Genomic DNA, 70,801 nt, shown 5'->3' with positions numbered 1-70,801 from the left:
CTGTAACTAGGGGAATGTAACCGGTGTTGAAGCACCGAGCGCAGACCTGTAACTAGGGGAGTACAGCCGGTGCTGAAGCGCAGAGCGCAGGCCTGAAACTAGGGGAATGTAACCGGTGCTGAAGTGCAGAGCGCAGGCCTGTAACTAGGGGAATGCAGCCGGTGCTGAAGCACAGAGCGCAGGCCTGTAACTAGGGGAGTGCAGCCGGTGCTGAAGCACAGAATGCAGGCCTGTAACTAGGGGAGTGCAGCCGGTGCTGAAGCGCAGAGCGCAGGCCTGTAACTAGGGGAATGTAACCGGTGCTGAAGCACAGAGCGCAGGCCTGTAACTAGGGGAATGCAGCCGGTGCTGAAGCACAGAGAGCAGGCCTGTAACTAGGGGAGTGCAGCCGGTGCTGAAGCACAGAGCGCAGGCCTGTAACTAGGGGAATGTAACCGGTGCTGAAGTGCAGAGCGCAGGCCTGTAACTAGGGGAGTGCAGCCGATGCTGAATCGCAGAGCGCAGGCCTGTAACTAGGGGAATGTAACCGGTGCTGATGCACAGAGCGCAGACCTGTAACTAGGTGAGTGCAGCCGGTGCTGAAGCGCAGAGCGCAGGCCTGTAACTAGGGGAATGTAGCCGTGCTGAAGCACAGAGCGCAGGCCTGTAACTAGGGGAGTGCAGCCAGTGCTGAAGCGCAGAGCGCAGGCCTGTAACTAGGGGAATGTAACCGGTGCTGAAGCACAGAGCGCAGGCCTGTAACTAGGGGAATGTAACCGGTGCTGAAGCACAGAGCGCAGGCCTGTAACTAGGAGAGCGTACCCGGTGCTGAAGCACAGAGCGCAGGCCTTTAACTAGGGGAATGCAGCCGGTGCTGAAGCGCAGAGCGCAGGCCTGTAACTAGGGGAATGTAACCGGTGCTGAAGCGCAGAGCGCAGGCCTGTAACTAGGGGAGTGCAGCCGGTGCTGAAGCACAGAATGCAGGCCTGTAACTGGGGGAGTGCAGCCGGTGCTGAAGCGCAGAGCGCAGGCCTGTAACTAGGGGAATGTAACCGGTGCTGAAGCGCAGAGCGCAGGCCTGTAACTAGGAGAGTGTAACCGGTGCTGAAGCACAGAGCGCAGGCCTTTAACTAGGGGAATGTAACCGGTGCTGAAGCACAGAGCGCAGGCCTGTAACTAGGGGAATGCAGCCAATGCTGAAGCACAGAGCGCAGGCCTGTAACTAGGGGAATGCAGCCGGTGCTGAAGCACAGAGCGCAGGCCTGTAACTAGGGGAATGTAGCTGGTCCTGAAGCACAGAGACAGGCCTGTAACTAGGGGAATGTAACCGGTGCTGAAGCACAGAGCGCAGGCCTGTAACTAGGGGAATGTAACCGGTGCTGAAGCGCAGAGCGCAGGCATGTAACTAGGGGAGTACAGCCGGTGCTGAAGCGCAGAGTGCAGGCCTGTAACTAGGGGAATGTAACCGGTGCTGAAGTGCAGAGCGCAGGCCTGTAACTAGGGGAATGCAGCCGGTGCTGAAGCACAGAGCGCAGGCCTGTAACTAGGGGAGTGCAGCCGGTGCTGAAGCACAGAATGCAGGCCTGTAACTAGGGGAGTGCAGCCGGTGCTGAAGCGCAGAGCGCAGGCCTGTAACTAGGGGAATGTAACCGGTGCTGAAGCACAGAGCGCAGGCCTGTAACTAGGGGAATGCAGCCGGTGCTGAAGCACAGAGAGCAGGCCTGTAACTAGGGGAGTGCAGCCGGTGCTGAATCGCAGAGCGCAGCCCTGTAACTAGGGGAATGTAACCGGTGCTGATGCACAGAGCGCAGACCTGTAACTAGGTGAGTGCAGCCGGTGCTGAAGCGCAGAGCGCAGGCCTGTAACTAGGAGAGTGTAACCGGTGCTGAAGCACAGAGCGCAGGCCTTTAACTAGGGGAATGTAACCGGTGCTGAAGCACAGAGCGCAGGCCTGTAACTAGGGGAATGCAGCCAATGCTGAAGCACAGAGCGCAGGCCTGTAACTAGGGGAATGCAGCCGGTGCTGAAGCACAGGGCGCAGGCCTGTAACTAGGGGAATGCAGCTGGTCCTGAAGCACAGAGACAGGCCTGTAACTAGGGGAATGTAACCGGTGCTGAAGCGCAGAGCGCAGGCCTGTAACTAGGGGAATGCAACCGGTGCTGAAGCACCGAGCGCAGGCATGTAACTAGGGGAGTACAGCCAGTGCTAAAGCGCAGAGTGCAGGCCTGTAACTAGGGGAATGTAACCGGTGCTGAAGTGCAGAGCGCAGGCCTGTAACTAGGGGAATGCAGCCGGTGCTGAAGCACAGAGCACAGGCCTGTAACTAGGGGAGTGCAGCCGGTGCTGAAGCACAGAATGCAGGCCTGTAACTAGGGGAGTGCAGCCGGTGCTGAAGCGCAGAGCGCAGGCCTTTAACTAGGGGAATGTAACCGGTGCTGAAGCACAGAGCGCAGGCCTGTAACTAGGGGAATGCAGCCGGTGCTGAAGCACAGAGCGCAGTCCTGTAACTAGGGGAGTGCAGCCGGTGCTGAAGCACAAAGCGCAGGCCTGTAACTTGGGGAATGTAACCGGTGCTGAAGTGCAGAGCGCAGGCCTGTAACTAGGGGAGTGCAGCCGGTGCTGAATCGCAGAGCGCAGGCCTGTAACTAGGGGAATGTAACCGGTGCTGAAGCACAGAGCGCAGACCTGTAACTAGGGGAGTGCAGCCGGTGCTGAAGCGCAGAGCGCAGGCCTGTAACTAGGGGAATGTAACCGTTGCTGAAGCGCAGAGCGCAGGCCTTTAACTAGGGGAATGCAGCCGGTGCTGAAGGGCAGAGCTCAGGCCTGTAACTAGGGGAATGTAACCGGTGCTGAAGCGCAGAGCGCAGGCCTGTAACTAGGGGAGTGCAGCCGGTGCTGATGCACAGAGCGCAGACCTGTAACTAGGTGAGTGCAGCCGGTGCTGAAGCGCAGAGCGCAGGCCTGTAACTAGGGGAATGTAGCCGTGCTGAAGCACAGAGCGCAGGCCTGTAACTAGGGGAGTGCAGCCAGTGCTGAAGCGCAGAGCGCAGGCCTGTAACTAGGGGAATGTAACCGGTGCTGAAGCACAGAGCGCAGGCCTGTAACTAGGGGAATGTAACCGGTGCTGAAGCACAGAGCGCAGGCCTGTAACTAGGAGAGCGTACCCGGTGCTGAAGCACAGAGCGCAGGCCTTTAACTAGGGGAATGCAGCCGGTGCTGAAGCGCAGAGCGCAGGCCTGTAACTAGGGGAATGTAACCGGTGCTGAAGCGCAAAGCGCAGGCCTGTAACTAGGGGAGTGCAGCCGGTGCTGAAGCACAGAATGCAGGCCTGTAACTGGGGGAGTGCAGCCGGTGCTGAAGCGCAGAGCGCAGGCCTGTAACTAGGGGAATGTAACCGGTGCTGAAGCGCAGAGCGCAGGCCTGTAACTAGGAGAGTGTAACCGGTGCTGAAGCACAGAGCGCAGGCCTTTAACTAGGGGAATGTAACCGGTGCTGAAGCACAGAGCGCAGGCCTGTAACTAGGGGAATGCAGCCAATGCTGAAGCACAGAGCGCAGGCCTGTAACTAGGGGAATGCAGCCGGTGCTGAAGCACAGAGCGCAGGCCTGTAACTAGGGGAATGCAGCTGGTCCTGAAGCACAGAGACAGGCCTGTAACTAGGGGAATGTAACCGGTGCTGAAGCGCAGAGCGCAGGCCTGTAACTAGGGGAATGTAACCGGTGCTGAAGCACCGAGCGCAGGCATGTAACTAGGGGAGTACAGCCGGTGCTGAAGCGCAGAGTGCAGGCCTGTAACTAGGGGAATGTAACCGGTGCTGAAGTGCAGAGCGCAGGCCTGTAACTAGGGGAATGCAGCCGGTGCTGAAGCACAGAGCACAGGCCTGTAACTAGGGGAGTGCAGCCGGTGCTGAAGCACAGAATGCAGGTCTGTAACTAGGGGAGTGCAGCCGGTGCTGAAGCGCAGAGCGCAGGCCTTTAACTAGGGGAATGTAACCGGTGCTGAAGCACAGAGCGCAGGCCTGTAACTAGGGGAATGCAGCCGGTGCTGAAGCACAGAGCGCAGGCCTGTAACTAGGGGAGTGCAGCCGGTGCTGAAGCACAAAGCGCAGGCCTGTAACTTGGGGAATGTAACCGGTGCTGAAGTGCAGAGCGCAGGCCTGTAACTAGGGGAGTGCAGCCGGTGCTGAATCGCAGAGCGCAGGCCTGTAACTAGGGGAATGTAACCGGTGCTGAAGCACAGAGCGCAGACCTGTAACTAGGGGAGTGCAGCCGGTGCTGAAGCGCAGAGCGCAGGCCTGTAACTAGGGGAATGTAACGGGTGCTGAAGCGCAGAGCGCAGGCCTGTAACTAGTGGAATGTAACCGGTGCTGAAGCGCAGAGTGCAGGCCTGTAACTAGGAGAGTGTAACCGGTGCTGAAGCACAGAGCGTAGGCCTTTAACTATGGGATTGTAACCGGTGCTGAAGCGCAGAGCGCAGGCCTGTAACTAGGGGAATGCAGCTGGTGCTGAAGCACAGAGCGCAGGCCTGTAACTAGGGGAGTGCAGCTGGTGCTGAAGCGCAGAGCGCAGTCCTGTAACTAGGGGAATGTAGCCGGTGCTGAAGCACAGAGCGCAGGCCTGTAACTAGGGGAATGCAGCCGGTGCTGAAGCACAGAGCGCAGGCCTGTAACTAGGGGAGTGCAGCCGATGCTGAAGCACAGAATGCAGGCCTGTAACTAGGGGAGTGCAGCCGGTGCTGAAGCGCAGAGCGCAGGCCTGTAACTAGGGGAATGTAACCGGTGCTGAAGCACAGAGCGCAGGCCTGTAACTAGGGGAATGTAACCGGTGCTGAAGCACAGAGCGCAGGCCTGTAACTAGGGGAGTGCAGCCGGTGCTGAAGCACAGAGCGTAGCCCTGTAACTAGGGGAATGTAACCGATGCTGAAGTGCAGAGCGCAGGCCTGTAACTAGGGGAGTGCAGCCGGTGCTGAATCGCAGAGCGCAGGCCTGTAACTAGGGGAATGTAGCCGGTGCTGAAGCACAGAGCGCAGACCTGTAACTAGGGGAGTGCAGCCGGTGCTGAAGCGCAGAGCGCAGGCCTGTAACTAGGGGAGTGCAGCCGGTGCTGAATCGCAGAGCGCAGGCCTGTAACTAGGGGAATGTAACCGGTGCTGAAGCACAGAGCGCAGACCTGTAACTAGGGGAGTGCAGCCGGTGCTGAAGCGCAGAGCGCAGGCCTGTAACTAGGGGAATGTAGCCGGTGCTGAAGCGCAGAGCGCAGGCCTGTAACTAGGGGAGTGCAGCCGGTGCTGAAGCGCAGAGCGCAGGCCTGTAACTAGGGGAATGTAACCGGTGCTGAAGCACAGAGCGCAGGCCTGTAACTAGGGGAATGTAACCGGTGCTGAAGCACAGAGCGCAGGCCTGTAACTAGGAGAGTGTAACCGGTGCTGAAGCACAGAGCGCAGGCCTGTAACTAGGGGAGTGCAGCCGGTGCTGAAGCACAGAATGCAGGCCTGTAACTAGGGGAATGCAACCGGTGCTGAAGCACAGAGCGCAGGCCTGTAACTAGGGGAATGTAACCGGTGCTGAAGCGCAGGCCTGTAACTAGGGGAATGTAACCGGTGCTGAAGCGCAGAGCGCAGGCCTTTAACTAGGGGAATGCAGCAGGCGCAGAAGCGCAGAGCGCAGGCCTGTAACTAGGGGAATGTAACCGGTGCTGAAGCGCAGAGCGCAGGCCTGTAACTAGGGGAGTGCACCCGGTGCTGAAGCACAGAATGCAGGCCTGTAACTAGGGGAGTGCAGCCGGTGCTGAAGCGCAGAGCGCAGGCCTGTAACTAGGGGAATGTAACCGGTGCTGAAGCGCAGAGTGCAGGTCTGTAACTAGGAGAGTGTTACCGGTGCTGAAGCACAGAGCGCGGCCTTTAACTAGGGGAATGTAACCGGTGCTGAAGCGCAGAGCGCAGGCCTGTAACTAGGGGAATGCAGCCGGTGCTGAAGCACAGAGCGCAGGCCTGTAACTAGGGGAATGCAGCCGGTGCTGAAGCACAGAGCGCAGGCCTGTAACTAGGGGAATGCAGCCGGTGCTGAAGCACAGAGCGCAGGCCTGTAACTAGGGGAATGTAACCGGTGTTGAAGCACCGAGCGCAGACCTGTAACTAGGGGAGTACAGCCGGTGCTGAAGCGCAGAGCGCAGGCCTGAAACTAGGGGAATGTAACCGGTGCTGAAGTGCAGAGCGCAGGCCTGTAACTAGGGGAATGCAGCCGGTGCTGAAGCACAGAGCGCAGGCCTGTAACTAGGGGAGTGCAGCCGGTGCTGAAGCACAGAATGCAGGCCTGTAACTAGGGGAGTGCAGCCGGTGCTGAAGCGCAGAGCGCAGGCCTGTAACTAGGGGAATGTAACCGGTGCTGAAGCACAGAGCGCAGGCCTGTAACTAGGGGAATGCAGCCGGTGCTGAAGCACAGAGAGCAGGCCTGTAACTAGGGGAGTGCAGCCGGTGCTGAAGCACAGAGCGCAGGCCTGTAACTAGGGGAATGTAACCGGTGCTGAAGTGCAGAGCGCAGGCCTGTAACTAGGGGAGTGCAGCCGATGCTGAATCGCAGAGCGCAGGCCTGTAACTAGGGGAATGTAACCGGTGCTGATGCACAGAGCGCAGACCTGTAACTAGGTGAGTGCAGCCGGTGCTGAAGCGCAGAGCGCAGGCCTGTAACTAGGGGAATGTAGCCGTGCTGAAGCACAGAGCGCAGGCCTGTAACTAGGGGAGTGCAGCCAGTGCTGAAGCGCAGAGCGCAGGCCTGTAACTAGGGGAATGTAACCGGTGCTGAAGCACAGAGCGCAGGCCTGTAACTAGGGGAATGTAACCGGTGCTGAAGCACAGAGCGCAGGCCTGTAACTAGGAGAGCGTACCCGGTGCTGAAGCACAGAGCGCAGGCCTTTAACTAGGGGAATGCAGCCGGTGCTGAAGCGCAGAGCGCAGGCCTGTAACTAGGGGAATGTAACCGGTGCTGAAGCGCAGAGCGCAGGCCTGTAACTAGGGGAGTGCAGCCGGTGCTGAAGCACAGAATGCAGGCCTGTAACTGGGGGAGTGCAGCCGGTGCTGAAGCGCAGAGCGCAGGCCTGTAACTAGGGGAATGTAACCGGTGCTGAAGCGCAGAGCGCAGGCCTGTAACTAGGAGAGTGTAACCGGTGCTGAAGCACAGAGCGCAGGCCTTTAACTAGGGGAATGTAACCGGTGCTGAAGCACAGAGCGCAGGCCTGTAACTAGGGGAATGCAGCCAATGCTGAAGCACAGAGCGCAGGCCTGTAACTAGGGGAATGCAGCCGGTGCTGAAGCACAGAGCGCAGGCCTGTAACTAGGGGAATGTAGCTGGTCCTGAAGCACAGAGACAGGCCTGTAACTAGGGGAATGTAACCGGTGCTGAAGCACAGAGCGCAGGCCTGTAACTAGGGGAATGTAACCGGTGCTGAAGCGCAGAGCGCAGGCATGTAACTAGGGGAGTACAGCCGGTGCTGAAGCGCAGAGTGCAGGCCTGTAACTAGGGGAATGTAACCGGTGCTGAAGTGCAGAGCGCAGGCCTGTAACTAGGGGAATGCAGCCGGTGCTGAAGCACAGAGCGCAGGCCTGTAACTAGGGGAGTGCAGCCGGTGCTGAAGCACAGAATGCAGGCCTGTAACTAGGGGAGTGCAGCCGGTGCTGAAGCGCAGAGCGCAGGCCTGTAACTAGGGGAATGTAACCGGTGCTGAAGCACAGAGCGCAGGCCTGTAACTAGGGGAATGCAGCCGGTGCTGAAGCACAGAGAGCAGGCCTGTAACTAGGGGAGTGCAGCCGGTGCTGAATCGCAGAGCGCAGCCCTGTAACTAGGGGAATGTAACCGGTGCTGATGCACAGAGCGCAGACCTGTAACTAGGTGAGTGCAGCCGGTGCTGAAGCGCAGAGCGCAGGCCTGTAACTAGGAGAGTGTAACCGGTGCTGAAGCACAGAGCGCAGGCCTTTAACTAGGGGAATGTAACCGGTGCTGAAGCACAGAGCGCAGGCCTGTAACTAGGGGAATGCAGCCAATGCTGAAGCACAGAGCGCAGGCCTGTAACTAGGGGAATGCAGCCGGTGCTGAAGCACAGGGCGCAGGCCTGTAACTAGGGGAATGCAGCTGGTCCTGAAGCACAGAGACAGGCCTGTAACTAGGGGAATGTAACCGGTGCTGAAGCGCAGAGCGCAGGCCTGTAACTAGGGGAATGCAACCGGTGCTGAAGCACCGAGCGCAGGCATGTAACTAGGGGAGTACAGCCAGTGCTAAAGCGCAGAGTGCAGGCCTGTAACTAGGGGAATGTAACCGGTGCTGAAGTGCAGAGCGCAGGCCTGTAACTAGGGGAATGCAGCCGGTGCTGAAGCACAGAGCACAGGCCTGTAACTAGGGGAGTGCAGCCGGTGCTGAAGCACAGAATGCAGGCCTGTAACTAGGGGAGTGCAGCCGGTGCTGAAGCGCAGAGCGCAGGCCTTTAACTAGGGGAATGTAACCGGTGCTGAAGCACAGAGCGCAGGCCTGTAACTAGGGGAATGCAGCCGGTGCTGAAGCACAGAGCGCAGTCCTGTAACTAGGGGAGTGCAGCCGGTGCTGAAGCACAAAGCGCAGGCCTGTAACTTGGGGAATGTAACCGGTGCTGAAGTGCAGAGCGCAGGCCTGTAACTAGGGGAGTGCAGCCGGTGCTGAATCGCAGAGCGCAGGCCTGTAACTAGGGGAATGTAACCGGTGCTGAAGCACAGAGCGCAGACCTGTAACTAGGGGAGTGCAGCCGGTGCTGAAGCGCAGAGCGCAGGCCTGTAACTAGGGGAATGTAACCGTTGCTGAAGCGCAGAGCGCAGGCCTTTAACTAGGGGAATGCAGCCGGTGCTGAAGGGCAGAGCTCAGGCCTGTAACTAGGGGAATGTAACCGGTGCTGAAGCGCAGAGCGCAGGCCTGTAACTAGGGGAGTGCAGCCGGTGCTGATGCACAGAGCGCAGACCTGTAACTAGGTGAGTGCAGCCGGTGCTGAAGCGCAGAGCGCAGGCCTGTAACTAGGGGAATGTAGCCGTGCTGAAGCACAGAGCGCAGGCCTGTAACTAGGGGAGTGCAGCCAGTGCTGAAGCGCAGAGCGCAGGCCTGTAACTAGGGGAATGTAACCGGTGCTGAAGCACAGAGCGCAGGCCTGTAACTAGGGGAATGTAACCGGTGCTGAAGCACAGAGCGCAGGCCTGTAACTAGGAGAGCGTACCCGGTGCTGAAGCACAGAGCGCAGGCCTTTAACTAGGGGAATGCAGCCGGTGCTGAAGCGCAGAGCGCAGGCCTGTAACTAGGGGAATGTAACCGGTGCTGAAGCGCAAAGCGCAGGCCTGTAACTAGGGGAGTGCAGCCGGTGCTGAAGCACAGAATGCAGGCCTGTAACTGGGGGAGTGCAGCCGTTGCTGAAGCGCAGAGCGCAGGCCTGTAACTAGGGGAATGTAACCGGTGCTGAAGCGCAGAGCGCAGGCCTGTAACTAGGAGAGTGTAACCGGTGCTGAAGCACAGAGCGCAGGCCTTTAACTAGGGGAATGTAACCGGTGCTGAAGCACAGAGCGCAGGCCTGTAACTAGGGGAATGCAGCCAATGCTGAAGCACAGAGCGCAGGCCTGTAACTAGGGGAATGCAGCCGGTGCTGAAGCACAGAGCGCAGGCCTGTAACTAGGGGAATGCAGCTGGTCCTGAAGCACAGAGACAGGCCTGTAACTAGGGGAATGTAACCGGTGCTGAAGCGCAGAGCGCAGGCCTGTAACTAGGGGAATGTAACCGGTGCTGAAGCACCGAGCGCAGGCATGTAACTAGGGGAGTACAGCCGGTGCTGAAGCGCAGAGTGCAGGCCTGTAACTAGGGGAATGTAACCGGTGCTGAAGTGCAGAGCGCAGGCCTGTAACTAGGGGAATGCAGCCGGTGCTGAAGCACAGAGCACAGGCCTGTAACTAGGGGAGTGCAGCCGGTGCTGAAGCACAGAATGCAGGTCTGTAACTAGGGGAGTGCAGCCGGTGCTGAAGCGCAGAGCGCAGGCCTTTAACTAGGGGAATGTAACCGGTGCTGAAGCACAGAGCGCAGGCCTGTAACTAGGGGAATGCAGCCGGTGCTGAAGCACAGAGCGCAGGCCTGTAACTAGGGGAGTGCAGCCGGTGCTGAAGCACAAAGCGCAGGCCTGTAACTTGGGGAATGTAACCGGTGCTGAAGTGCAGAGCGCAGGCCTGTAACTAGGGGAGTGCAGCCGGTGCTGAATCGCAGAGCGCAGGCCTGTAACTAGGGGAATGTAACCGGTGCTGAAGCACAGAGCGCAGACCTGTAACTAGGGGAGTGCAGCCGGTGCTGAAGCGCAGAGCGCAGGCCTGTAACTAGGGGAATGTAGCCGGTGCTGAAGCACAGAGCGCAGGCCTGTAACTAGGGGAGTGCAGCCGGTGCTGAAGCGCAGAGCGCAGGCCTGTAACTAGGGGAATGTCGTCCGGTGCTGAAGCACAGAGCGCAGGCCTGTAACTAGGGGAATGTAACCGGTGCTGAAGCACAGAGCGCAGGCCTGTAACTAGGAGAGTGTAACCGGTGCTGAAGCACAGAGCGTAGACCTGTAACTAGGGGAGTGCAGCCTGTGCTGAAGCGCAGAGCGCAGGCCTGTAACTAGGGGAATGTAGCCGGTGCTGAAGCACAGAGCGCAGGCCTGTAACTAGGGGAATGTAACCGGTGCTGAAGCACAGAGCGCAGGCCTGTAACTAGGAGAGTGTAACCGGTGCTGAAGCACAGAGCGCAGGCCTGTAACTAGGGGAGTGCAGCCAGTGCTGAAGCACAGAGCGCAGGCCTGTAACTAGGGGAATGCAACCGGTGCTGAAGCACAGAGCGCAGGCCTGTAACTAGGGGAATGTAACCGGTGCTGAAGCGCAGGCCTGTAACTAGGGGAATGTAACCGTTGCTGAAGCGCAGAGCGCAGGCCTTTAACTAGGGGAATGCAGCCGGTGCTGAAGGGCAGAGCTCAGGCCTGTAACTAGGGGAATGTAACCGGTGCTGAAGCGCAGAGCGCAGGCCTGTAACTAGGGGAGTGCAGCCGGTGCTGAAGCACAGAATGCAGGCCTGTAACTAGGGGAGTGCAGCCGGTGCTGAAGCGCAGAGCGCAGGCCTGTAACTAGGGGAATGTAACCGGTGCTGAAGCGCAGAGCGCAGGCCTGTAACTAGGAGAGTGTTACCGGTGCTGAAGCACAGAGCGCAGGCCTGTAACTAGGGGAGTGCAGCCAGTGCTGAAGCACAGAGCGCAGGCCTGTAACTAGGGGAATGCAACCGGTGCTGAAGCACAGAGCGCAGGCCTGTAACTAGGGGAATGTAACCGGTGCTGAAGCGCAGGCCTGTAACTAGGGGAGTGCAGCCGGTGCTGAAGCACAGAATGCAGGCCTGTAACTAGGGGAGTGCAGCCGGTGCTGAAGCGCAGAGCGCAGGCCTGTAACTAGGGGAATGTAACGGGTGCTGAAGCGCAGAGCGCAGGCCTGTAACTAGTGGAATGTAACCGGTGCTGAAGCGCAGAGTGCAGGCCTGTAACTAGGAGAGTGTAACCGGTGCTGAAGCACAGAGCGTAGGCCTTTAACTATGGGATTGTAACCGGTGCTGAAGCGCAGAGCGCAGGCCTGTAACTAGGGGAATGCAGCTGGTGCTGAAGCACAGAGCGCAGGCCTGTAACTAGGGGAGTGCAGCTGGTGCTGAAGCGCAGAGCGCAGTCCTGTAACTAGGGGAATGTAGCCGGTGCTGAAGCACAGAGCGCAGGCCTGTAACTAGGGGAATGCAGCCGGTGCTGAAGCACAGAGCGCAGGCCTGTAACTAGGGGAGTGCAGCCGATGCTGAAGCACAGAATGCAGGCCTGTAACTAGGGGAGTGCAGCCGGTGCTGAAGCGCAGAGCGCAGGCCTGTAACTAGGGGAATGTAACCGGTGCTGAAGCACAGAGCGCAGGCCTGTAACTAGGGGAATGTAACCGGTGCTGAAGCACAGAGCGCAGGCCTGTAACTAGGGGAGTGCAGCCGGTGCTGAAGCACAGAGCGTAGCCCTGTAACTAGGGGAATGTAACCGATGCTGAAGTGCAGAGCGCAGGCCTGTAACTAGGGGAGTGCAGCCGGTGCTGAATCGCAGAGCGCAGGCCTGTAACTAGGGGAATGTAGCCGGTGCTGAAGCACAGAGCGCAGACCTGTAACTAGGGGAGTGCAGCCGGTGCTGAAGCGCAGAGCGCAGGCCTGTAACTAGGGGAGTGCAGCCGGTGCTGAATCGCAGAGCGCAGGCCTGTAACTAGGGGAATGTAACCGGTGCTGAAGCACAGAGCGCAGACCTGTAACTAGGGGAGTGCAGCCGGTGCTGAAGCGCAGAGCGCAGGCCTGTAACTAGGGGAATGTAGCCGGTGCTGAAGCGCAGAGCGCAGGCCTGTAACTAGGGGAGTGCAGCCGGTGCTGAAGCGCAGAGCGCAGGCCTGTAACTAGGGGAATGTAACCGGTGCTGAAGCACAGAGCGCAGGCCTGTAACTAGGGGAATGTAACCGGTGCTGAAGCACAGAGCGCAGGCCTGTAACTAGGAGAGTGTAACCGGTGCTGAAGCACAGAGCGCAGGCCTGTAACTAGGGGAGTGCAGCCGGTGCTGAAGCACAGAATGCAGGCCTGTAACTAGGGGAATGCAACCGGTGCTGAAGCACAGAGCGCAGGCCTGTAACTAGGGGAATGTAACCGGTGCTGAAGCGCAGGCCTGTAACTAGGGGAATGTAACCGGTGCTGAAGCGCAGAGCGCAGGCCTTTAACTAGGGGAATGCAGCAGGCGCAGAAGCGCAGAGCGCAGGCCTGTAACTAGGGGAATGTAACCGGTGCTGAAGCGCAGAGCGCAGGCCTGTAACTAGGGGAGTGCACCCGGTGCTGAAGCACAGAATGCAGGCCTGTAACTAGGGGAGTGCAGCCGGTGCTGAAGCGCAGAGCGCAGGCCTGTAACTAGGGGAATGTAACCGGTGCTGAAGCGCAGAGTGCAGGTCTGTAACTAGGAGAGTGTTACCGGTGCTGAAGCACAGAGCGCGGCCTTTAACTAGGGGAATGTAACCGGTGCTGAAGCGCAGAGCGCAGGCCTGTAACTAGGGGAATGCAGCCGGTGCTGAAGCACAGAGCGCAGGCCTGTAACTAGGGGAATGCAGCCGGTGCTGAAGCACAGAGCGCAGGCCTGTAACTAGGGGAATGCAGCCGGTGCTGAAGCACAGAGCGCAGGCCTGTAACTAGGGGAATGTAACCGGTGTTGAAGCACCGAGCGCAGACCTGTAACTAGGGGAGTACAGCCGGTGCTGAAGCGCAGAGCGCAGGCCTGAAACTAGGGGAATGTAACCGGTGCTGAAGTGCAGAGCGCAGGCCTGTAACTAGGGGAATGCAGCCGGTGCTGAAGCACAGAGCGCAGGCCTGTAACTAGGGGAGTGCAGCCGGTGCTGAAGCACAGAATGCAGGCCTGTAACTAGGGGAGTGCAGCCGGTGCTGAAGCGCAGAGCGCAGGCCTGTAACTAGGGGAATGTAACCGGTGCTGAAGCACAGAGCGCAGGCCTGTAACTAGGGGAATGCAGCCGGTGCTGAAGCACAGAGAGCAGGCCTGTAACTAGGGGAGTGCAGCCGGTGCTGAAGCACAGAGCGCAGGCCTGTAACTAGGGGAATGTAACCGGTGCTGAAGTGCAGAGCGCAGGCCTGTAACTAGGGGAGTGCAGCCGATGCTGAATCGCAGAGCGCAGGCCTGTAACTAGGGGAATGTAACCGGTGCTGATGCACAGAGCGCAGACCTGTAACTAGGTGAGTGCAGCCGGTGCTGAAGCGCAGAGCGCAGGCCTGTAACTAGGGGAATGTAGCCGTGCTGAAGCACAGAGCGCAGGCCTGTAACTAGGGGAGTGCAGCCAGTGCTGAAGCGCAGAGCGCAGGCCTGTAACTAGGGGAATGTAACCGGTGCTGAAGCACAGAGCGCAGGCCTGTAACTAGGGGAATGTAACCGGTGCTGAAGCACAGAGCGCAGGCCTGTAACTAGGAGAGCGTACCCGGTGCTGAAGCACAGAGCGCAGGCCTTTAACTAGGGGAATGCAGCCGGTGCTGAAGCGCAGAGCGCAGGCCTGTAACTAGGGGAATGTAACCGGTGCTGAAGCGCAGAGCGCAGGCCTGTAACTAGGGGAGTGCAGCCGGTGCTGAAGCACAGAATGCAGGCCTGTAACTGGGGGAGTGCAGCCGGTGCTGAAGCGCAGAGCGCAGGCCTGTAACTAGGGGAATGTAACCGGTGCTGAAGCGCAGAGCGCAGGCCTGTAACTAGGAGAGTGTAACCGGTGCTGAAGCACAGAGCGCAGGCCTTTAACTAGGGGAATGTAACCGGTGCTGAAGCACAGAGCGCAGGCCTGTAACTAGGGGAATGCAGCCAATGCTGAAGCACAGAGCGCAGGCCTGTAACTAGGGGAATGCAGCCGGTGCTGAAGCACAGAGCGCAGGCCTGTAACTAGGGGAATGTAGCTGGTCCTGAAGCACAGAGACAGGCCTGTAACTAGGGGAATGTAACCGGTGCTGAAGCACAGAGCGCAGGCCTGTAACTAGGGGAATGTAACCGGTGCTGAAGCGCAGAGCGCAGGCATGTAACTAGGGGAGTACAGCCGGTGCTGAAGCGCAGAGTGCAGGCCTGTAACTAGGGGAATGTAACCGGTGCTGAAGTGCAGAGCGCAGGCCTGTAACTAGGGGAATGCAGCCGGTGCTGAAGCACAGAGCGCAGGCCTGTAACTAGGGGAGTGCAGCCGGTGCTGAAGCACAGAATGCAGGCCTGTAACTAGGGGAGTGCAGCCGGTGCTGAAGCGCAGAGCGCAGGCCTGTAACTAGGGGAATGTAACCGGTGCTGAAGCACAGAGCGCAGGCCTGTAACTAGGGGAATGCAGCCGGTGCTGAAGCACAGAGAGCAGGCCTGTAACTAGGGGAGTGCAGCCGGTGCTGAAGCACAGAGCGCAGGCCTGTAACTAGGGGAATGTAACCGGTGCTGAAGTGCAGAGCGCAGGCCTGTAACTAGGGGAGTGCAGCCGGTGCTGAATCGCAGAGCGCAGCCCTGTAACTAGGGGAATGTAACCGGTGCTGATGCACAGAGCGCAGACCTGTAACTAGGTGAGTGCAGCCGGTGCTGAAGCGCAGAGCGCAGGCCTGTAACTAGGGGAATGTAGCTGTGCTGAAGCACAGAGCGCAGGCCTGTAACTAGGGGAGTGCAGCCAGTGCTGAAGCGCAGAGCGCAGGCCTGTAACTAGGGGAATGTAACCGGTGCTGAAGCACAGAGCGCAGGCCTGTAACTAGGGGAATGTAACCGGTGCTGAAGCACAGAGCGCAGGCCTGTAACTAGGAGAGCGTACCCGGTGCTGAAGCACAGAGCGCAGGCCTTTAACTAGGGGAATGCAGCCGGTGCTGAAGCGCAGAGCGCAGGCCTGTAACTAGGGGAATGTAACCGGTGCTGAAGCGCAGAGCGCAGGCCTGTAACTAGGGGAGTGCAGCCGGTGCTGAAGCACAGAATGCAGGCCTGTAACTGGGGGAGTGCAGCCGGTGCTGAAGCGCAGAGCGCAGGCCTGTAACTAGGGGAATGTAACCGGTGCTGAAGCGCAGAGCGCAGGCCTGTAACTAGGAGAGTGTAACCGGTGCTGAAGCACAGAGCGCAGGCCTTTAACTAGGGGAATGTAACCGGTGCTGAAGCACAGAGCGCAGGCCTGTAACTAGGGGAATGCAGCCAATGCTGAAGCACAGAGCGCAGGCCTGTAACTAGGGGAATGCAGCCGGTGCTGAAGCACAGAGCGCAGGCCTGTAACTAGGGGAATGCAGCTGGTCCTGAAGCACAGAGACAGGCCTGTAACTAGGGGAATGTAACCGGTGCTGAAGCGCAGAGCGCAGGCCTGTAACTAGGGGAATGTAACCGGTGCTGAAGCACCGAGCGCAGGCATGTAACTAGGGGAGTACAGCCGGTGCTGAAGCGCAGAGTGCAGGCCTGTAACTAGGGGAATGTAACCGGTGCTGAAGTGCAGAGCGCAGGCCTGTAACTAGGGGAATGCAGCCGGTGCTGAAGCACAGAGCGCAGGCCTGTAACTAGGGGAGTGCAGCCGGTGCTGAAGCACAGAATGCAGGCCTGTAACTAGGGGAGTGCAGCCGGTGCTGAAGCGCAGAGCGCAGGCCTTTAACTAGGGGAATGTAACCGGTGCTGAAGCACAGAGCGCAGGCCTGTAACTAGGGGAATGCAGCCGGTGCTGAAGCACAGAGCGCAGGCCTGTAACTAGGGGAGTGCAGCCGGTGCTGAAGCACAAAGCGCAGGCCTGTAACTTGGGGAATGTAACCGGTGCTGAAGTGCAGAGCGCAGGCCTGTAACTAGGGGAGTGCAGCCGGTGCTGAATCGCAGAGCGCAGGCCTGTAACTAGGGGAATGTAACCGGTGCTGAAGCACAGAGCGCAGACCTGTAACTAGGGGAGTGCAGCCGGTGCTGAAGCGCAGAGCGCAGGCCTGTAACTAGGGGAATGTAGCCGGTGCTGAAGCACAGAGCGCAGGCCTGTAACTAGGGGAGTGCAGCCGGTGCTGAAGCGCAGAGCGCAGGCCTGTAACTAGGGGAATGTCGTCCGGTGCTGAAGCACAGAGCGCAGGCCTGTAACTAGGGGAATGTAACCGGTGCTGAAGCACAGAGCGCAGGCCTGTAACTAGGAGAGTGTAACCGGTGCTGAAGCACAGAGCGCAGACCTGTAACTAGGGGAGTGCAGCCTGTGCTGAAGCGCAGAGCGCAGGCCTGTAACTAGGGGAATGTAGCCGGTGCTGAAGCACAGAGCGCAGGCCTGTAACTAGGGGAATGTAACCGGTGCTGAAGCACAGAGCGCAGGCCTGTAACTAGGAGAGTGTAACCGGTGCTGAAGCACAGAGCGCAGGCCTGTAACTAGGGGAGTGCAGCCAGTGCTGAAGCACAGAGCGCAGGCCTGTAACTAGGGGAATGCAACCGGTGCTGAAGCACAGAGCGCAGGCCTGTAACTAGGGGAATGTAACCGGTGCTGAAGCGCTGGCCTGTAACTAGGGGAATGTAACCGTTGCTGAAGCGCAGAGCGCAGGCCTTTAACTAGGGGAATGCAGCCGGTGCTGAAGCGCAGAGCTCAGGCCTGTAACTAGGGGAATGTAACCGGTGCTGAAGCGCAGAGCGCAGGCCTGTAACTAGGGGAGTGCAGCCGGTGCTGAAGCACAGAATGCAGGCCTGTAACTAGGGGAGTGCAGCCGGTGCTGAAGCGCAGAGCGCAGGCCTGTAACTAGGGGAATGTAACCGGTGCTGAAGCGCAGAGCGCAGGCCTGTAACTAGGAGAGTGTTACCGGTGCTGAAGCACAGAGCGCAGGCCTTTAACTAGGGGATTGTAACCGGTGCTGAAGCGCAGAGCGCAGGCCTGTAACTAGGGGAATGCAGCCGGTGCTGAAGCACAGAGCGCAGGCCTGTAACTAGGGGAATGTAACCGGTGCTGTAGCACAGAGCGCAGGCCTGTAACTAGGGGAATGCAGCTGGTGCTGAAGCACAGAGCGCAGGCCTGTAACTAGGGGAATGTAACCGGTGCTGAAGCACAGAGCGCAGACCTGTAACTAGGGGAGTGCAGCCGGTGCTGAAGCGCAGAGCGCAGGCCTGTAACTAGGGGAATGTAGCCGGTGCTGAAGCACAGAGCGCAGGCCTGTAACTAGGGGAGTGCAGCCGGTGCTGAAGCGCAGAGCGCAGGCCTGTAACTAGGGGAATGTAACCGGTGCTGAAGCACAGAGCGCAGGCCTGTAACTAGGGGAATGTAACCGGTGCTGAAGCACAGAGCGCAGGCCTGTAACTAGGAGAGTGTAACCGGTGCTGAAGCACAGAGCGCAGGCCTGTAACTAGGGGAGTGCAGCCGGTGCTGAAGCAGAGAATGCAGGCCTGTAACTAGGGGAATGCAACCGGTGCTGAAGCACAGAGCGCAGGCCTGTAACTAGGGGAATGTAACCGGTGCTGAAGCGCAGAGCGCAGGCCTGTAACTAGGGGAATGTAACCGATGCTGAAGTGCAGAGCGCAGGCCTGTAACTAGGGGAGTGCAGCCAGTGCTGAATCGCAGAGCGCAGGCCTGTAACTAGGGGAATGTAACCGGTGCTGAAGCACAGAGCGCAGACCTGTAACTAGGGGAGTGCAGCCTGTGCTGAAGCGCAGAGCGCAGGCCTGTAACTAGGGGAATGTAGCCGGTGCTGAAGCACAGAGCGCAGGCCTGTAACTAGGGGAATGTAACCGGTGCTGAAGCACAGAGCGCAGGCCTGTAACTAGGAGAGTGTAACCGGTGCTGAAGCACAGAGCGCAGGCCTGTAACTAGGGGAGTGCAGCCAGTGCTGAAGCACAGAATGCAGGCCTGTAACTAGGGGAATGCAACCGGTGCTGAAGCACAGAGCGCAGGCCTGTAACTAGGGGAATGTAACCGGTGCTGAAGCGCAGGCCTGTAACTAGGGGAATGTAACAGGTGCTGAAGCGCAGAGCGCAGGCCTTTAACTAGGGGAATGCAGCCGGTGCTGAAGCGCAGAGCTCAGGCCTGTAACTAGGGGAATGTAACCGGTGCTGAAGCGCAGAGCGCAGGCCTGTAACTAGGGGAGTGCAGCCGGTGCTGAAGCACAGAATGCAGGCCTGTAACTAGGGGAGTGCAGCCGGTGCTGAAGCGCAGAGCGCAGGCCTGTAACTAGGGGAATGTAACCGGTGCTGAAGCGCAGAGCGCAGGCCTGTAACTAGGAGAGTGTAACCGGTGCTGAAGCACAGAGCGCAGGCCTGTAACTAGGGGAGTGCAGCCAGTGCTGAAGCACAGAATGCAGGCCTGTAACTAGGGGAATTCAACCGGTGCTGAAGCACAGAGCGCAGGCCTGTAACTAGGGGAATGTAACCGGTGCTGAAGCGCAGGCCTGTAACTAGGGGAATGTAACAGGTGCTGAAGCGCAGAGCGCAGGCCTTTAACTAGGGGAATGCAGCCGGTGCTGAAGCGCAGAGCTCAGGCCTGTAACTAGGGGAATGTAACCGGTGCTGAAGCGCAGAGCGCAGGCCTGTAACTAGGGGAGTGCAGCCGGTGCTGAAGCACAGAATGCAGGCCTGTAACTAGGGGAGTGCAGCCGGTGCTGAAGCGCAGAGCGCAGGCCTGTAACTAGGGGAATGTAACCGGTGCTGAAGCGCAGAGCGCAGGCCTGTAACTAGGAGAGTGTTACCGGTGCTGAAGCACAGAGCGCAGGCCTTTAACTAGGGGAATGTAACCGGTGCTGAAGCGCAGAGCGCAGGCCTGTAACTAGGGGAATGCAGCCGGTGCTGAAGCACAGAGCGCAGGCCTGTAACTAGGGGAATGTAACCGGTGCTGAAGCACAGAGCGCAGGCCTGTAACTAGGGGAATGTAACCGGTGTTGAAGCACCGAGCGCAGGCCTGTAACTAGGGGAGTACAGCCGGTGCTGAAGCGCAGAGTGCAGGCCTGAAACTAGGGGAATGTAACCGGTGCTGAAGTGCAGAGCGCAGGCCTGTAACTAGGGGAATGCAGCCGGTGCTGAAGCACAGAGCGCAGGCCTGTAACTAGGGGAGTGCAGCAGGTGCTGAAGCACAGAATGCAGGCCTGTAACTAGGGGAGTGCAGCCGGTGCTGAAGCGCAGAGCGCAGGCCTGTAACTTGGGGAATGTAACCGGTGCTGAAGCACAGAGCGCAGGCCTGTAACTAGGGGAATGCAGCCGGTGCTGAAGCACAGAGCGCAGGCCTGTAACTAGGGGAGTGCAGCCGGTGCTGAAGCACAGAGCGCAGACCTGTAACTAGGGGAATGTAACCGGTGCTGAAGTGCAGAGCGCAGGCCTGTAACTAGGGGAGTGCAGCCGGTGCTGAATCGCAGAGCGCAGGCCTGTAACTAGGGGAATGTAACCGGGGCTGAAGCACAGAGCGCAGACCTGTAACTAGGGTAGTGCAGCCGGTGCTGAAGCGCAGAGCGCAGGCCTGTAACTAGGGGAATGTAGCCGGTGCTGAAGCACAGAGCGCAGGCCTGTAACTAGGGGAGTGCAGCCGGTGCTGAAGTGCAGAGCGCAGGCCTGTAACTAGGGGAATGTAACCGGTGCTGAAGCATAGAGCGCAGGCCTGTAACTAGGGGAATGTAACCGGTGCTGAAGCACAGAGCGCAGGCCTGTAACTAGGGGAATGTAACCGGTGCTGAAGCACAGAGCGCAGGCCTGTAACTAGGAGAGTGTAACCGGTGCTGAAGCACAGAGCGCAGGCCTTTAACTAGGGGAATGCAGCCGGTGCTGAAGCGCAGAGCGCAGGCCTGTAACTAGGGGAATGTAACCGTTGCTGAAGCGCAGAGCGCAGGCCTGTAACTAGGGGAGTGCAGCCGGTGCTGAAGCACAGAATGCAGGCCTGTAACTAGGGGAATGTAACCGGTGCTGAAGCGCAGGCCTGTAACTAGGGGAATGTAACCGGTGCTGAAGCGCAGAGCGCAGGCCTTTAACTAGGGGAATGCAGCCGGTGCTGAAGCGCAGAGCTCAGGCCTGTAACTAGGGGAATGTAACCGATGCTGAAGTGCAGAGCGCAGGCCTGTAACTAGGGGAGTGCAGCCGGTGCTGAAGCACAGAATGCAGGCCTGTAACTAGAGGAGTGCAGCCGGTGCTGAAGCGCAGAGCGCAGGCCTGTAACTATGGGAATGTAACCGGTGCTGAAGCGCAGAGCGCAGGCCTGTAACTAGGAGAGTGTTACCGGTGCTGAAGCACAGAGCGCAGGCCTTTAACTAGGGGAATGTAACCGGTGCTGAAGCACAGAGCGCAGGCCTGTAACTAGGGGAATGCAGCCGGTGCTGAAGCACAGAGCGCAGGCCTGTAACTAGGGGAATGCAGCCGGTGCTGAAGCACAGAGCGCAGGCCTGTAACTAGGGGAATGCAGCCGGTGCTGAAGCACAGAGCGCAGGCCTGTAACTAGGGGAATGTAACCGGTGCTGAAGCACAGAGCGCAGGCCTGTAACTAGGGGAATGTAACCGGTGTTGAAGCACCGAGCGCAGGCCTGTAACTAGGGGAGTACAGCCGGTGCTGAAGCGCAGAGCGCAGGCCTGAAACTAGGGGAGTGTAACCGGTGCTGAAGTGCAGAGTGCAGGCCTGTAACTAGGGGAATGCAGCCGGTGCTGAAGCACAGAGCGCAGCCCTGTAACTAGGGGAGTGCAGCCGGTGCTGAAGCACAGAATGCAGGCCTGTAACTAGGGGAGTGCAGCCGGTGCTGAAGCGCAGAGCGCAGGCCTGTAACTTGGGGAATGTAACCGGTGCTGAAGCACAGAGCGCAGGACTGTAACTAGGGGAATGCAGCCGGTGCTGAAGCACAGAGCGCAGGCCTGTAACTAGGGGAGTGCAGCCGGTGCTGAAGCACAGAGCGCAGGCCTGTAACTAGGGGAATGTAACCGGTGCTGAAGGGCAGAGCGCAGGCCTGTAACTAGGGGAGTGCAGCCGGTGCTGAATAGCAGAGCGCAGGCCTGTAACTAGGGGAATGTAACCGGTGCTGAAGCACAGAGCGCAGACCTGTAACTAGGATAGTGCAGCCGGTGCTGAAGCGCAGAGCGCAGGCCTGTAACTAGGGGAATGTAGCCGGTGCTGAAGCACAGAGCGCAGGCCTGTAACTAGGGGAGTGCAGCCGGTGCTGAAGTGCAGAGCGCAGGCCTTTAACTAGGGGAATGCAGCCGGTGCTGAAGCGCAGAGCGCAGGCCTGTAACTAGGGGAATGTAACCGGTGCTGAAGCGCAGAGCGCAGGCCTGTAACTAGGGGAGTGCAGCCGGTGCTGAAGCACAGAATGCAGGCCTGTAACTAGGGGAGTGCAGCCGGTGCTGAAGCGCAGAGCGCAGGCCTGTAACTTGGAGAGTGTAACCGGTGCTGAAGCACAGAGCGCAGGCCTTTAACTAGGGGAATGTAACCGGTGCTGAAGCGCAGAGCGCAGGCCTGTAACTAGGGGAATGTAACCGGTGCTGAAGCGCAGAGCGCAGGCCTGTAACTAGGGGAATGTAGCCGGTGCTGAAGCACAGAGCGCAGGCCTGTAACTAGGGGAATGTAACCGGTGCTGAAGCGCAGAGCGCAGGCTTGTAACTAGGGGAGTGCAGCCGGTGCTGAAGCACAGAGCGCAGGCCTGTAACTAGGGGAATGTAACTGGTGCTGAAGCACAGAGCGCAGGCCTGTAACTAGGGGAATGTAACCGGTGCTGAAGCGCAGATCGCAGGCCTGTAACTAGGGGAATGCAGCCGGTGCTGAAGCGCAGAGCGCAGGCCTGTAACTAGGGGAATGTAACCGGTGCTGAAACGCAGAGCGCAGGCCTGTAACTAGGGGAATGTAACCGGTGCTGAAGCACAGAGCGCAGGCCTGTAACTAGGAGAGTGTAACCGGTGCTGAAGCACAGAGCGCAGGCCTTTAACTAGGGGAATGCAGCCGGTGCTGAAGCGCAGAGCGCAGGCCTGTAACTAGGGGAATGTAACCGGTGCTGAAGCGCAGAGCGCAGGCCTGTAACTAGGGGAGTGCAGCCGGTGCTGAAGCACAGAATGCAGGCCTGTAACTAGGGGAATGTAACCGAAGCTGAAGCGCAGGCCTGTAACTAGGGGAATGTAACCGGTGCTGAAGCGCAGAGCGCAGGCCTTTAACTAGGGGAATGCAGCCGGTGCTGAAGCGCAGAGCTCAGGCCTGTAACTAGGGGAATGTAACCGATGCTGAAGCGCAGAGCGCAGGCCTGTAACTAGGGGAGTGCAGCCGGTGCTGAAGCACAGAATGCAGGCCTGTAACTAGAGGAGTGCAGCCGGTGCTGAAGCGCAGAGCGCAGGCCTGTAACTATGGGAATGTAACCGGTGCTGAAGCGCAGAGCGCAGGCCTGTAACTAGGAGAGTGTTACCGGTGCTGAAGCACAGAGCGCAGGCCTTTAACTAGGGGAATGTAACCGGTGCTGAAGCGCAGAGCGCAGGCCTGTAACTAGGGGAATGCAGCCGGTGCTGAAGCACAGAGCGCAGGCCTGTAACTAGGGGAATGCAGCCGGTGCTGAAGCACAGAGCGCAGGCCTGTTACTAGGGGAATGCAGCCGGTGCTGAAGCACAGAGCGCAGGCCTGTAACTAGGGGAATGTAACCGGTGCTGAAGCACAGAGCGCAGGCCTGTAACTAGGGGAATGTAACCGGTGTTGAAGCACCGAGCGCAGGCCTGTAACTAGGGGAGTACAGCCGGTGCTGAAGCGCAGAGCGCAGGCCTGAAACTAGGGGAATGTAACCGGTGCTGAAGTGCAGAGTGCAGGCCTGTAACTAGGGGAATGCAGCCGGTGCTGAAGCACAGAGCGCAGGCCTGTAACTAGGGGAGTGCAGCCGGTGCTGAAGCACAGAATGCAGGCCTGTAACTAGGGGAGTGCAGCCGGTGCTGAAGCGCAGAGCGCAGGCCTGTAACTTGGGGAATGTAACCGGTGCTGAAGCACAGAGCGCAGGCCTGTAACTAGGGGAATGCAGCCGGTGCTGAAGCACAGAGCGCAGGCCTGTAACTAGGGGAGTGCAGCCGGTGCTGAAGCACAGAGCGCAGGCCTGTAACTAGGGGAATGTAACCGGTGCTGAAGGGCAGAGCGCAGGCCTGTAACTAGGGGAGTGCAGGCGGTGCTGAATCGCAGAGCGCAGGCCTGTAACTAGGGGAATGTAACCGGTGCTGAAGCACAGAGCGCAGACCTGTAACTAGGGTAGTGCAGCCGGTGCTGAAGCGCAGAGCGCAGGCCTGTAACTAGGGGAATGTAGCCGGTGCTGAAGCACAGAGCGCAGACCTGTAACTAGGGGAGTGCAGCCGGTGCTGAAGTGCAGAGCGCAGGCCTTTAACTAGGGGAATGCAGCCGGTGCTGAAGCGCAGAGCGCAGGCCTGTAACTAGGGGAATGTAACCGGTGCTGAAGCGCAGAGCGCAGGCCTGTAACTAGGGGAGTGCAGCCGGTGCTGAAGCACAGAATGCAGGCCTGTAACTAGGGGAGTGCAGCCGGTGCTGAAGCGCAGAGCGCAGGCCTGTAACTTGGAGAGTGTAACCGGTGCTGAAGCACAGAGCGCAGGCCTTTAACTAGGGGAATGTAACCGGTGCTGAAGCGCAGAGCGCAGGCCTGTAACTAGGGGAATGTAACCGGTGCTGAAGCGCAGAGCGCAGGCCTGTAACTAGGGGAATGTAACCGGTGCTGAAGCGCAGAGCGCAGGCCTGTAACTAGGGGAATGTAGCCGGTGCTGAAGCACAGAGCGCAGGCCTGTAACTAGGGGAATGTAACCGGTGCTGAAGCACAGAGCGCAGGCCTGTAACTAGGGGAGTGCAGCCGGTGCTGAAGCACAGAGCGCAGGCCTGTAACTAGGGGAATGTAACTGGTGCTGAAGCACAGAGCGCAGGCCTGTAACTAGGGGAATGTAACCGGTGCTGAAGCGCAGATCGCAGGCCTGTAACTAGGGGAATGCAGCCGGTGCTGAAGCGCAGAGCGCAGGCCTGTAACTAGGGGAATGTAACCGGTGCTGAAACGCAGAGCGCAGGCCTGTAACTAGGGGAATGTAACCGGTGCTGAAGCGCAGAGCGCAGGCCTGTAACTAGGGGAATGCAGCCGGTGCTGAAGCGCAGAGCGCAGGCCTGTAACTAGGGGAATGTAACCGGTGCTGAAGCGCAGAGCGCAGGCCTGTAACTAGGGGAATGTAACTGGTGCTGAAGCGCAGAGCGCAGGCCTGTAACTAGGGGAATGCAGCCGGTGCTGAAGCACAAAGCGCAGGCCTGTAACTAGGGGAATGCAGCCGGTGCTGAAGCGCAGAGCGCAGGCCTGTAACTAGGGGAATGCATCCGGTGCTGAAGCGCAGAGCGCAGACCTTTAACTAGGGGAATGCAGCCAGTGCTGAAGCACAGAGCGCAGGCCTGTAACTAGGGGAATGTAACCGGTGCTGAAGCACAGAGTGCAGGCCTGTAACTAGGGGAATGCAGCCAGTGCTGAAGCACAGAGCACAGGCCTGTAAGTAGGGGAATGTAACCGGTGCTGAAGCGCAGAGCGCTGGCCTGTAACTAGGGGAGTGCAGCCGGTGCTGAAGTGCAGAGCGCAGGCCTTTAACTAGGGGAATGCAGCCGGTGCTGAAGCGCAGAGCGCAGGCCTGTAACTAGGGGAATGTAACCGGTGCTGAAGCGCAGAGCGCAGGCCTGTAACTAGCGGAGTGCAGCCGGTGCTGAAGCACAGAATGCAGGCCTGTAACTAGGGGAGTGCAGCCGGTGCTGAAGCGCAGAGCGCAGGCCTGTAACTTGGAGAGTGTAACCGGTGCTGAAGCACAGAGCGCAGGCCTTTAACTAGGGGAATGTAACCGGTGCTGAAGCGCAGAGCGCAGGCCTGTAACTAGGGGAATGTAACCGGTGCTGAAGCGCAGAGCGCAGGCCTGTAACTAGGGGAATGTAGCCGGTGCTGAAGCACAGAGCGCAGGCCTGTAACTAGGGGAATGTAACCGGTGCTGAAGCGCAGAGCGCAGGCCTGTAACTAGGGGAGTGCAGCCGGTGCTGAAGCACAGAGCGCAGGCCTGTAACTAGGGGAATGTAACTGGTGCTGAAGCACAGAGCGCAGGCCTGTAACTAGGGGAATGTAACCGGTGCTGAAGCGCAGATCGCAGGCCTGTAACTAGGGGAATGCAGCCGGTGCTGAAGCGCAGAGCGCAGGCCTGTAACTAGGGGAATGTAACCGGTGCTGAAACGCAGAGCGCAGGCCTGTAACTAGGGGAATGTAACCGGTGCTGAAGCGCAGAGCGCAGGCCTGTAACTAGGGGAATGCAGCCGGTGCTGAAGCACAGAGCGCAGGCCTGTAACTAGGGGAATGTAACCGGTGCTGAAGCGCAGAGCGCAGGCCTGTAACTAGGGGAATGTAACTGGTGCTGAAGCGCAGAGCGCAGGCCTGTAACTAGGGGAATGCAGCCAGTGCTGAAGCACAAAGCGCAGGCCTGTAACTAGGGGAATGCAGCCGGTGCTGAAGCGCAGAGCGCAGGCCTGTAACTAGGGGAATGCAACCGGTGCTGAAGCGCAGAGCGCAGACCTTTAACTAGGGGAATGCAGCCAGTTTTGAAGCACAGAGCGCAGGCCTGTAACTAGGGGAATGTAACCGGTGCTGAAGCACAGAGTGCAGGCCTGTAACTAGGGGAATGCAGCCAGTGCTGAAGCACAGAGCACAGGCCTGTAACTAGGGGAATGTAACCGGTGCTGAAGCGCAGAGCGCTGGCCTGTAACTAGGGGAGTGCAGCCGGTGCTGAAGCACAGAGGGGAGGCCTGTAACTAGAGGAGTGCAGCCGGTGCTGAAGCGCAGAGCGCAGGCCTGTAACTAGGGGAATGTAACCGGTGCTGAAGCGCAGAGCGCAGGCCTGTAATTAGGGGAATGTAACCGGTGCTGAAGCACAGAGCACAGGCCTGTAACTAGGGGAGTGCAGCCGGTGCTGAAGCACAGAGCGCAGGTCTCTTTGGGCGTCACCGTCACCGCCCCACGGCTCTTGCTTCTGGCTAAGAGAGTGCCAGGATTGGAACCCTGAAGCCAGGATTAATATTGCGGCGCTGCTGGAGCATCTGTTAGAAATGCCAGCCCAACACACTGCGCTGTGTGCAGATGATCTGGAGCTTCCACAGGACGCCAAAAGTCAGCGGTGGACTTTTTTTTTGGTGTTTCCGGGTTCATCCCATCTGCGTGATGTAATGATGACGGGAGCTAAAGGGGCCATCACACGGCGCATCTAAGCCCGATTATGGCCTTGATGTAGTGCACACGTATTCTGCAGCACTTTAACATTTCAGTCATTCACATAAGCCCTCGCCCCACTGGAGTTTATGATCTATGGACCTGATTCACTACCGATAGCAACTGCGATTGCAATAGCGATAACGTACGCTGTCTCACTATGATAGTATGCTAATCCATTGTGATCTCTATGCCGCCGCAGCACAACACATGCAGCCCACTTTACCTAACACACACCCGTAATGTTTAGCAAGACTGTGAAACCATCGGTACCATGGAGTACCATCGCAGCCTCACGCACACTTGCACAAGCTCTGACCTTACTCCAAAATTGCTAACATCCATGCACGCCATCAGGCCTTAGGCTGCGTAGGGCATCGCAGTGGCTAATTTATGCACACCTGCGTTTTGTCGACCAACCCCCCCGTCACCACCCCCAAACGACACTTTCTGTCAATCACTCTGCGATGAGTCTGCGTAGTCACTGCGCCCGCAGTGGCCGGCACGCATACTGCGATGCATATGCCTGCGCAGCACGTAACAATCTGCCAATGGCGTTGCTTATTAGCAGTGGCGATCCTTGCTGAATCAGGCCCTATGTTCCCTATCACATCAACACTAGGGTTAATTTTTATTTTTTTTTGGCTATGAACCTTCCAGCATTGTCTATTGAGCCCCACTGTTAAATATATGGCCCAACGCCAATATTTTAAATTGAACACCTGTGCCACCTGAATTCATGCCTAAAACCTTGTTGTAAAGGCCCCCTTACATCACAGATTGATTGCAGCAATTGTGCAATTTGCAATCGATTGTGTATAAAAATCTTTCCCTTTTTCAATCGATTTCAGAATTGCCACAATCGATTGAAAAAGGGAAAGAGTTTCATACACAATCTATTGCAAATTGCACGATTGCTGCAATCAATCTCTGATGTATGGGGGCCTTAAGTGTCAGATTTGTAGCCCAAGGATATTTAACCTTTGCAACACTACAGCTACTTATTCATCATGATCAAATCTGGTGTACCTTGCCCAAGACTTTGGTGGGGTACACTTTTTTGTTTATACCATGTTAACTTCGTGACCCGACTTGATCTAATGGTTATAATATCCTGTTCTGAATAAAAGCTGGAGCACCAATAAGTAACTTCAGTGTTCAGTCTCGATACACAGCAGCAGAGCCTCACACTCAGCAAACCTTTATTAACATAATATATGCAGCCACGCCTTTACACTATGACGCGCCTCCGGGGCACACCTCGCGGTCCCGCCCCCCAGATCGTTGAACATGCGGTGATATTAGCATATCGGCGGATGCCCCACCCCCGGCTGCTGAATATGCAGCGCTATTAGCATAACGACAGAGGCCCCGCCCCCCGCATCGGCAGAGAGAGCTGGCCGGCGGCCCCTCAGACGGCCATTTGTATCGCGGCGGCGGCGCAGGGACCCCCGCCCCGGGCATGGCCGGCTGGAAGGACGGCTCGGTGCAGGACAAGCACCGGCTAGTGGTGGTAGGAGGAGGCGGGGTGGGGAAGTCCGCGCTCACCATCCAGTTCATTCAGGTGGGTACTGCCGCTGGGGGCCGTCATGAGGTCTGCTGTTATGTGAGTGTGTGTGCTGGGGGCCACAGTGGGCTCTATTGGACAGTAACATGCTGGTTATAGGTGGGAGCTGGTCACCGGGTACCAGGGGCCCCAGAGCCAATCGCTGTGCAGGAAAGTGATATTTAAACAGCATAAGGAATGCTGCAGTGGTGGGGCCCCACACTAGGATATGTTGGACAGTAGTATGCTGGTCTATTGCTGGGCACTGGGGTGCTAGGGGCCCCTGGGTCCCTGTGCAGGACTGTGAGTGTGTCCAAGCATGGAATAAACTGGTTATGTGAGGTGCCGGGGCCCCAGGGGCCACACCATGCTCTGTTGTACAGTATGTACTGGCTATTGGGGAGAGCTGGGGTGCTAGGTGGCCCAGAGTCTCAGGGCTGTGCAGGCATAGAAGAGGCTGGTTATTTGAGGTGCTGGGGCCCCCAGGGGCCACACCAGGCTCTGTTGGACAGTATATACTGGCTATTGGGGAGAGCTGGGGTGCTAGGTGAATGTGTCCAGGGGGCATAGAATAAGTTGGTTATTTGGAGGTGCTGGGGCCCTGGGGGCCACACCAGGCTCTGTTGGACAGTATATACTGGTTATTGGGGAGTGCTGGGTGGCCCTGAGTCTCAGGGATGTGAATGTGTGTCCATGCATAGAATAAGTTGGTTATTAGGAGGTGCTGGGGCCACACCAGACTCTGTTGGACAGTAATATGCTTGTTATAGGTGGGAGTTGGGGTGCTCGGCGCTGTGAAGGAATGTGATCCTTTGACTCTGGGGTTGTAAATCTAGCAGTGACCTGGATGATATTTGCAGGGGTACCTGGGGACGGGGTCTCATGGGTGTATGGTAGCAATGACTGTAACCAGACTGGTAACGTTGGTGTTCAGGGCTATACTTAAGGGCAATAAGAATCATTATGTACCCCTATTGTTCATGTACCCTGATTATCCAGCACCCCACTGTTATGTGCACAGGTGACGAATGTTATGGGGAGCCCCGCATGTTCATTATTTAGTGGCAGATGTATGATCTGTGGGGCTCCAGCAGGTCGTGTTTATATGAGAGCAAAGTCTTCAAACCCCCCCCCCCCCCCCAAGTAGTTATCATAGCGTCATCACCCCGTATAGATGTTTGTTTAACCCCCTGGTTTCAGATTGGGGAACACACTTGTAACCTGTAACTTATAAACTTTTCAACCTTTCCCATTTGTTTACAGTAAATGTGAAATGCAGACGAGCACACATGTAATACCTAATTACTGTTAACACATGTAATCATAGTGATGAAACATGTCTGTGCACACTGCAGTGAGATGCTAGTTATTACAGGGGGGGGGTGAATAGTCTCTACACCCTGTACCGTCACTGGGGGTCTGTGCAGGATGCGTCAGTTTATGAGGGGCTAAGTGCAGTTTATTTAAAGGGTTTACATAAAACCAATTAGCTGTCCTACTGTGCTATGGTATCAGTAACTGGGCCAAAAATAGTTGTGTTGTATAAATGCAAAGTGAAATCGGCTATATGAGAGGAACTACTGCTCCCAGCATGCTCTGCCTGCGGTAGAACCACAGGTTACCGCAGCTTGTGCAGCACTGTAATACTTCCACTTGTCCTTACCCTCTACGTGGGCTAAATGAATGGATGAGCACCTAAATGCCAGCTTTCCCTCTGCAAATTGTAAGCCTTTGTGGTCAGGAGCCTTTTTGGTTTTTTTTTGCTCTTGTGCGGTTACTGAACTCTCTTGTTATTTGTGTACTTTAACACCTACATGTAAGAACACAGAGTGCTTATTGCACTCGTAGTGTATTAAGTCTATGTTACAATCTTGCCATCTGAGGTCCCACCAAGTGGCATCCTGTGCTCTACATGTTACAGGGCACAGGGTGTGAAAACACGAGCTGAGGGGTGCGGCTGATCGTTTGGTTTATACGTGTCTTTATCATGGGACAAAGTACGTTCTGCCGTGGAGCATAGATCCAAGCAGGTGATATTTCTAATCCTGTGGCGTTATGGGGATACTTCATCCTATGCATTGGTCTGTAGTTGGGATTTTTTACATAAATATACACAGTAAAGCCACACTGTGGCCATATTAGTCACCATAGCAAGGTTCTGTTGCTATGTATCGCTGCACCTTTTCATGTTGATTGAATCATGCTTCAAACAGGAAAAAAAAAAAATTGGCAGAGTTTTTGGTTGTGAAAGTTCAGTTTGACCGACCGGTGTGTGTGTGAGAACCTATGCTCACATTCCAAAGAACTTGCAGTAATTGTCAGGACCCGTTCCGTGTAGGGAGTGTATAATTTCACTTTATTGCTTGCTCGTAATAAAATACTCTTTGAATGTTGCTGCCCAAAGTCTTGCAGACCTGGTCTGTGATACATGCTGGGTCAGTAATCTTTATTGAGCCTAATCCCAGGAGCCCATTGGCCAACATGACAGAAAATTTACTGCAAGCTTCTAACATTTGCGGTTCATGTCAGTGGTCAATGGGATGGCAAGTCTACCTTGGTACTGTATCGTAAAACATCCTGCTGCCTCCTAATGTTCACTGATTTCTCAATTATACATTATTTTGTGCACCCCTCTCCTATTAACGGATCAGTGGGTTAGAATGCTAGTTAGGTCATGTTCATCAGGACTTTTCAGCACCATTTAGCTCCCCGATGATGGCGACTTAGTGATGCCAATATATATGAAAGTGAAACAAGTGTTTTGTGGGTTTTTGCTGCAGATGGAACGGTGAGATGGACGACGTGATGCTAAATCACATGGAATGATACATAGCACCACTGAATTGTGTACAGATGGCGCAATGTGTCATGCCTTCGCTGGGTACACACATCGTATAGTTTTAGAGGTGATGGTCTTCAGACCCTGCATTATCATCTTACAAAGGGCCCTTTAGTCCCCTTAGGGAGCAACAACTTTCAGTCCATTCTGCAGGGCTATGTTTGAACCCTATCCCTTAGGCCAACCATGGCTCCCTTCAGGAAACATTTGCTGCTCTGCCTAAAAGAAGGAGCATCATGAATGTTCAAAAGGCCACCTCAGTTTCTGCTAGATCTCAGGAGCTCTTGGCTCATTAGGCTGTAGGTCGCGTTTCCTGATCAAACGTGAAATCAAAAGTACTATGTTAGCGTTCCCGCTAGGCTGTTTTAGCGGGGCGCCGCGCCCTGCCCTATTTCTAAAGGGCACAAAGCACCCTGCCCTCCGGCGCGGCGCCCGCCGAAACAGCCTGCGGGTGCCGTCCCCACCCATGGATTGCAGTGTCCCGCGGGTGGTAAAACTGCGGTGTAGCGGTCACCGCCGGTGAATGGATGCCGGGCGCATGCTCCCAGCATCCACTGACAGCAGCGCTTGGGGGCAGCCCGCCATGTCCGTTTGTTACGGGCACGCCCCTAAGAGTGACGAAAAGGGGACGTGACTTAAAGACCCGCTGCCTTTATCTTGGCCACGCCGCCTTTTTTGGGCACACACAGATGTGCCCTTTCTCTAGGTCTGTCGCTACGACAACCAGATCTAGACTGAACACAACTATGTGAAGGACACTAGGGAGATGATTGAATTCTTATGCAGCAATTTAGCTATTCAATTGATGTCCGTGACTAGCCCCAAGGCTGTATTTATGACGGATTTCATTAAGTGGGGCTGGTGGCGCTAATCCCGTGTATTCTCGTGCAAAAAAGAGTGGCCTTCGTGGGAATCTAGCTCCCAGGCACTTATTTTGGAAGCTAAATTCTTGCATAATAATTGATTCGCCCCCTAGCAGATCACAGAAACTACATTTATTGAAAGACTACAGCACAGGGAAGCAGTTATCTGTATATTTTACTGGCAAATTATAATTGCTGGAGTTTTCCTTTTTAATGTAGTTTTTCATTTTCTACTTCAGGGTCCATAGGGTATCCACAGGATACCTTGGGGTATAGGTGTGACGTCAGTCGCAGGGCACCAAAGAGTTAAGCTTTCAGCCTCCCAGGATGCACTAGGTCCCCCTCCTATACCCCGCCCCCGGGCCAAGGCACCTCAGTTTAGTTTGGTGCCCGGCCGGCGTCGGGTGCACCTGTCGGAGTGGGGGCTAGAAGAGCCCCTGAAGCTTTCTTCAGTGCAGCTGTGGCTGCACATCTGGATGTACAGCATGGACAGTCAGTCCTGACGTCCATGCTGTCTTCCCTACACCCCCGCCGGTACCAGAACGCCGGCACCGATCCGGGGATGCTGGTGAGCATCTGGGGTCACAGCTAGCGGTGACCCCAGATGTTCCGGACCATGGCCGGATCCAAGGGGGACAAAGGTAAGCAGCGGGGTCCCGCGCTGGGTCCCCGCTGGTCACATGGTCCTAAGTCCCCAGGCAGGGGGCTCCCTGGGGACTGGCTGCAGCGTGGAGCCAGGTACTGAACCTGTGCTTTCCACTACCCCCTGGGACAGCGGACCGCAGCAGAGCGGTAGCGCTGCGGCGTCCCAGGGGTTAAATGCATGCCAGGGGAGCGCGCCTTCCCTGTCTCACAGCCGGCGCCTCCCCCGCTGCACACAGCCCTCTCTGCACTGTGCTGACTGGTCCTGTGTCAGCGCTCCTCCCCCAGGCCAGCTTCTCTCTGCTCCTCGGCGGCCATCTTCTCTGCAACGCATGGTGAACGCTGCTGGAAGTCTGGAAGGAAGCATCGTGGTCTGGGTCCCCCCGCATACCTCTCCTCCGCTGTGGCTCAGGTCTGTGTATGCAGCGCTGTGTCCTACCAGGCCCTGTGTCTGTGTAGTTGAGTGATCAGCGCTGTTAGTGCAGGAATTGTTATTTCTCTGCATTGTATGTGACTGTGCTAGCGCTGCCTGTAACTTTTCTTCTCTAAACTGTCAGCTTTATTACTGTCCCTGTTCTTTCTGCTAAAGCCCTTGCGGTGCGGTGCTGCAGGGTGGTCTCTCACCTATTTAATACTTAATTGGTGAGAGAGGTCACATACGTGGTGCCATCATGTCTGAAAGTGATTTTCCCCTCTGGCTACAGTGTACCACGTGCAAAGTACAGTTAGCGGAGGGGGAGGGTAGCGCGGAGGGCCTTTGCCGGCAGTGTTTGTCCATGGCGCGGCCTATTACGGTTACAGCACCGGTACAGGAGCCGCCCTGGGCTTGTTTCGCTCAGGCGTTAACAGCTTTAGTGGGCCAGTTAGCTCCGCAGCCCGCGTTTACTCCGATGGGTTTGTCCCAGCAGTCTGTGGTGTCGTCACCCATGCAGGGGTTCCCACGACAATTGGTGGTACCCCACAGTCTCCCTATTTCCCCACTCCCGGGTTCTCAGGAGCCAGCGTGGGTTAACTCCCTGACGAGTTCTGTACAGCACTTGTCGGATGTGTTGCAAGGGGAGTCTGTGATGCGGCCTCATAAAAGGCCGGTGGCGTCTCTGTCCGCTCCTTATGAGGATGACGAAGGGACGTCTGATGATGGGGAGATTCTGGATCCTTACGATCAGGAACCTCTCCATACTAAGGACGCTGATGCTAAGTCCAAAGTATATATTCCTGGACTTATTCGGGTGGTCCGCACAGCCTTGGTGATTGAGGACGAAGTTCCCCCAGCGGCTAAATCTAAGTATGCCTTTTTCAAAGATGTGAAGGGCGATGCCACAGTCTTTCCTCTTTCGGGTCAGTTGGTGGACCATTTAGAGGAGGCGTGGAAACAACCTGGCAAAAGATACCAGCCACAGAGACGCCTGGCGGTGGCTTATCCGTTCGCAGATAATTATTTTGCTAAGTGGGAATCCCCTCCACAGGTGGATTCTCACGTGACCCGTCTTGTCCGTAGTGCCACATTGCCGATGCCATCCATGTCCTCCCTTAAGGATGCTACGGACCGCAAGGTAGAAATCTGCCTGAAGTCCGCTTATTCCCTTGCAGGGGGGGCAGCACGGCCGGCTATGGCCATTTGCTGGGTTGCCAGAGCGATGGAGCGCTGGGCGGATTCATTAGAGGCTTCTTTTGAATCCGACTGTCCGGCCGAACAGGCGGAGTTGATTGGCAATCTCCGTGATTCGGCCACCTACATCAACGAGGCGGCTCTAGACATTAGTACTCTGGTGTCTAGAATTTCTTCAGCAGTGGTAGCTGCTTGTCGCACCTTGTGGCTGCGATCCTGGAAGGCGGACGCAGATTCCAAGAAAGGTCTGGAAGCGTTGCCGTTTACCGGAGAAGTTCTCTTCGGTCCGGATCTGGATAAGATTGTGGCCACGCTGGCGGCAGCCAAATCTGCTTGTCTCCCGTCGGCCGCTGCTCCTTCTGGTTCTGGACCATCGTCCTTTCGGTCATCTAGGGCCCAGGGCAGGCCCAAACCACAGTCGTTTCCTCGACAGGCTGGCCCTAAGAAATCGGTCAAGCCCCGGAAACAGGCATGGAGTACCAGACGTCCGGCCCCCAAGCCGGATGACAAGCCTGCGGCCTGACGGTCCGGGTCTCCCCTTGGGGGATCCCAGGGTGGGAGGCCGCCTGCTGCAGTTCTCCCGGTGTTGGTCGTTCACTACGACAGACACTTGGGTTCTGGAGGTGGTCTCCCACGGGTACGCCCTCTCCTTCCGGCACAGACCCCCGGCTCGATTCTTCACCACGGGTCTACCATCAGACCGGAACAAGGCTACGGAGCTGCGGAAGGTATTGCACACTATGCTCCAGGCTGGAGTTATAGTGCCTGTTCCATTCTCCCAGAGGGGCCAGGGTTTCTATTCAAATCTATTTTTGGTACAGAAACCCAATGGGTCATATCGTCCGATTCTCAACCTCAAAGCACTCAACAAGTCTTTGCGGGTCCCGAAGTTTCGGATGGAGACCCTACGGTCCATCATTCTGGCGCTGGAACCTGGGGACTACATGGTGTCATTGGACATACAGGACGTTTACCTGCATGTCCCTATTCTTTTGCGCCATCAAGAGTTCCTTCGGTTTGCAATCCGCAGCGACTACTTCCAGTTTCGGGCGTTACCTTTTGGCCTGGCGACAGCACCACGTGTTTTCACCAAGGTGATGGCGGTCATGGCGGCTTCTCTGCGGCTGCAAGGAGTCCGCATGTTGCCGTACTTGGACGACCTGTTATTGGTGGCAGGATCTCCAGAGCTCCTGTTACACCACTTGGACCTGACCATTGCACTGCTGCAACGGCACGGCTGGCTAATCAACTGGCAGAAGTCCACTCTAATCCCGTCTCGGAGGATTCTGCATCTTTGAGCCTTATTGGACTCGGGACAGCAAAGGATCTTCGTGACGGAGGACAAGATCTCTGCTTTACAGTCAAGGGTGCGCAGTTGTCTGCACAGCCGCCTGGTGTCCTTACACTCGGCGATGAGGTTACTGGGCTCCATGGTGTCTGTGTTCGACATGGTGGAATACGCCCAGTTTCACTCCAGACCTCTGCAGCACCTGATCCTGTCCAAGTGGAACGGGCTGCCTCAGTCTCTGAAGTTCCAGACGATTGTGCTCACCCCGGAGGTTTGCCTGTCCCTTGCGTGGTGGTTAAAGACGACCCACCTCAACAAGGGACGTCCGTTCTGGGATCCAAATTGGGTCCTGTTGACAACGGACGCCAGTCTTCGGGGCTGGGGAGCAGTTTCGGGTCCACACTTGTTCCAGGGCAGGTGGACGCCGACAGTAGCGGAGCTTCCAATAAATATCTTGGAACTCCGTGCGGTCTTCAATGCTCTCCTGCAGGCACAGCGGTTTCTCCAGGGTCACCCGGTGCAGGTCCAGTCGGACAACGCTACCACCGTGGCCTACATAAACAGGCAAGGAGGAACTCGCAGTCGGGCGGCTCTCGTAGAGGTCTCTCGGATCCTGGTTTGGGCGGAGCGCAATCTTCCGGCCATATCAGCGGTCTTCATCCCGGGAGTGCTAAATTGGGAGGCGGACTTTCTAAGTCGCCAGGACGTTCATCCAGGGGAATGGTCCCTGCACCCGGACGTTTTTCAACTACTGGTGGACAGGTGGGGTCTTCCAGAAATCGACCTCATGGCATCCCGGCACAACAACAAGTTGCCGGTGTACGGGTCTCGCACAAGAGACGAAGGGGCGTCTCTGGTGGATGCTCTGTCCGTCCGGTGGACGTTCCGGTTCGCATACCTGTTCCCTCCGGTCTCCCTTCTTCCACGGGTAATCCGGAAATTCAAACAGGAAGGAGGGACGCTCCTGTTGATAGCTCCCGCGTAGCCCAGACGGCACTGGTTCTCAGACCTTCAGGGTCTGTCCGTGGACAGTCCTCTGCGGTTGCCGCTACGACCGGACCTTCTGTCTCAGGGTCCTTGTCTTCACCCGGACCTGACTCGGCTGTCTTTGACGGCGTGGCTGTTGAGACGGCCATGCTGAGGTCCCGGGGGTTTTCCAGCTCTGTGGTGCGTACCATGTTACGAGCTCGGAAACCGTCTTCCGCGGGGATATACCATCGCGTGTGGCATACGTTCTTCCAGTGGTGTCGACCGAGAGGTTATGCACCGCGGGAGTTTCATCTATCTCGGATTCTCGCCTTCCTGCAAGCGGGACTAGATCATGGGCTTCGCCTTGCTTCTTTGAAGGTACAGGTTTCGGCCCTATCTGTCTGGTTTCACCGTAGGATTGCTACAATCCCGGATGTGCGCACCTTTATGCAAGGTGTTCTCCGTATTCAGCCGCCCTTTGTTCCACCTGTGGCGCCTTGGGATTTGGCTGTGGTCCTGAGGGCTCTCCAAGGACCGCCGTTTGAACCACTGGGCTCAGTGGATCTTAAATGGCTAACAGCTAAGACTGTTTTCCTTCTGGCCATTGCTTCGGCCAGATGTGTTTCTGAGTTAGGGGCTCTTTCTTGTAGACCCCCTTTCTTGGTTTTTCATGGGAACAGGGCAGTGCTCCGCACTCGGCCCGAGTTTCTTCCCAAAGTTGTTTCCCAGTTTCATGTTAACGAGGAAATAGTTGTTCCGGCCTTTAACTCACCGGGTCTTTCCGTGGGTGAGGCCTCTTTGGATGTTGTGCGGGCCTTAAGGACTTATGTTGACCGCACTTCTTCGTTTAGGAAGTCGGACGCTTTGTTTGTCCTCTATGGCTTCCGTAAAAAGGGTTGGCCTGCTTCAAAGCAAACTTTGGCAGCCTGGATCCGTATGGCTATTTCTGAAGCTTATCTTCATGAAGGCCTACCGGTCCCTCCTTCTCTGAAGGCTCATTCCACTAGGTCTGTGGGTCCTTCGTGGGCAGCTCGACGTGGTGCCTCGGCAGTTCAGATCTGCAAGGCTGCTACGTGGTCTTCTGTCCATACCTTCGTGAGGTATTACAGGTTTGACACCTTCGCCTCTCAGGATGCTTCCTTCGGGCGGCGGATTCTCCTTTCTGCACAGGAGCGTCCCCACCCTTAAAGGATACTGCTTTGGGACATCCCCAAGGTATCCTGTGGATACCCTATGGACCCTGAAGTAGAAAATATGAGATATGGTAAGAACTTACCCTTGTTATCTCTATTTCTACGAAGTCCATAGGGTTCCACAGGACTCCCGCCCTGTCGCACCTGTGCTGCAGATGGGCTTTGCTCTGGTCACCGGTTTTCCGTCTCCCTCTGGTGAGAATGTGATTCTTGTATGTGTCCAGATCTTTGTGCTCTCTCTTCCTTCTCCTCCTCCGGCCTATGGCTTGGTAACTAACTGAGGTGCCTTGGCCCGGGGGCGGGCTATAGGAGGGGGACCTAGTGCATCCTGGGAGGCTGAAAGCTTAACTCTTTGGTGCCCTGCGACTGACGTCACACCTATACCCCAAGGTATCCTGTGGAACCCTATGGACTTCGTAGAAATAGAGATAACAAGGGTAAGTTCTTACCATATCTCATATTTTAACTTTATTTTCTCCAATTCCTCCCCCCTTCACCCTGTATTTGCGCATCATTTGGGGTTGCTTCACTTTGACCCCACTTTGACCCCTTCTTCCTAACGTCTTGCTGTATTTAGTAGGTTCTTCCTCCTGAATGGCAGGAACCTCTAATGGTCCTCACTAGATGAGCTCATCCAATCAGGAGCCAGCTATCCTCTCAGGTCATTGTGCTAACTATCTCCCCTCTCTGGTGCACGGGCAACTTATTCCCAACTGATTCGCTGAGTTTGTAGAGCTGCCCTGTAAACACCTCCTGAAGTACTAGCGTAAAGAGGGAGAGAAGTGCATTAAAACTGAGCTCATGGTGAAATCGGGTAATAAGCAATTTTGGAGCATATAACAAGTGTGACATATCAGTCTTTGGGGTCTATTTACTAAGCAGTGTTAGGAGACAGAGTGAAAAGTGATAAGGTGCCAGCCAATCCTCTCCCAGCTGTCATCTCACAGGCTGTGTTTGAAAAATGACAGTTGGGAGCTGATTGGCTGGCACCTTATCACTTTCTTATCACTTTTCACTCTGTCTCCTAACACTGCTTAGTAAATAGACCCCTTTATCACATAATGCTCAGCAAAAATGTCTTGGGACCTACAATCGTAGGTGGTAATGGGTAGGTTGGTTAGCAAACCGTGAGCATCGCAACCGGTGGGCGTCTCAATACATATCTCGGCAGATGCGGCATTTGCCTATTAACTCGAGTATCTGTGTAAGAGGACGTACAGTCGTGACAGGATTAGTGCACAACACTAAATCAGGCCCTTAATTGACAATGACTGCAGCAGATATTTTCTGAACGGTTGAACGACGTGGTGGCAAGACGGCGGAGAATGTGTTAATTATTTCGGGGCAGTGAGGTGTCCTCCCTGGCCAGCACCGTCCTAGTCCTGCTTGTGACGCCATGACTGTTTCTGTGGTTGGATGTGACACAGCTGTTGTCCAGGCAGTTTTGTTTCTGGCTGTCATTTGCTGACCTGTCACAAGATCCGCACATTCCCCCTCTCGCATGTTGTGTTTTCATTTTTAGCTGCATAGTTGGCGTACGGGGACTTTCGGCCTACCAGCTGGGAATTAGTGCCATAGGTAGAGAAGGGTGACTGTTTTATAAATGGAATACTTGCTGTGTCTGCAAGGCTTGCAATCTATTCTGTGGGCTTTCGGCACCTGACGAGAGATGTCACAGATAACGCAATAAATTCAGGCGCCATATGTAAAGTTGCTCCTTGAACAAATCGCCTACATACTTCATAAATAATGCAATGGAAGCTACCCTTAGCTTTACCATGGTAAAGTTAATTGTAGTAAGGTAGCCTTGCAGAGCAGTCGGGGCAGCACATGTTTTCAGGATTTCTCTGCTATGCATAGTAGTGCGCTGCAATGGCTGGGCTGCGTATATATTTAGGCCCACATGACTGACCTAGATGGCGCAGCAGCTCATATTGGAACTCTTGCTTTTGCCGCCGACAGAACGCTTGGCGCGGGTAAGTCGCAAAAAAAAAAAAAAAAGTGTATAGTATATAATGCATAAGAATAAACATTAATCTTTGCCAAAACGCTATGAAGCAATCTGACACTTAGTAGGAGCGTGGGCCCATTTCCTGGTCATATCTGAGGGATTGTTGCTAAAAGATTGATTTTTGGTTTTTACTTGAATCTGTCCTATCCGGGAAACTCTGGAGAGATGTGTATTTGGTGTTGCCCAGTTCTGACTCTTGGCAGTCTGGCTTATCCCGATGGCTGCCCAAGCTACAGTCTATTCACTCCCCGCTAAATAACTTCTCACAGCAGTATTTAAGGTTACATAGCCAGAGAAATGCGTCGTGCTCTAAGGGCGGAATTCAATTGATTTCACGGCCCGCATCTCCCGTCTAAAGTGACAGGAGATCGCGGGCCGCTATGCAATTGTGCCAGCTTTTCACGCTGATCGCGCCCATAGAGGTCAGGTTTAGCCGCGTAAAGCAGCTAAACCCGACCAAAGTGCTGGGCGCGATCGCGAAAAGTGATGTTTGGGCGCCCAAACATGTCACTTTTTGCACATTTCAGCTCTCATCCCCCTGGGGCTGCGAGCTGAAATGTAGCGCTTGGCAGCTGATCGCGCCCGACAGGGGCAAGAATAGAATAGCTCCGTCGGGTGCGATAGGGGATGAAAAGAATTGAATTCCGCCCTAAGTGTCACCTCAGGAGTGACTCTAAACCATTTGAACGAGACTACTAAACAACTGGGGGTAACATAGGACTTTCTGTGCGGGTTAGAAATTGCCACTGATCACGGAGCCGATTTTACTCCTTGCGTATGATAATAGTGCTCCAGCCAATCAGCTTTAAACTGTCATCTGTTTGAAAAATGACAGTTGGGAGCTGATTGGCTGGAGCACCATTTATCATACGCAAGGAGTTTTATCACTCGTGAATGATGAAACGCGTTGATAAATGAGGTCTTAATGGATCATGGTCCTGATTCATGGTCATGCAAACCCCATGTGCAGAACACGGCCTGCTTCGTCGCACGCAGTTCCCTTGAAGCCGTTGATTGACAGGCTGTAGCTGTTTGGGGGGAGGCCACTGGGTCAATTTTAAAAAACGGGGGCATATCGCCCCGTTTTGTGTACGTGCCTCAGCCGGGGTATGCACAGATTTCCTTGCTCTGGCAGAGGAGTTCTGGCGGCCATGTTGGGTAAGCTTAGGCTTACACGGAAGTCCGATGACTGTGATTATCACGACCCAATGCTGCGTCCTCGGACGTGGTTCTCGGATCTGCGATGCCGGCAGAAGGCTTTTTTTTTTTTTAGTTTTGTTTTCAGGCGCCTCCTGCCGCAATACCATATTTTCCCATCGACTCTGAATCACCCCATGTTTCATTTATTTACTTTGTAAACCAATAAATGTACATTTTGTCAATAAAACGATAAGTGGTAGGTAAATACTTCGTGATATCACAACCGGGGTCATTATAAAACGTCTAAAGATAAATATGGGGAGTATCGTGAATAAGTAAAAACACAAACTGGCTATTGAAGCTACTAAGGATAGATATATCGGACAATTATAATTAATAAAAATATGTGGCGAAATTTTCCTTTTAAACCGTTCAGGGACACTTTGATTTAGTTCCGTCCAACGTCCCCTCTTGGTTCCCACGAGGGAGGGGTACCAAGAATTGACGGTTCCCACGAGGGAGGGGTACCAAGAATTGACGGTTCCCACGAGGGAGGGGTACCAAGAATTGACGGTTCCCACGAGGGAGGGGTACCAAGAATTGACGGTTCCCACGAGGGAGGGGTACCAAGAATTGACGGTACCCACGAGGGAGGGGTACCAAGAATTGACAGTACCCACAAGGGAGAGGTACCAAGATTTGCTTCTGTGGCATTGAGCTGGGTATCCCTAGGTGGTGTTTGGCCCCATTGTAAAAGATTGAGGGGTCTAGTTACTAAGCAGTGTTAGGGGACAGAGTGAAAAGTGATAAGGTGCCAGCCAATCAGCTCCCAACTGTCATTTTTCAAACAGCCTGTGAGATGACAGTTAGGAGCTGATTGGCTGGCACCTTATCACTTTTCACTCTGTCCCCTAACACTGCTTAGTAACTAGACCCTGAGACTGATGCTAAGTAACCTATCCCTTTAATGAAGAGAAGGGAGTACATAACATTACTACATGTAGTTTGCAGCATATCAGGTTTGAAAATGTTTGCAGCGATTTTTTTGCGTTCGTATGGCTGGTGGTTTGTAACTCGCCCAAAAGCATGCTGGATGAATTTATCCCTTCAAATAAAAGGGCACTATCTTGACGTGTAACTTGTAAGGGCCTAGCTGGTGTTATGTTGCATAGATGCAACTTTACTGATGTTCTCTAACTCAGTCGGCCATTTTTCCTGCAGACAGCATTGACCGAGTAGTTCTTGGTACTGCCTGTAATATACTGTCCTGAGGTAGTGAATGCAGCAGGGGGCTCATAGACTGATCTGCTCCTACAGACCGCGGATCTAGACACATTTAGGGTTTATTTCCTCGCTTTGTATTTCGGTGCAAACTTTAGACCAAACAACATACAGTCGGCAATTGGCTTTTAGCGGTCTAGCGCAAGTTTAGGCAATGAAAGCCGGTATCTGGCTGCTGTGGTTTAGTGTAAAAATTACAAGGTTAGTAAATTATTTCAAATGAATAAATAGGAGAAAATAACTATTGTGAGCACCTAACAGGACGGAGTCTATGAAAAAATCGTATCCTCATTAAGAAAGGGGGAAAAAAAATGTTTTGGGGTCATATTTAGCAATATTTGCAGGATATCCCCTGATAATAGCAAATATTTAGGATCCCCTGGATGTCCCAACGCTGATATCTTCTACGGCTCCTCAGTTTCCATCCGTAAATGCCGCTGTTATGCAGTCAGATTTACTTCACATCCTGGAGCTTGGCCCCAAACTCGGTCCTCAAGGCACCCTAACAGTCCAGGTTGTAAGGAAAACCATGCTTGAGCACAAGAGCCTTAATTAGTACCTCAGTCAATTTGATTTAACCACCTGTGGTCAAACCTGGATCTCTCTAAAACCTGAACTGTTGGGACTGCATTTGGGAACCTCTGGACGGGCTATCTGAGCCCATCTTCCAGCAAGGGACATATGGTAAATTTGCGTGAAAATGTCCTTTTTCCCAATGCTAATTTAGGCGGGAAAAAACTCACATCCGCATTGATGATGCGGATTGTGATAAATATCCCCCTTATGGCCGGTACACACTAGATGTGTGTACTGACCTTGTTGGCAACGGATCCCTGCGGGCTGTCGGCTTCGGCAAGTGCATACACACTTGCCGATGCCAGAAGCGACACTGCCAGAGACATAGCGGGTACACACTGGCCAGTGTGCCCGATATGTCGCTTCGATCAACCGGTTCGGACAACCTATCGCTTAGTTTGTACCTGGCCTTAGTCTTAGCCAAATGTTAACTTTGAAGGGGGATTTTAAATGTGCCAAATGGTCTTTTATTTCCTTCTATAACCTGATATTAATAAAGGTGTGTAGTTATCACTCTAGGTATTCACAGCATCTATTCACCGGCGGTGACCGCTGCGCCGCAATATTTCCTACCCACGGGACACCTGCCATGTTTTTGCCACCACAGGGGTAGAGCGCATTCTGCCCTTTTGAAATTGGGCAGGGTGTGGCGCCTTGCTGAAACGGCCTAGTGGGAAGGCTGGGGGTGGGGGGTGTATAATATCCTATATAATATATGCCTGTATCTGGAGAGTAGTGATGTCACTGGGTGTACGATGGGTCAGTGAGGTTAGGACACGCCTGGATAACAGGATCACCTCACACAAGCAAATTGCTAACACTCATATTGCAACCGGTCTATTATAAGGCATATTGAACCGCCTGCTGTAAAACCGGAGGATATTCGAGGTCTTCGTGGAATTCTATGACCTGTATAAAAGCAGTCCTCATACAGCCTCGTGCTTTTACACGATAACAGAACTTATTGGTGACGTACAATGACCAAATGGTTTGGGATCGGGATCCTTGGCGGTCAGAATCCCAACACCGGCACCCAGACAGGGTTAGGATACCGACACCTTGCTGTAAATTTCCTAAACCTAAAGGCGCCCCCCCCACCCACAACCTAACCCTCCCGCTAGTACCTAACCCTCCCCATAACCCCTCTACTTACCGTCGGTCGGGATGTCAGTGACAGGATTCCGGCGCCTGCATTATGAGCGCCGACAGCCGGGATTTAAAAACCGTCCCTTCCACATTATAGAGCAGAGGGTACTTTATTTCCGTTCTATCTTGGCGCAAGCTACTAGGCCCGGCCGTCACACAAGTCCTAACACACAGTTTGGAGAGATTTGATGTTTTTAAGTATATTTTATTTTATTTAAAAGCTGAACAACAAGTTTACTCCTGCAACATGTTTAACTCTGTATTATTGTGAAATAATGTGTTTTTACAGACATAACATTACCAATCCAGGATCTGCGGGTGAGAATGTGACGTAACCCGTCAGTAATGTAGTAATGGGTAATTCCTGTTTGATTCCTGTTGCAATTGCTTTTAATACCCAATATATGAACCTGTCATCACTGGCTTAAAGAAAACCTATGCCCTCTTCTTGGCATCCATACCGCTCACCTTATGTCCCTCTTGCCAGCCTATCGGAGTTAAGATTGAAAGCTCTGCGGTGTAATGAAGGAAGGAATCGAGTAATGTGCACTGCCAATCTTGCCGACCATCGCCATGATTGCCGGTCGTCTAATGTGTACCCAGCCTTAAGGTGAAGATGGGCAGGAATCCTTTGTCCAGGGTATTGGGGTTACATGGAGAACAGTGACCTTAATGACTTACAGTGTTACTGTTGTCACCAATAACCATGGTGCTCTAGAACACAGGTTCCCAAACTCGGTCTTCAGGACCCCAAACAGTGCATGTTTTCCAGGTCTCCTCACAGAATCACAAGATAAATAATTAGCTCCACCTGTGCAACTTTTAAAATGTGTCAGTGAGTAATGATTACACCTGTGCACCTGCTAGGTGACCTAGAAAATGTGACCTGTATGGGGTCCTGAGGACAGAGTTTGAGAACCTCTGCTCTAGAACATTGCTTCCATCGTTTCATCTTTGCAGACGGGAGGGGGGATACTTACTAGGAGGCCTCAGCCCAATCCCGAACGTGTCCATCCGTCTGAGTTTATTTATTGTCTGTCTTCTGGAACACACAAGTGTGAGCTTACACTAAGGATTTAACATCCTGCCTGCAAGTCACTATGTACACAGAGCGTGTGTCACCCTTTTGTACTCTGAAATGTCACTTGCTGTGTAAATATTGAGATATATTTACTGGTATACCTTTGATCTTGCAGATCTCCCTGGCACTCTATCTTAGGAAACTATAGCTGAAGGTCGCGGATACCTGCACAAGCCTTTTAATAGCTCTTTTTGCTGGTCTTTAGTACAAATATATCCCTGTTGTTCAGGATGTGGATGGGTTTTCTGACAGATGTTTGTACTCCCTTGCCTAATGCTGGTCCTCTTTTAGACTCTAGGTTCATTTGATGTGGGAGGTAATGCCTAAAAACACTGGCGGTTCCAGGTGTGTTCACATTGTGTTTTGTTGCTTGAGATGTATTGCTATAGATATTTATTTGATTTTAATAGGATGCCTGCAGCATGTGTTTTATCTTACAAAGGAGTGCACAAGTCAGATCTTTAGGCTCTCTCCTTGGGTGAGCTATCTTTAGTGTTCATTCTAGCACCCTGCACCTGTCACGACCCGTGCAGTTCTTCTTTCCTCTCTGAGGTTTCACACTCTGTTCTGGTGCTTCTAGCACACTCAGCTGAAATACAGGCCAGAGTGTTCTAGAAGTACCAGAGCAGAGAGCGACACCCCAGGCAGGGTGCTAGAATGAACACTATATCTTCATTTAGAACCCTACCAGGCATACAGGATATCCTTGTGGTCTTGCTTGTGCCCGCCACCTCCACTGCTCGCTCCCTCAATCGCGCTCTGGCTGGGAGCGTGTGGTTTCGCGGGTTAAATCAATTGAGGATGATGGGGCGGAAATTGCTATCCAGGCTCCATTACTTACATTTGTAACTGTGTCCCCTCTGTCCCGGCACTGGCCAAATGCCCCTTTTGTAGAACAACCCAGTTTGTGAAGTAGTTACCCCTGGGTGGGCACACCACTGGCACATGCCACCTTGTGGCATCTATTAAGCGGTGGGATTCCAGTCTATCTTAGTACTGCAATATGTGCCATTTGCCCATGTTGGTAATGTCGGGAAGTGTTTGAATTGACATACATTAAAATTGATTAAACACCCATTTAGGATGATTATCACAGAGCAAACTTCTTCCCCCACCCCTAAGATGAATAGGCTGCTGTGTACGATAAACGAATGGGTCTAATGTGATTGAATATTCCCAATAGAGTGCTGTATAATATGATCGGTGCTATATAATTAAATGATCATGGTAGAAATTAGAATATTCTTGGTTAAACTTCTTAGTCCCTGCTGCTTCCAACCCTCCCCCCCCCTGAAGGACCCTACACAGGTGAATTATCTTTTAGGTGCTCGCGCCCCCTTATGGAATTACGGGATGTAGTCTGGAAGCCGACAGTCTAAATGCCGACTTCCAGACTTTCTATTCCCAGCGTGGTACTAATGACAGGCGTCGAAAACTTAGGTATAGGGCTCCCGGGGGGGACCCCCCAGGAGGGTTAGGTTTAGGCTAGGGGAAGGGGGAGGTTAGGGTTAGGCACCCCCTGGGGGACTTAGGTTTAGGCTGCGGGGAAGGGGGGATTAGGGATAGGCACTTGGGGGGGAGGTTAGGGTTAGGCACCCCTAAGGGAGGGTTTAGGGGGGAATTAGGTTAGCGATACTTACCTTAGGGACGATGGGTATCTTCACCCTCGTCTGGGTTGCCGCTGTCGGGATTTGAACCTACTACACCCGGAATTATCTGGATAGTGTTTTCCTTAGCCAGTGATTCTTCCAGATGTCTGCAATCATTTCCCATACATCTGCCCAATAACTTCTTAATTCACTTTTCTACAATAAACATCACTCAGCGGGATCCGAAATATTCCTCGCGTTACTGCCCTCTACCTGGCGCTACCTGCCCAGCCCCATCTCGCAATCTTGTTTTAACCAATGGAAACCTGCGATAATCCCAACTGAACTTCTCATCACAGCCAGTATCAGTGTCGTATTGAAGTTAATGATCGGATTGAAACGGATGGGATCATTATCGCCCATAAGAGAAGTCAGGCTTTTCTCTCTGAATGCTCCATCCTTCTTCCCTGCATCATATTATGTCATGTTTATGTTCTAAATTGATGCCAATTTCCACCCGTAAGAGCATTTATTTTTGCCTCTTCGTCTGTTTGTGTGTATGTAGCCAACTACCTATTTAGAGTGTAAGCTTTTTGGGACAGAGCCTCTTTCCTATTGTGTTTGAATGTTTGTCAGGAAGTGAGATGATGTATACATTTTCAGGTGCCACATTATTCAAATTTGTGGGGAAAAAAACGATACTCTGTAATAGCGGAAGATGAGCTATGAAGACCCTCATGAAAAACGAAGATCTAAATCCAATGAGCGTTCTGTGCGGACTGCAGAACTGCCATTGATCAGTACATAACTGCGTTACAACAAGGTGAAGTAATATGGCCCTCATTCAGATCCGGTCGCAAGCGCTGTGCACTCGCAACTGGGTCGATGTTAAGGCCTTGCGCACGTGCAGCGGCCGCACTGCGTGTGCACAAGCCCCGGCGCGGGAGAATTTCTCTCGCTCCGGAGCTCACTACAAAAGAGGCGGCTGTCGATGGTGATCGACAGCTCGCCCCATTTTGTAGGCGGGGCGGTGGCTACACAAATGGAGGCGTTCTGACGGAACGCTTGCCGTTTTGTGGGCAGCCGCACTGACATCAGCAGTGATGTCAGTGGGGAGCTTCCTGCTCGATCAGAGTAGGAAGCTCCCTGGGGCTTGCGGCTGTCGAGACCCAACCTTAGGGTCTGGTCGCAAGCCCCGATTGTCTTGACCATCGCGACCATCAACCTGGTCGGTTAGCTAGCGACCAGAAGGCCGCACTTGAAAAGGTAAGCGGCCGCCCTCATTCAGAGCGAGCGCTCGCTTCTTGCGTCCGCCTCTGAATGAGGGCCTATGTCTTTTTACATGTATGATGGTCTTCCTTCTAGCACCCTGCTCCTGTCACAACCTGTACAGTTCCTCTATCCTACCTGGGGTGCAGCTCTCTCCTCAGGTGCTTCTTGCTGATGCAAGAAGCTGCTGAGAGACAAACCAAAGTGTGCTAGAAGCACCAGAGCAGAGAGCGACACCCCAGGCAGTAAGGAGGAACTGCACAGGTTCTAACAGGTGCAGGGTGCTAGAATGAACACTAGGAGTTCTCACGGATCTCCAATGGTGAGCTGCTCTGCCTTGTTGGGCGCTGGTCTCTGCTTCTGCCATGTTGGGCACTGTTTGGGGGACGAATTAAATTTTTTGGGTGCCCATAAATGTTGGGAGCTGGACGGGCGATGCCGATGTGTGCCAGTGCCGAACTTATGGCACATGTCTCGCCCAAATGTACTCGGGTAAGTTGCATAAAGCATCTAGACCCGTGCAAACTACTGGGCGCAATGAGTTTGGGCGCCCAAAAGCCTGACTCAGGAGGGTGCGAGCAGAAATAATGGGCGCCCGTGGCAATCGCGTCCAGCGGCACAAGTCATTGAATGTCTCCCATCAGTTTAGACAGGAACTACGGCCGCATTAAAACAATTGAATTCACAAAATGTGTGAAAAAAGTGCTCTCTTTAGTGTGTGTGTTCCCCCCGTCACCATGTCACTCACTGGTGCCCCTAGGGGTGATCCGGCTGCTTGTTTTTGTTTTTACTGAGCTGTCGCTGTGGTTTTTTTGCGCGCTCGTTCGGTGGTCACATTGAAGATGATTGTCTCTCTGCCAGCTAACTAACAAGGAAACTGAAAATGGCTGTTACCACAAACGTGTGGGAGCAGCTTGTATAGTGTGTAAACAACATTTTATTTTTATTCACCTTAATGTAAGTTCACCACTGTGATTTCCACCATTGTAACTTTCCAGTAACTGTAACCACAGCCGTGTTTGGTGGGTGCCCATCATGTAGGGAGATTACTCCATCAATTGGCAGCACTTCATGATTAATCCTACATGAAATATTTAGGGGGTGTATTTCGGGGACAGTAGTGTTACTTAAGCCTTCACTAGCCCAGGGGACGCCTTTAACAAAAAGGAAATATTAACGCTGTATAGTCTGCACTGTGATTTTTTTTTTTTTTTTGAGGGGTACGCAAACTTGGGGATAGATTTACTGTATATACTCGAGTATAAGTCAACCCGAATATAAGCCGAGGTACCTACTTTTACCACAAAAAACTGGGAAAACTTAATGACTCGAGTATAAGCCTAGGGTGAGAAACGGCAGCAGCTGGTAGTGCCCCCAGTAGTAATTCCCCCTTGTTGTGCCCCCAGTAGTAATCCCCCCCTTTCAGTGCCTCCAGTAGTAATCCCCCCCCTGATAGTGCCCCCTGTAGTAATTGCCCCCTGGTAGTGCCCCCAGTAGCCCCCCCCCCCAGTAGAGAGAGACGTAATGAGAATAATAAAAAAAAAAATCACTTACCTGAAACTCCCACTCCTGGTTCTGCCGCTAACAGCTCCTCCGGCTGCTTTGCATGGGAGAGACGTCATTACTCATGACGTCTCTCCCATTACCCACTGCGGGAGCCGGAAGATGGCTCCCGCAGTGGGAGCAGCAGCAGCCGATGAGAGTCTGACAGACTCTCAGCGGCTGCTGATTACAGCAAACACACAGCTGCCGGCTCCGGCGGCTGTGTGTTTGTGCCGTGTAGCGCTGACCGAACTCCGTCCGGTCAGCGCTACACTTCACTCGAGTATAAGCCGAGGGGGTACTTTTTCAGCACAAAAAATGTGCTGAAAAACTCGGCTTATACTCGAGTATATACGGTACTAAGTCTTCTAAAACAGGCAATTGGAGGTGTTGGTTACAGCAACCAATCAGATTCTGTCTTTCATTTTGTAAACTGCAATAGAGAAATGACAGCAATAATCTGGTCGCCATGGGGAACGTTTGAAATTTTCATTTTTAGAAGATTTAGTAAATCTAACCCCCTTGGATATTGCGGTCGAAGGGTGGCGGGATAAGGATTCTATCCTAGACGGGAAAGCCTTACAAATATATTTTAAAGATCACGTTGTGAGTAAAGCTGGGTACACACCATGGGACGACGCGTCCCAGCGATGCAATAATACATCGAGTGTGCCGTACACACACTGCGCAATCCATCGTACACCGGCACAAGGCATCATTACATGCTGCACGTAGCTACACCGCGTCCTTCATTCCTTCGTACCATCTGCCGTGCGTCACAGATCAGGTGTACACACTATTCAACGTGTTCGATATATCGTTCCAATCCGCGTCAGAATGGTATATCGTATGATACATCAAATGGTGTGGACCCAGCTTAAGGCACATTGGGAGACCCTGCCGCACCATCCAGTGATAGCTGTTATCTTATGGTATATAGTTAACCAGACGAGCGCTCTAAGCGTTAGGTGAGAAAATCATTAACTGGGGGGGATAAGGTGAAGCTACTCGGATGATTTGAGAGTCGCTGTCAACAAGGCGCTTTTCTGTAACTGCTGGTGTTGTATGAAGCCGGCTACACAAGCCGCAAATGCTGCACGTTATCTTGCTACGCTTCATTTTACCTTAGATTGCTGCCATTGACTGTAAGAGGAAATACGGTTTTGTCACAAATACTGATTTTTTTTTTTTATTTTTTTTTTTTTAAATAGAACATGTTAACTACAAATAACATTAGCACTTCCGGGGAAATATAGTTGCCTGTGCGCGCCTGATTTCCTGTCTAAAGTGACGGGACGATATTCAATTGTTTGTGCTGATGAGGATGGTTAATGAGTGCCTATTATTTATCATGCATATTGCGCCCAAATGCACTGGGTTTAGATTTGCTAAGTACTAGACGCGCTGCGATTGGGCACCCAAAAGCCAGACTTTTTGCGGATTTCTGCTCAGGAGGGTGAGCGTAGAAGTAATGGGCGACCACGGCACTCTTGTCCATCGACATAGACATTTGAATTGCTCTTGTCATTTTAGAGGAGAGCGGCGGGCAGTGAGGAGTAATTAAATTCCCCCCTTGTATCCGTTCACGTCTGTGAAGTAATTTTCCTCCGTACTGTGCTGCCTGTGCTTGGGACAAGCTGCTGCATAATATACTGTTAATAAAAGCACCACAGGGCCCAAGCCAGAGTAAGGAAATGGCAGAATAAACTCAGGATGAAGCAAGGTACTACGTATGCAGTTTACCTCCATAACCAGAGCAGCCATTAAAGTGCACCTGTCTCTTGTACACAGCGGAAGCAGCCATTTTGCTTGTTGAACCAATACTCGTGAGCAGGCAGCCTCGGAGGTCACTAGGGGTGTTCCTGAGATGCAAAACTGACCTCCACGAGGATACTGTAACCCGAAATGGTTCTCCGAGGGTTTTCCTTTAATTTGCGGAGCGAAGATTCGTCAGTGTGCGTTCTGTGCCTCATGCCTCAGTGTTCTCAATAGCATCTAGTGACTTGATAATTGCTGCCTATATTATTGGTGAATTATAGTGTAATGTGTTTCTACGCAGAGTGCATTGTAACCTGGGGGGTGTGTATAAATCAGGGGTCAGGGAACTTTTTATCTTTTACCCCAAAATATATTTAGATACGACGACGTTACCCCCTTGATTTGAAAGGAAGAAAATCGTATAGCAGTGTCCCCATATAGTGCCCCTGTAGTAGTGCCCCCATAGTTGTGCCCCCATAATAATGCCCCTGTAGTAGTGCCCCGTATAATGCCCCTGTAGTAGTGCCCTCATATAGTGCCCTCATTTAGTGCCCCCCATATAATGCCCCTGTAGTGCCGCTTGTACAAAAAAATAAATAAACACCTTAATCCCCGCTCCTGCATCCGCCGCCGTCCTGCCTGCCCGGCTGCTCCTCGGAACTATGCATAAGAATCATTGTATATTATAGAATGATTCATATGCATGCCCGACTGTCCGTCCATTACCCCCAGGAATTTAATTTTTACCCCATGTGGGGGTAATTTACCCCTGTTCCCCGACCACTGGTATAAATAATAACTTTTCCCCACAGCCTCCTTTTCCAGTGACGGAACCGTGTCGTATAGATCCGGCTTACGCTCCATGCTAACTCTTCGCTGGGGCTTCCAGTCGGCTGTAATCCTAGTTACAGCGAGCTCTGGAAACCTGATCGTCAGAAAGGTATTTCTCTCCCCCCCACTAGCAGTTGTGAATCATCCCAGGTCCCTCTCTGCCTCTGAGCACTTGGCTGGTGTTCAGGGCACTCGCTCCAGGCTATGAAGTAATGCTTCATAGTAGTTGGGTCCTGCGGGAATCTTGGCTTTGCCGCTGAGTGACTACATCGCTGTGATGTCACCAGTGGCTTTAACCGCTTGTTTGCCAGTTAAATAAATCTGTTTCTCTTGCTGCCATTAAGCAGTGTTTTCAGAAGAGTTTCATTGAACCAGATGAGATGTATAACCCACGCTTAGTTATACCCTTCTACAAGCTGCATGGCAGGTATTCATGCCATATATGTATACAAACAAAGGGCTCGATTCAATTACCCGCGATGTAAATAGCGCCGGGAGATAGCTTCCGGAATTATTCAATTGTGCGCAGTGTTTAGTCGGAGAATGCCCGTTCTCGCGACTAAACACCCTGTTTAAGGCGCGAGAACGGGCATTCCCCGACCTAACTTCCCGGCGCGATGCTGTTTTCCAGGCGCGATGGGCAGAAAACAGCCTCGCGCCGGGACTTTTGTCGGATTTCTGCTCGCATCCCCGAAGAAATCCTTTGTCGGGGTTAGCTGCACGGTGTATTGAATAGCTCCGGGAGCTGATTCCCGGCGCTATTCACTTTGCGCAGAATAGAATCGAGCCCAATGGCTTTTGCTAACGGCACTAACAATAATATACTGCAAATCTGTGTGTATCTAGCGGATAAAAGCATGGGACTTTGTTCACATTTAGATCGAAACATTTAAGCTCCGTGCGTCTGAATTTGCCACAATTCACTTGTGCGTCTGAAATAGCAACTGCGACTCTCTGCGAACAAATCGGGACACCTACGCAGTAAATAAAACAATATTAAAGCTCTCTGGATGTACCCTCAGAATAGGGGATTGCAATGTATGGGAAGTTTTATTAATTATTAGTAATTATTTTATTAACTTTTTTTTATTTTTGTGACTGTAAATCTGTTTTTAACCTTTTTTTATGAAATTGTGCAATGGCGCTGTTACTATTAAAACACTAGCTGAGGTTTCATGCAGCACTTAATTATATCTCCCTACTTTCTGCTGAGGGCGGATTTTGGATCTATTTCCGTAGGCTGTCCAACATTGTCCCGTGCGCCATTTATCAGAAGGTGACTACAGTGCTAATTAACCTGAAAAGCAGCGATTGACGGATCGTCATGAGAAAACGTCATATTCTAGTTAAACAAATGCGCTTGTTAGTGTTTTTTGCACAGAACTCCAGTGGTAACGTTATAATGGTCAGATCAGTCTGTCAATGGTGGGCAGGCTCCACCCACTGGTGTCACATGACTAGTTATAAAAGTGTCATGCCCAGCATTGTCACTGCAGAGAGGAAGCTGTAATAGTTTTATTACCCCGTATATAGAGAGGCTATTAGTTCGTAAAGTGTTGAGCTGAGGGAACAGAGCACAAAACAGCGATGCCCAAGGACGCAACAAGAGGAGTGCAGAATTCTGAAGAAGGGTAAAGAGTGTCATGATCCAAAGAGCTTACAATCTATTGACGGGTTGTTTCTGAGTCTGGTATAGCTGAAGATGTGAGGGTAGTGTCAGGCGAACGGTTTCCCAGCTGGGTTTCGTTCCCTCTTCACGTTACTGGGGTTGATTTTAAATGTTTTTTTTGGGTGCCAAAGTACAATGGACGACTGACCGTAACAATTACATTTTTTCTCTTTGGGCGCCCAAAAGCTTGGGGTGTAGATGCGTATCGCCGCTAACCGCGTCTAAAAGTCCTGCTTTGGGCGCCCAAACAGCCGACTTAATGCACATTTCTACTATCCACCCCAATTTAATTGCTCCTTTGTGCACCCAATAAGAAAAAGCTGCAGCAAAAACAATTGAATGAACCCCCCCCCCCGAGTCGCCATGCAAACGACTGAACCCCAGAATGTGTCACACATCCCCTGACATTAGACCAAAGCCCAGAACTTCTGTAATACGCAATGCTAGTATAAGATTACCCTTACACATTCATACGGAAAAACTTACATCAGACAGCGGAGGTAGAAATAGGGTGAGGGTCCCTTTAAGAAGTAGCAGGAGTGAGACTCCAGTGCTTTTGGGGGCCCCTCGCTAGGTGCAGGGAGTTCCTCTGTACATTTACCAAAACCCGGACGTGGTGACACCTGATCTCGTGGGTTTCTGTACATTCATCTGGGGCCATCGTCGTGTCTGAGAGATAATGAGACGACTGAAATAGTTTCTAGTATGTAAATAAGAGTGAGCCAGAGACTCCGAGGGCCGAACGTGAAGGGAAAAACCGAACTGGAAACCCCCTGTAGTTTATATTGTATAATATTGCTTCGTTAGCGTACAAGTCTGCTGAACAGAAATGAAGAGGTTACTGATATAAACGTTAGAGCCCATCGCTGAAACCTAAATGGATCAACGTCAAGTGCGCCAATCAGTCCTCTGAACAATTTGTCAGTATTGGGCTCCGCTTTACGCTTGCGGTTTATATTTTAGTATTTTGCCCGTTTTTTATTTGTAATCATTTTTTGCACTGTTTGAGAATAAGCCCCTGACGTATAAACTGCTGTAGCGTTTACTGTGAAGCCGTTTTGCCCTCTGTGTTGTAATGTGCTGAGGGCACGTTATGCCGGCCCGTAGACGGAATGTCAGACTAGGTCAGCAGCTGCTGCCCCGTGTCTGCTGCTCGTTTAGGGTCTCTGTAGACGGCAGTCCCCCCCAGAGCATAACTATAAGGGTCTTTAATTAGATGATGGAATCTTAATCTCCCTGTCCCTAAATATACTGTATACGTCATATTGGATGGGGTAGACGTGTCTTAATTTAAATGAAACCTGTCGCTTATTTTTATTCTACAGAAATGGAGCTGGGGGGGGGGAGTAAGTCCTGAATAACTGTCCTATTAAGCTGTATAAATGTAAGTGTAACACTGTATCTGCTGAGGATCATTGTCCGTTTATTCCGTCAGCCCCACAAATGTAGATTGCTGAGGAGTTACCCGACAATAATAGCACCCGTCCAAATAATGCTTCTGCCAACTTAAGACAGTCTCTGTAATTAAATGGAAAGCTACAAATGAATATTTAATGCCAAAAATGAATGTAGACCCCTTATGCACTTATGTATGAAATAATAAAATCTTAAATTGGTTTAATGTCCTTCCAATTGTTTTTTTTTTTTTTTTATCCTTCTACAACAAATAAAAAATACTGAAGCTGGTTACACACCTGGACGACCAGGCGACGCGACGTAACAATATATTGAATAGCTGTAAACACTGTACAGTAGTGCGATAGATCGTTATAGGTCCAATGGTAAGGTGCGACCACCCAATTCATCACACAATGTGCCCAGCATGGTAGAATACGGTACCCCAATCTAGCCAGCTCTTCAGACGATCCCTCTCAGATCATCTTGCGATGTCCTTGGCGAATGGAGACCAGCACCAAAAAGCTATACTTGAAATAGTATTTATCTAGCGTGATGCTGACATAGATCAGGGAGTGAGAGATAATCCTTTTATTGTGCTCTAGCCGTAAATTATGGCACATTTTCCATAAACCTCAAATTGTGCAGTGTATGCACAATTGGGCATTCCTGCGGGTCGTACATCTTTTGGTTGGCCAGTCAGAAGATATTGTTGTCAGGTAGCGGCCTAGGATCGGCCGTTACTCACCTCAGCACCGGCTTCCCCTGACCTCTGGAGCGGTCAGACGCCAGGTGCGGCGGCGAGTGGTGCGCTGAGGATTATACCTGGTGTCTGCTAGGACATCCATGTGCTGCTCCGTGATTTGGCTTCTGCGGTTACCGTCATGGACGCAGCCATGACAGTCTACATCACCTGATTAGCCCTTTACCCAATGGTAGCATTCGTTGCTGACACGGTCTTCCAATGGACTGCAATATCTTGATAGAAACCTTATGTCGTGACGGTTACTGCCAGCGGCACGATATCAGGAAGTGTTCTTTAATATTTTCCATACGTCTTATTTTAAACAATTCCTGGCAGGAATGACGACCTCACATAATTGTGTGCCCTGCGTTCTTCACAAGATTACTTCCTGCATGGTTTCTGGTCGTGTTACTTTTTGGCTGTCGGTGAGACAATGTTCTGTATACCACCTAGGTAACTACATACCTTTCTCTGCAGGATGGGCTATTATTTGGCATGGTCCCCATGAAGGGATGTAAGGAATTGCCCCTGGCTATTCGCGTAGCACAGCGTAAAGCTATCCTACATAATTGGATTACCGCTGGACCACCCTCATTGTCGCTTCTTCGAAACAAAACTTTTTGATGTTTTTAATGTGGATTGGTTAGAAACCTCTTTAGATAATGAACAGTTAACTCTGATTTTTATTTTTTAATACTTGGAGAAGCCAAGAATTTGAGATTTTCTGAGCTATACATTGTGGTATGAACATTGAATCTTCCTATTATAGATAACTAGTTAACAAATTCAAGTGACCATGGTCATTCCTCATTTTTGGCTGGTGTCCTCGCTGCTCCCCCTGGCCTTCCCACCCAGATGTTTTTTATTGTGTTATCTCTTTCGGTTATACAATGAGTTAACATTACTAAAAAGTTTCCCATGAATGATATTGCTCATGTATTATTAATAGGCTTTTCACACCAAGCCTCTGACTTGGGGCAATTCGGGTCCTGGCCTAGTGTGAAAGGGTCAACCCGGGTTGTGTGTCCCGAGTCCTCGACTCCACTACCACGGTTTTTCCCAGGACCGACCCGGACATAATGCAGTCTGAAAGGGGAGACCCAGTTTATTGGAACCGTTTTAAGTTTTTAAAAGCTCCTGAATAGCTGTGGATGCAGATACCCGCCTCAAGGGGACGACCTGGGAATAACCTTGGTCCAACATGCAGTGGGAGAGCTGGTGTGACACGGCTTGAAACTGTGTACATTTGACCTGTTTCACACCTGCGATGTAGGTGTGAAAGTAGTTTTAAGTGACTTTGGACGATTTTGGTAACCTTACAACATGCTTCCTTCCTTTCACTGACTGCAAGGTCATGCTGGCCCTTGTAGTTCATCAAGAGCTGCAAATGTACGCATTGCCTAGGCCTGTTCTAGGGGGACCCCTTAGCCAGTGCATGCAAGTAAGATGTGCTGCACCCTCTGGCCACTAAGTGGCAGTGTTGGAAGGTTGTTTTTTGCTGATCAGTGTCTCTCCAGAAACCACTGTTATTAAAGGGGACACAATTTGTAAATTAATGTGGTGGCTGAAAATGCTGATCTGTATTTGTGGGTAACTGCACCAGTTGCCAAGGACATTAATAAATCTGATCAATGATGTACGGCCCAGTATTTCCTACTGTGCTGAAAAACCGTGCACCATATTATTCCTGCTGGATCTCTGTGTACTCCAGGCAGCTGGAAACTATTTTAGGCACGCACATTTTCATACTGGATGCAGGACCAGACCCTTCCTAATTAAGTAGATAAATGGTTTACTTGTCTGACGTGTGCGGCTTTGCTGGCGGTCAGTAAAGACATTCAGAGCAGTTCGTGGCCTCCTTGTCTAGATGTTATTGATTGCTTGTGTAATTCATTATGAGGTATGAGCACAGTTAATATTCCAGCAGCTTTAATGCTCAGAGTAATTGGACTCTAGCACACAGTAGGGACAGCAATTCTGTAGGCTAAACAACTCCTTGCAAGAATGCTCCCAGGGTTGGAGGGACACACAGTGAGCGCAGCAGGAATATACCGCACTACTTTGGGCGCAGGAATATACCGCACTACTTGGGCACAGCACATGAAAAAGTGCTACCTCTTTCGCGCATACACGTTGAGGCATCAGGTACACTTAAGTTGCTTTTGTTTAAAGGAAAAATAGGATGCTCTACCAATTTATTGACACCATGAAAAAAAAATAATTCTAAAGTAGGTGCCGGTGGTCATCTGACTGTGAGACTTTTAAAGTTCACATTTGATTTAATTTGCAGACCGACTTCAGCTTTTTCCATTACCACTCCCAATACCATTGTAATTCTAAGGTGAGATTTTACAATGTTACCCAGCGTATATTATTCAGTTTCCTTTTTTTTTTTTTTTCATTACTGCAGAACTTTTCCTTGTGTTTTACAGTAGATAAATGATCCCATAAATACTATTAAATATTCCCGCGTCCCTCTTTATATGGCCGCAGATCTTCTCTGTATACGATGAGCGCCAATGCGTGTGATACGTTGTCCCGTGAATCTGGATGGTATACAGCTTACAAGTTTGTCGATGGGGTCGGGACAGGAATAATCTGAGATTGGAATAGAAAGCGAGCACATTTCGGAGGACTATGATCTGCGCTGACCTGAGCTTCACTCTGCTATAGCAACGCAGGAGTAGCAGAGGACGCGCTGTATCATATGCAGGATACCTCTGATAAAAGGCTGCGGTGATGGGCGGAGAGTGATTTTTGGTCACTTAACTCCTTTGGCGTTAGGGACAAAATCTGTTGTTTCTACGTTCCTGGGTGTAAAGTAACAGATGACTCAACAAGTGCTCCAACTTCCTCACGCTGACAATATCGGGATCCACACTGGTTCTAGTGAAAGTGTAATTTATACCCAACTCTGCATCAGGAACTGCAGTTTTACCAGAGATCCTTAGGTACTTGGTGTTATTTCCTAATCCATGTGAGATTTACAGTGCCATCAGGCACATTTATAGTTCAATTCTACGCCCATCATCCATGGAGAAGACTTCCGTCAGGGAAGCGATGAGGTTCCTGGTAATAATGGCGGTATGTCCTCCTGTGGTAAATTTGTCCCATGTGCTTCCAAGGACCAGACCTGAAGGTATGGACCAAATGGATGGACACACACTTGGGGGCCGAGGACAATGGGAGGAGACAGTAAAGGCTGTCGTCTGAGGGAGCTAATAGCAGTGGGGGAGACCTTTTAAAGGCCTTAGAGGAGTTTTTCAGATCCATCTGAACATAACGCAGGTGCCGCGATCCCTCTATATTAATACATTTCACATCATGGGGCATATTCAATTGGGCGTAAGGTTTAGCAAGGTAAAAAACCTTGTGCCCCTCGCTCCTCAGGTTTTTCAGCTCGGACAACCCAGTGGTGCGTAAAGAAAAAAAAAAAAAAAGCACTTACCTGCCTGGTGGTCTCCGTAGCTCCCAGTGGCCTTCCCTCCATCTTGTCACTGGGGAGGGGGCTGCTGGGAGGCTCCGGAAGCTGCAGGGAGGCGCAAGGGCTGCTGGGAGATTTAGTTCTCCCTGCGCCCGTTATGGGGGGGGGGTACACACACCAGGGGTCACACGTAGTCACTCATACACACTTACTATCACACACTGACATACTCACCGCTGCGGCCGAAGACCCGGATCCTGACGCTGGATGCAGAAGACGCCGTTTTGGAAGGAGAATAATTAAGGACGAATTAAACTAATTGGAAACTTAATTAGTCCCTAAGGGGGAAGGGGGGTGTTGCTGGGGTCCCAGAGAAAGTCCCGTTGATTTTTTTTCTAAAATGTAATGATTTTAGGAAGGATCAGACTTGCTCTGGAGGTGCGAGGGGGGGAAAAAACTCCCCATATCTAATTAAATAGCAAAAATCCTGCACCTGCAGGAAAAACCCAGCAGGTGGGTATTTCTGCTAATCTCACACCTAACTGAATATGCCCCCAAATCTTCAACATAATTATTATATACATTATTGGCACTGCACCTGAAGGGGTAATCAAATAAAATTTTTTTTTTTATTTTATTTTTTTCCCTGTGCAAGCGCACACTAAGCCCCAGGAGATGGTGACTGAATGAGAATAAAATGACTGAGTGTGCCAGATAAATACTTGTCGGCCTCAGAGAGATAGGTGCCTACCCATTAGGCGACCAGAAAGTCTGAACATCTAGCGTTCAGACCTTCAGGTCGCCGAGGTGCGGTGCCCGCACTAAACGGCGTTCACTGAACATCATTCAGTGCAGGAGCCCGACCTCCTATCTCTGAACATGCCGAAGCTGACGAGCGACGTCAGGTTGACGGGCATGTTCAGTAGACAGTCTGAGACGGCAAGGACCCAGCGTGCACGCGCATCGCTGGTCCTTGCCGGCTATCCATTACCCGACTTGTGAACAATCTGTCCAAAACTTCCTGGTTTTGGTGGGATTGTTCACAAAGTCGGGTAATGGATAGGCCCCTTTAGGGAAGATGACAGATGATATTCCCTGTATCGAAAAGGTGCTCCTGAGCTGCATCTTTGCATCATGCCGGGAGTTTTGAGGAAGCTGGTGGAAGGTAGAGCAAGGATGGTCCTAGTCGGTTCCCGTTGGCAGATGAGAGCATAGTTATGCAGTCATGCTACAACTAGCAAGGGAAGAGCCTTGTATCCAACAAGGATCCTTGGCCCCAGGGAGCAGTGTTGCATACAGAGTGATACGTCTGCACCTGAGAGAACATATGTTGCGTAACGTGTTTTATAGAATGCTTTCGGATACAACCATTGCAACACTCCTCATTCAACATGTAACATCTAGTAGATCTATTGTATCCAGTAGCATTTGTAGAACCTTTTACTGCCTTCCATGAAAAAAGATTTTAAGGTAGACTTGTAAGTCCCAAGATTTCTGTAACAGTGAGCTGATTGCTCCTAAGGCTGGGCTAGCGACAGAAACCTAGCGCATGGCTTACAGCATTGCGTATAGAAGAAATCTGGGCAGTCTCCTGCCTACATTCTTTATCGTTGGCGTGGCACATAAGTGGTTGCGAAATCCAACGCTTAGGCCCCCCATTTATTAATGATGGCTATTGCAATGCGATCTGGGCATGTCAGTACCGCCTATGATCGCAACATACAATCATGGCGCCCGGATATATCATCCGGGACATGCGCCCATCCCTGTGAAGTGCACGGAGAGCTGCCAGTGGCGTTGTGCATGCGTGGCCTCCATTGCCGTGGGAGGGTACCGGAGTAACTTATGCGCGGTGTACCCTACAGGCTACAGTAGCTAACGCCATCTTCAGATGGCGTTAGCTGCTGGGGCCAATATCGGGAATGCATCCCATATGGGGGATGCAGCTGCCTGTGGGAGTGAGGAGATCTCCAATACCTGCTATGGTCCCTCCTTAATACATCCGGGGGAAACTTGTGGTTAACCTATGAAAACTGGTGCTTTGGGGACTATACCTCAAATATACAATGGTAAAAGGACCCCTTAATGTCTTACATGGGGCAAGTGCAAGTTTAGATGGTGGGATTGTTGCGTGGGGGCTTCCCAGTCCTTGCACATCCAGGCGAATGGTTGTACACCAAGGCAAGGGCTTATACTACCATTAACATAAACTCACAGGGGCGGTATTTCATTGTTGGTGCACACCTGTCAGGAGCAAACAGCTACCGGTGTCGGCATTTCAGCTCGGGCCCCCTCCCCCCCGGGGTGGCGACCTGAAATGTGCAAAAAGTTACCCGTTTGGGCGCCCAAATGGCACTTTTCACAATTGCTCCCAGCACTTTGGTTGGGTGTAGCTCTTTTACGCAGCTAAAGCCAACCTCTTTGGGCGCGAAGTAATCTGAATCAATTGAATATTGCCCTGCGATTTCCCGTCACTTTTGATGGGAGATTGGGAGCGATAAAACATTGAATACCGCCCTAAAGCGCGTTTGCAGCAGTTTGCGTCTCGGAATCGGCCTCAATGCGAGTACAGCGGCCGGTGACTGGTGGATGAGACGGACTTGGACACGAGCTGTATTGGTTCAGTCTCCTGAGAACGTTCGCCACAGTGGAACAGATTTACACCTCGCTGGGGGGGTATGGGACTCTCTGGAGATCCTCATGGGAGATGCTGGTCGCTGGTCCTCTGAGACTAGCCCCAGTTACTGTAATGCCAAAGCTCCTATGTGTCCAATATACTTTTTCCCATTGACTTGTATGTGATGCTGTGCTCAGAAGGGAGAGAGTGCTGCTTTCTTGTGACTTCAGCCATTAGATTATAAACTCTTCAGTGTGGAGTTCCCACTTCTGTTGTATTGCAAAGTTTTATTTTTGCTGCTGTTCGTTATTTTACATAGGGCAATGTGATGCATACGTTGTGCGGGGGTCATTGTATGCTTGTAATATATACAGTACACACTCCTGCATGGAGTGATTCGAATGAGGAGCAGGCGACACCTAGTGGTGAGACCTGCTCCTTACTTCTGACTCAAATCCTTTACTAACCGGCTGTAGCTATTAACCCATTCACTGCACCCATTTGTGGGCTGTGGATTATTACCATTATTATTGTTACTTTCAAATGAAAAAAAAACTAAGTGACGGGAATTAATAGCAATTGAACAATGAAAATCATGATTAGAACATTAACCAGAATGAGATTTCGGGGAGAATGGGGTACTGGGTGGGCGTTGGTAAGAGCAATCGAATGACATGCTGGAGGAAGACTGTAATCCACTGTGCACAAACGAGGCGTAGAGTTCCCATACACTATGTTGTGATCGCTGTCGGCAATATTGCTTTGATGGTCAGTGATGGAAGTCTAGCTTGGAAATATGCCAAATGCGATATACCAGCTCTTGGTGGGTGGTGGGGAGAGGGCACTTCCCATTCACAGGCTAATTAGTATTCTGCAGCACAGGCGATGTGTAGGATAAGCTTGTTCCGAGGTCCTGCGATGTGACACATGGTTGTTACACACTGACAGGAGTGTGAGTAGAGGACAAGGCCAGTCATGGACAATTACTGTATGATGGCGTCATTGCCGGACACTTACGCAGAAGAACGCGCCGATCTGGTCACCTTGTCTCCAACTTAGGTTGGAAGCGTAGGGTAGATTTGGAGGAGACTTGAACCTCATTAAAGGAATTTATTTGATGGCTTTGCTTATGAAGTATTTGGAAACGCTGGAGCAAATAATCTAGTGTCAAAAGGGAAGGTTCCAGGGTTGGCGTGGTTTTTTTTTTTTTTTTTGGGGGGGGGGGGGGGGGAGCTGTACTATGTGCTGCAAGAAGGAAATACGGCCTTTATCGTGGGAATGAACACAGTGGTCGATTCAAAGGTTGCTGTGTGTTGTCAATTCAGGGTTGCATAGAATTGGATTTAAAAAAAATCAAAAAATTAAATCATCAAAAATGGATTTATTTGATTTAAATAGGATTTTTTTTTTTTTTTTAAATAAACGCTTAAAAATGTAAAATGTTTACTTAGGATTTTTTAAAGTAAACGTTTACAATTTTTAAGCGTTTAGTTAAAAAAAAAAAAAAAATAATAAACAATCCTATTTAAATACAAAAAAAAATCTGCTTTAAATCAAATGTTTTTTTTATTTAATTTTTTTTGCATCCTATTGTTATGCAACCCTGATTGCCATATTATGCAGCACTTTCCACAGTGTATATTTTACTCATTGACTTCAGTCCTACGTATATAGGCTACACGCAGGCAAGTATAACATACAGCATTAATAACCGCATTTCTTCTCCCTCTTGCAGTCGTACTTTGTGACAGACTATGACCCCACCATCGAAGATTCCTACACCAAGCAGTGTGTGATCGATGAACACGCTGCGCGATTGGACAGTGAGTATTACTGCCGCGTCATATACTATGATTATACCGCGTGCTTTGCTAAGTCTGGATATGCCCAGGTTTATTGTATGTTCTAATTTTGATTGCGTATGTTTAGTTCAGCGCTTGCATGGTACATACAGGAGCAGGTCTTCCGCACAGGTAAAACATTTCTGCAGACAAACCGGCGTATCTTACATCTCCATACATTGGACATTCCGATTGTTTACTGGAGTGGTTGCGCCAGGTTGAGGTGACCGGAGGAATGGCGGAGACCAGTCTGCCTCTTTTGTTTCTTGCTTTTACAATAAAGAGGAGGAAAGTGGCGACTTTGCGGGTGGTCCTGGGTTCTGGTAACTGTGCCGTCTGTCTTTCAGTCCTGGACACTGCGGGGCAGGAGGAGTTTGGGGCTATGCGGGAGCAGTACATGAGGACTGGCGAAGGGTTTTTGCTGGTGTTCTCTGTAACGGACAGAGGAAGGTAAGTCGCGGGGTACATCCTCTAATTACTGATGAATAAGAGGCTGGGGTTTCCGGAGTGGATACTTGGGAAGTCAATATTGATGACGTTATTCATCCTGATGTAGATGGAATCTCGTTCTTAAGCTGGGTACACAAGTAAAGATTATCTGTCCAACCATCCAACTAGTTGATTGGTTGGAATGAAAATCTGGTAACGTATGGGAGTAAATGATGATCAGCAGTTTGCTCCCAAATGCCCGAAAACAGATGAAAATGGACGTCAGACAAGTTTGAACAAATTGTTTAGATCAAACATTTAACAAACAGAGTTTTTGTCCATTTCTGGCGTTTGGGAGCGAATTGCTGATTGTCATTTGCTTTCATACCTTACCAGATTTTCATTCTAACCAATCAACTAGTTGGCTGGTTGGACAGATAATCTTTACGTGTGTACCCAGCCTTACAAAGACTGACAATTTTTGGGAATTTCGGAAAGATGACTCCTGATTCCTCCTTGTCCTTCAGTCCCGACAGGGTCAAAGAAATGAGACTGGTGACATATTGTAAATTAATTGAACTTATGTTGCAAAATGTCTTTTTGAAGGGGGAGGGTATCGCCATGTTCAGGTATCACTAGATATCATCTGTAGCGGTACAGAAGGGTCTTTACCAGGTATTTCTCGGCTATGGGGGGTACCGACTTTACACCGCACAGACTGCCCTTTATTCTCTGTGTAAAATCAGTTATCGGTTACAGTGTGGCAGAATTTACTGCTCTGTGAGTATGTTCGTGATTTATTTACTAAGGTTTTGTGTCTTTGTTGCAGTTTTGAAGAGATTTATAAATTCCAGAGACAGATTCTTCGGGTAAAAGACCGAGATGAGTTTCCCATGATCCTGGTGGGTAACAAAGCTGATCTGGAGCATCAAAGACAGGTACCGTGCGCCGCATGCAGATATATCCTATAATACGGTATCCGAGAGCGCCTTCCCTCACCGTGTCATTTGCGCGCCTTGTTTTTCCTTTTGAATGCGTTTAACACTGGTCAATGTCCCTGAAGGCTCTGTACTTAGGAAAACACAAAGTGCTAGGTAATGATTGGTATCGCAACAACAAAAAAGTTGTAAAAGTGAGATGGTGCTGGTGTAAATACAAATTTTACAAACAAAAGTAATGGAATGCTTAAATTCTCATGATGTTTAGTCCGCATCAGATTTTTCAGCCACTGTACGTGACTTATGAAGGCATCGTGCAGAAAAAGGGACCATAAACAATACAAAACAAATGTATACACACTTATAGGTCATAAATCAAGCATAAAAGATGCACTAGACACTGACTCTTGTTAGTTGCTGTATAAATGGCGCGCCCCACTCACAATCGCAGTGGGTATAATCAGGCACATCAAGGTATCTTTCAGTACACACTAATCTTCATTCACTCCTTTTCCGCAGAATACAAAAATATAAATAGGGGCGCTCCCTACTTACAGTCGGCGGGTGTTTGGCACGCACATCAATGGTATCTTTAGGGAGGGCAGTGGAAACCCCCCCCCCCTTTCCCCTCCCTAGATATATGGAAAGGGGGCCCTAGACGGCAAACCCTGAAAATATATATAATGGGAGGTGCTACCTGTGGAGACTATTGTTGCAAACACACAAAAAAGAATTACAGATGCACAACGCCAACATAACACACCCCACCGCGCCCAGGTAACCTCTGAGGGTAGGATGATGCCCTGGGGTGGCTCAGCTGGGCTGGTTTGGGGGTGTCTTGCGCTCTGGATTTCAACTCCAGTATGTTAGGGACCTACCTTCAGAGGTTACCTGGGCGCGGTGGGGTGTGTTATGGCCATGATTATGCTAAAACCTCTTTTATTATTTGCAAAATTCTATTGCAAAATGTACTATTCTATATAATGAGTAATGTTGGAGTTGTGAATCTGTAATTCTTTTTGTATATTTGTAACAATAGTCTCCACAGGTAGCACCTCCCATTATATATATTTTCAGGGTGTGCAGTCTAGGGCCCTCTTTCCATATAGTCTATTTAATGCGGATAAATAGATGGTAGAAATATATAACCTGAGGAGATGGTTTGCAGCGTCCGGATCCCTGCAGCCATAAAATAAACAGTCCCCAGAGTCCAGTACAGAGTCCAGTAGTCCACCCTTTATCCAACACTTTTCGATTTAATGCTACAAATCTTTATCAAGTTATTATATCATAAGGGAAAGTGATACAAAGTGATACTCCTGTGTAGTGAGCAGACAGCAGGTTCAGCGCACGGAGTAAATGACCCACTTTGTTATAATGATTAGTATTGGCCCAGGCACTGAGGAGAGACAGGAGGAGACTTGCTGTACTAGCTGAACGCAGGACAGGACAGTACCTCCCACTGCGCAGAGCTTCAACGCACCAGGCACTACACTCATGTCCTGTTGGATTTTGGTACCAGGGACGCTGGTAACCCTCACTATGGCTTGCGACTGGTGAATCGTCTCTGCACAATGTTTCCTTCCATCTCCCCCGAAAACATTGGCAGAGGTATTAAATACCCCCTTTTAAAATGTAAAAGAAAAAAAAAAATGGAGATCACAAAACACAGAAATATGCAACGGTTACACAGCACATAAGTCATCCGCTGTAATCTGTAATAAGCAACATTTATTGAGTATCATGAATGCTGACATTCGTACAATAAACTTGGCAACATATTTATATTAACTTATTTTCCCCCATTTTTCATATTAAATTTTGAAGAAATAGGTTTCACAATTTTTGTTTTCTAAAAACAAAACAAAAACATAACAAACAAAAAAACATTCTGAAATAGTTTTGGATAGAACACAAAATAAGTTATTCCCAGTAAGTCTGAGTCTGAATCACATGTCCCTGCAGATAGAGAGGTGGGTGGTGAGTTATTTCGCCAGAACAATTCGTTACAGATCTTAATTCAGACAAACTTGTCGTCTAATAACTTTCGGGCAGCCCAGCACTCGGCCATTTGTGTACAGTAAAGCCCACAGGCTTTAGTACAGGAGGGTAGTTCCATAATTGAGTGCGGTTCCAGTATAGTGAGGGAGATGTACTAAGCCATGCAGAGAGGTAAAGTACCAACCAGTCGGCTTCTGTCATTTTTCAAACACATCCTGTAAAGTGACAGGAGCTGATTGGTTGGTGCCTTCTCTCTCTCTCTCCAAGGCTTAGTATATCGACCACAGTGTCTGTAATTGGACCTTTGCAGGTAACGCAGGAAGAAGGACACCAGTTAGCGCGGCAGCTGAAAGTTACGTACATGGAAGCGTCTGCAAAAATCCGGATGAATGTCGATCAAGCTTTTCATGAACTCGTGCGAGTGGTAAGGTGAGTGCGGCCATCTTGTCTTTCTAAGTGTCCCCAAAACCGTGTAAGAAGCAGACTACCCACAGTTACTCCATGCAGGCTCTCATTAAGTAATGCTGGGACTTGCATACCAGTAACTAGGAACTAATCACTTATTCTATATATTTATCATTTTAGATGTGTCCTCATACATCTAGCCTAAATACGCCACGCAGCGTGAGAGAGCCACCAGGTCCTGTGCTCGCGTTGGGAATCTTTTTTTTTTTTTTCTCGCTGAAAATGCTTCTAAGTTGCAATGTGACTAGGACGCCCCAGAAGACTGTGCCGATTAATGTGACATGTGACACTTGTATATCTTTGTATGACTTGGTCCAGGGCTTGACAAATTTTTCTAAAACCTAGGAGCCAGGATGAAAGTGTAGGAGAAAGACCCCCCCCCCCCCTTCCCCCGGGGCAGAATTACTGAGCACCTATGCCCCAGGCAATCAACCCCCATGGCCACACCACTAACTGGGTACCCCAGGTAATCCACCCTCCCACAGCCACATTACTGAGCAGCTAACCTGCCTCTCCAGGCAACCAACCCGCAGAAAGACCACCCCTAGGCAGCCAAAAAACCCCGGGTGGGCAAAGCCACTTTTGGCAGTGGCCTAACTAGAGAGTGGCGGGCCCAGATGCAAGAATATGCTTTGGGCACCCCTATGCAGTGCCCCCAGTAGTAGTCCCCTCTCTGCAGTGCCCCCAGTAGTAGTCCCCTCTATGCATTGCCCTTAGAAGCACCCCCCCTATGCAGTGCCCTTTAAAAAAAAAAAAAGAGCGCAATTTACCTGATCCACGCTCCAGCCGACGACCGCCGCTGTCCGCTCCTCCTGGCCGCTCTGCACTATGGGAGAGACGTCATGACTTCTCTCCCAACCTGCGTGAGCCGGCTCACTCCGTGGACGACGCAGCAGCCAATGAGAGTCTGACAGACTCTCATCGGCTGCTATAACAAACATACAGCCGCCGCTGGCAGCTGTGTGTTTGTTACTCCGTAGTGTGGACCGCGCTCGCGGTCTGCACTACAGGGCCTGGGGGTTGCTGAAAATCTGGTCGCCAGGCAGCCGAATCTGGTTGCTATGACCCCCGGGTTTTGTCAAGCCCTGACTTAGTCTGTATATGAACCACAACGGAACTTGGAATAAAGAAAGCTACGGCCGCTACATTGTAGCACTTCGTATACAGATTCAGAGACTCGGGTGCTCACAGGTATACAAGTGTCGCATATCGAATTAATCAGTGCAGTACGTCCTAGTGGCATCACATTGCGTCTTAGACAGATTTTTGTCACAAAAAAATGAATGGCGCTAGCGGTCTCTCACAGGACCTGCCACAACGGTTCCGCAGTGCCAAATAGGCAGAATAGAACTGATAATAATTTTATATGAATGCAGACTAGTACAAACAAGTTATATAGCCGCTAGTTACATTTCTACCTGTACAGAGTAGTGGGCTGCAGTTTCATCTAACTTGATAAACGCTGGCTAAGTATTATTATTATTATTATTATTATTAATAATGATTAGGGAGTTTACAGCAAAATGTTGTGCAGTTTGTGTTATGGCGAAACGCAACGGTGCGTTGTTCCAAAATGTCATTGCCATTTTGCACATTTATGAATCGAGCCGGGACACTGAAGTCCGTTCATTGTTGCGTGGTTGGAGTAGGACTGGGCCAAATTCCTGCCGTGAAACGCGTAGACCATTTTAAAAAGTTCACTGATCTCTAATTGTTAAGTAAATCCATGTTTCAGTTGAATCCATGCTGATATTTTTGGCAGCTGTTTATATTGCAGCATGCGTCCCTCCAAAATCACTCCATCACCCAGATATAATCTGGAAATAAATCAGACCTGTAATTTCGGTATGTTGGAAGATGTGTATAATCTGTATTAGGAACCACCAAGTGTCTTCTGTTTTTAGCAATCTCTAAATCTATTTCACCAATCATACGGTGATCCGTCTATGCAGTTCTGTGCTTCGACCAAATCTCCCATCATTTATGTGCTCAATGTTTCTTTGTACAGGAAATTTCAGGAACAGGAATGCCCCCCTTCCCCAGGGCCTACGCGGAAGGAGAAAGATAAGAAAGGCTGCCACTGCGTCATTTTCTAAAAGAACTGGTCATTACTCTACCTTCCTCCATCCAAATATTTAGCATCCTGTTGGAACATTGTGTCGCCTATCACCAGGATAGCCTTAATCCGCAGAGCCTCCAAAAAGGCTGCCCGCCACAGGACAGTGCCCTGAGACCCGGAGACTAGCAGGCTTCCCCCCCCGTCTCCCTCAAATATCGCCCCCCCTCTCAACAAGTACTGTTATAAAGGGTTTCCATCTTTTTGTGTAATCCGGTTCCTCTGCTGAACCCCACACTAAAACACTTTGATCTGATGGTAATTGGTCAGTAGGGTCTGTCACGGTTGAGACCGCAGCATTAGAGGTGGGGGGGGTCTATGTTTTATAATTATGCACTGGGGTTTATTTTTAATCTATATTTGTCACACTTTTCATACTCACGGTTTTTAATTTATTTCTGTTGCACCTCTGAAACCAGGGATGGCACTTGTACACCTCAACAATCCAATTTTAAACTTTTTTTTTTTTTTTTTAACGCTCTTGTAGCCCTATTTCCATGGATCTCAAACCACAAATCAATGGTTCGGGAAAGATAATTAAGTAGCAATTTTTATTTTTTTAGGTTACACGAATTGTTTTATAATTGTGGTGGGTTGTTGAACAGAGTCCGCGGCTGTGTTACTGTCTTACGGTCCTCGTCCCTCTAAGCGGGACCCGATATGTAGTGCATGGATGGCGTCTGCGGTTCTGTGATGATGCCGACGCGTTGCGAGATGTTCCAGCGCAGCTGGCAGGGAAAAAGCTCGTTGTCCAGCGACTAAGTGCCTGAGCGGAACTCTCGCATGGGAGGAATAAACCTGAAATGTTCATAGTACGGTCTTGTGACTAGGCGGAGAGCGTTTTATCAATTGCCAAATACTGATAATAAAGTTTATTGGTTTAAGTGCTGGAATGAGGCTGTTTGCAGTGTGTTCTGGAAGTTTTTTTTTTTTTATTATTTAATCAACTTTTATTTGAAGCACAGTGAGGCATATTCAACAATAGTTCACAATCACTGAAATGTTTCCAGAATAGAATACATTACCAAAATACTCATAGTTGCTCATAAAAATATACTTGTAAGGAACCTCAATATAAATGTACTTAAAACGAACACTGGGCCTGATTCAAACCCGCCCGCAAGCGGGTCGATGGCCGGGCAGTGCGCACACGAGCCCCGGAGTGAGTGAGAAATTCACTCGCTCCGGGGCTCACTACAAACGGTGCATCGACAGCTCGCCCCGTTTTGTAGGCGGGTCGGGGGGGGTGGCTGGCCAAACGGAGGCGTTCCCAAAGGAACGCCTGCCATTTGG

At 51.7% G+C, this 70,801-nt stretch overlaps 1 protein-coding gene across 1 annotated transcript; it reads left to right on the top strand.

Annotated features, from left to right (window-relative positions):
- Nucleotides 1-28,062: 28,062 nt before the first annotated feature.
- RRAS2 (RAS related 2) lies at nucleotides 28,063-70,401 on the top strand. The gene is made up of 6 exons (XM_088450310.1): nucleotides 28,063-28,259; nucleotides 63,454-63,541; nucleotides 63,907-64,009; nucleotides 64,818-64,926; nucleotides 67,238-67,356; nucleotides 69,401-70,401. Exons 1-6 carry the CDS (start codon nucleotides 28,158-28,160, stop codon nucleotides 69,486-69,488), a joined length of 609 nt encoding a protein of 202 aa, XP_088306436.1. The 5' UTR covers nucleotides 28,063-28,157; the 3' UTR covers nucleotides 69,489-70,401.
- Nucleotides 70,402-70,801: the final 400 nt, after the last annotated feature.

This window comes from Taudactylus pleione, unplaced genomic scaffold (assembly GCF_031769625.1).
Source record: "Taudactylus pleione unplaced genomic scaffold, aTauple2 ptg000515l, whole genome shotgun sequence".
Taxonomy (NCBI): domain Eukaryota; kingdom Metazoa; phylum Chordata; class Amphibia; order Anura; family Myobatrachidae; genus Taudactylus; species Taudactylus pleione.
Note: the sequence above shows the minus strand (reverse complement) of the source record. Positions and strands in the feature narration are given on the sequence as shown.

Excerpts from the sequence above, each read along its gene's own strand:
- RRAS2 (XM_088450310.1), top strand. The coding sequence starts at position 28,158 with ATGGCCGGCTGGAAGGACGGCTCGGTGCAGGACAAGCACCGGCTAGTG. Across the intron at positions 28,260-63,453 it reads TCACCATCCAGTTCATTCAG|TCGTACTTTGTGACAGACTA; the intron begins GTGGGTACTGCC and ends TCCCTCTTGCAG. Across the intron at positions 64,010-64,817 it reads TCTGTAACGGACAGAGGAAG|TTTTGAAGAGATTTATAAAT; the intron begins GTAAGTCGCGGG and ends TCTTTGTTGCAG.